Source organism: Nicotiana tabacum, chromosome 15 (genome assembly GCF_000715075.1).
Source record: "Nicotiana tabacum cultivar K326 chromosome 15, ASM71507v2, whole genome shotgun sequence".
Lineage (NCBI taxonomy): Eukaryota > Viridiplantae > Streptophyta > Magnoliopsida > Solanales > Solanaceae > Nicotiana > Nicotiana tabacum.
Window position 1 is genome coordinate 35,943,429 of NC_134094.1, and position 60,948 is coordinate 36,004,376.

Sequence of the window (60,948 nt, forward strand, 5' to 3'; positions counted from 1 at the left end):
GATGCAGGTTCAGAGCCAGTGGAGGCTGCAAGGCCACCGCCATCTTTCCCCCAGAGATTGCAGAAAAAGAATGATGATCGCATGTTCAACAAATTTCTCTCTATGTTGAGCCAGGTTCAATTGAATATTCCATTGGTGGATGTACTTCATGAAATTCCAAAATATGCTAAGTACATAAAAGATATAGTGGCTCACAAGAGGAAATTGACTGAGTTCGAGACAGTTGCACTTACTGAGGAGTGCACTTCAAGGGTCCAAAATAAGCTTCCTCAAAAGCTTAAGGATCCTGGCAGCTTCACCATCCATGTGCGAATTGGTAATATTGATGTGGGTCGTGCTCTTTGTGATTTGGGGGTGAGCATAAATCTAATGCCCTTGTCCTTATTTAAGCAATTGGGTCTGGGAGCTCCAAGACCAACCACTGTGATGTTGCAATTAGCTGATAGGTCCATAGCCTACCCTGAAGGAGTGATTGAAGATGTATTGCTGCAAATTGGGAAATTCATCTTCCCAGCTGACTTCATTATTCTAGATTTTGAGGCTGATGAACAAGTTCCAATCATATTGGGACGACCTCTCTTGGCTACTGGTGATGTAATAATTAAAGTGAGAGAGGGAAAAATGATTATGAGGGTGGACAATGAGGAAGCAGTTTTTAATGTCTACAAAGCGATCCAACTTCCCCGCCACTATGAGGAGCTCTCTATGATATCTGTTATGGAGGTGGATGAGGAACTTCTTGACACGAGTGTATATCTAGATGATTCTCTAGAAAAAGCACTCATGTTGTTCGATAACTTGGAGATTGATGATAAGGTTAAGGAGATTATGCATATCCTAGATGCATCGTGTGCTCACATGCAGGGAATACACCCGTTTGAGCCCCTGAATAGGCTAAGTGGATCTCCTCCAAAGCCGTCAATTGAAGAAGCTCCAAAATTGGAGCTTAAACCCCTACCCCTCACCTTCAATATGCTTATTTGGGTAGTTCTGACACTTTACATGTTATTGTTTCTTCTGACTTGTCTAAATTGCAGGAAGAAAAGTTATTGAGAATGCTACGTGAGCATAAACGAGCAATTGGGTGGACGATGTCTGACATCAAAGGCATTAGTCCAGCTTTCTGCATGCATAAAATCCTCATGGAGGACAGACATAAGCAAAGTGTAGAGAAACAACGCTGCCTAAATCCAATCATGAAAGAGGTGGTAAGAAAAGAAGTGATTAAGTGGCTTGATGCAGGTATTGTATTCCCAATATCTGATAGCAAATGGGTAAGCCCCGTTCAATGTGTGCCTAAGAAAGGGGGGATGACTGTAGTGGTTAATGAAAATAATGACTTAATTCCTATAAGAACTGTCACTGGGTGGAGAATTTGCATAGATTATAGAAAATTGAACAATGCCAGCCGAAAGGACCACTTTCCCCTCCCTTTCATTGACCAAATGCTGGATAGGTTAGCTGGCCAGGAATATTACTGTTTCCTAGATGGTTATTCGGGGTATAATCAGATTGCTATAGCCCCAGAGGACTAAGAGAAAACCATATTTACGTATCCCTATGGCACGTATGCGTTCAAGAGAATGCCCTTTGGTCTCTGTAATGCACCTGCGACTTTTCAAAGGTGTATGATGGCTATTTTTACTGACATGGTTGAAAGATTTGTGGAAGTGTTCATGGATGATTTTTCTGTGTTTGGGTGTTCTTTTGATAATTGTTTAATGAACCTTGATAAAGTGCTTGCTAGGTGTGAAGAGACAAACTTGGTACTCAACTGGGAAAAGTGCCATTTCATAGTACGTGAAGGTATAGTCTTGGGGCACAAGGTGTCAAAAGATTGTCTACAGGTGGATAAAGAAAAGGTGAAGGCGATTGAAAAATTGCCCCCATCGACATTCGTCAAAGGCATTCGTAGTTTCTTGGGCCATGCAGGTTTTTATCGTCGATTCATTAAAGTTTTTTCGAAAATTTCTTCTCCGTTATGCAGGCTTCTAGAGAAAGATGTCACCTTAAAGTTTGATGATGCATGTCTGAAAGCATTTGAGGAGCTGAAGGGAAGGTTGGTGACTGCACCAATTATCATCGCCCCAGATTGGGGACTACCATATGAGTTGATGTGCGATGCAAGTGACATAGCAATCAGAGCTGTTTTGGGGCAAAGAAGGGATAAAATATTTCACTCCATTTATTATGCGAGCAAAACTATGAATCCAGCTCAGATGAATTATACATTTACTAAAAAAGAGTTGCTTGCAGTGGTGTGGGCGTTTGACAAGTTCAGATCTTATCTAGTGGGAACCAAAGTTATCGTCTACACAGATCATTCAGCTATCAGATACTTGTTTGAAAAGAAAGATGCCAAGCCGAGGCTGATTCATTGGGTCCTCCTCTTGCAAGAATTTGAATTAGAGATCCGAGATCGAAAAGGGACAGAAAATCAAGTGGCTGATCACTTGTCCAGATTAGAAAGTCGGAACCATGTAGCTGAAGGAGGGTCAATCAAAGAAACATTTCCTAATGAGCAGTTATTAGCAGTTACCTCAGGTGAAGCCCCATGGTATGCGGATTATGTGGATTTTATTGCAAGTGGGGTGACACCACTAGAATTAACACCTGATAATAGAAGAAGATTCTTACATGATGTGAGGCTCTACATGTGGGATGAGCCATTCTTATATAGGCAATGCGCAGATCAGTTGGTGCGAAGGTGTGTTCCTGAGGAAGAGATGAATGCAATATTGCATGGCTGTCATGCTTCGCCATATGGAGGTCATCACGGTGGGGATAGAACCGCCCAAAAAGTGCTACAATTAGGTTTCTATTGGCCAAAATTATTTAAGGATGCACATGCCTTTGTTAAAAAGTGTGACAGATGCCAAAGAACCGGAACTATCACGAGGAAGCACGAAATGCCTTTGAAAAATATTCTGGCAGTAGAGCTTTTTGATGTTTGGGGGATTGATTTCATGGGACCGTTCCCATATTCTAATGGTCACAGGTACATCTTGGTGGCGGTCGACTATGTTTCTAAGTGGGTGGAGGCCATTGCTCTTCCTACTAATGATGCAAAGGTAGTGGTAAGCTTTGTAAAGAAGCACATCTTCACGCGCTTTGGGACTCCAAGAGTGTTAATAAGCGACGGAGGAACTCACTTTTGTAACAAATTGCTGAATAATATTCTTACAAAGTATGGAGTTAAGTACAAAGTTTCCACTGCCTATCATCCCCAAACGAGTGGTCAAGTAGAAGTTTCAAACAGAGAGGTAAAGCAGATTCTGGAGAAAACAGTAAGTGGAAATAGAAAAAACTGGGCAGGGAAGCTAGATGATGCATTATGGGCATATCGAACTGCATACAAGACTCCCATAGGTACTTCTCCGTACAGGTTGGTTTATGGGAAAGCATGCCACTTGCCCGTCGAGCTTGAACGTAAAGCTTATTGGGCGATCAAAAAGCTAAATATGGATATGGACTCAACTGGTGAGAATAGGTTGCTGCAACTCAACGAGCTTGATGAATTTCGATTGCACGCATATGAAAATGCCAAATTATATAAAGAAAAGACAAAGAGGTGGCATGACAAGCACATTCAACATCGACAGTTTGAGCCGGGTCAAGAAGTTCTCTTGTTCAATTCAAGGCTGAAGCTATTCCTTGGAAAGCTTAAGTCTCGTTGGGCAGATCCTTTTGTTGTGGTAAGTGTGAGGCCTCACGAAGCGGTGGAACTGCGTGATACGAGCTCAAGTGGTACCTTCTTGGTAAATGGCCAGAGAATAAAACATTATTGGGGTAGTGACATTGCACGTCACAAGACCTCAGTGGACTTAGTAGATGCTTAAACATGTGTCGAGTCGTGCCGCGACGTTAAATTAGGTGCTCGTTGGGAGGCAACCCAATTTTTACCGCTTTTGAAGCATAGTTTTTTCTTTTATAGGCCATAATTTTTTCTTTGTAGGTTGAAATGGTGTGGAATGTGTGTAATGTATATATTGAGTGCTCGGATAGTCAGGATTGTTTAAAAAAAAAAAATCAGCGAATTGAGCGCCCAAGCCAGCGCCCCACGCTGCTTGGGGCGCACTTTGCAGTAGCTCTGAAGCTTCAGCGCCAGCCCCAGCGTGGGGCACTAGGCTGGCGGTCCAGGTGAGTAATTTTTTTTATTTTTGTTTTCTTTATTTAATTAAAAATACCCTACCCAATTACCCATATACACTCACAACCTAACCCATACCCAATTACCCAAACCCATTCCCCCACCTAAATTAAGATAGCTAATACCCCAAACCCCTCATTTTCTCCAATAAAAAAAACACACGGTCTCTTCTTCTTCTTCCCCTTTTCTCTCAAGTTCTCATATTCTTCAATATTCCTTGCTCAATTCCATCTCAAGACTCTAAGGTATGTTCTTCTTGTTATCTCTTTTCTTTTATTTTGGAAGTTCTTAGAGTATTTGTAGTCTTCTTTCTCCCCCAATCCTCAAACCCCCTAGGTCTCTTAAACATATTTAGATGTTATTGTGGGTGGAATAATTATACACGAAATTGGTGCAAAAATTTGGTTGAGCAGTTGTGTTTGAAGTAGTAAACTATAATTTCCTCTACTTTATGTAAATTTGGGAGGCCCACCTTCTCCTACCATTGTTGACATAGAAGAGCACAATTGATGCCCACAAGGTGTTTGTTAAAATGCTTAAGAAAGTAAATTTGAACACCGGTGAAGTCTAAGTAGCCGAGTGTAGTTGTATATGAGTTTGGGTGAAGTGTGGGATGTTGTGGGGGTATTGTATCTTATTGTAAACTTTTGTAAGTTGTAGTTAGTGTACTAAAATAGTGTAGTAATGTAGACTTTAGCTTTGTTATGCTTGCACTATAGTTAAGTTACGGCCATGTTAGACTAATTGAATTTTATGGCATAGGGAAGTCTAAGTACTTGTAGCCTTGTGATGACACATTGGTGCACATTGAATCAATATTATGATTCGATTATACATAGCCTTAGGTTTTAAGTGTAGGGTCATCTTGCCTCTCACGATGACCTTAGGCAACATCTCTTGATTCATTCTCATCTTTGTGTTTATCATGTGTAGGTTGCTATGGCTCGTGATGATACCGCTAAAGGAAAAGGGGTGGGGAAGTCCTCCACTACTGCTCCCCCTCCAAAGAAACGCAAGCAAGGCGAGAGCTCTTCCCGACAAGCCAAGGGAAAGCAACAGGCTAGCGGGTATAACTGGCCACCACGGCCTCGAGTGGAACTTGTTCGGGATGATGCCATTGTCTGAAATGGGGATAAATATGAAGGCTTTAGAACGGAACTTCCCAGATGTACTTGCTATATTGATTGAAAAGAAGATGGATAAGCTCCTCGAATGTTCGGGCCCGGCAAATCTCAACATGGTAAGAGCGTTATATGCCAACTGGAACGAGAAAAATGACGTGTCGTGGGTCATAGAAAAGGAAATTCCAATGGATAGGGAAGCCTTGTGTCATTTTTTAGGAGTTGATAGTCCTAACCCACGAAGGCTTTGAAAGTTCGTCAAAAGTCCAAGCTACCAAGTAATATGTCACACACTTTGTGGCGATGATTCTAATGCAAAATGGACGCGAACTAAGGGAAATATTCACCTTGAAATGCTCCGGTTCGACTTCAACAAAATAGCCAAGGTTTGGCAAAACTTTGTGCAAGCTAGATTAATGCCCGTTGAACATAATAGTGAGTGCACTCGAGCTCGAGTGTGTGTGATCTACTTTTTGATGACCGGGCGCCCCATAAATATGGGTGAGCTCATGCTTGGGGAGATGACCCGCACCCGTTTTGGAGGAAGGATCAAAAGGTTTTTTTTTGGCAACATCCTGACACAATACATGCTCTCTCGTGGGGTACCAGAGTACCCTGGCTATGATGAGGTAGTGGAGGCACCCACAGCATTGTTAGACATCACATCCATGCTAGAATCCACATCCAAGCTCACCCAAGCTGCTAGGAATGAGAGGGACGAAAATTTTAACAGGTATCTTTACAAATCCCTCAATGTTATTATGAGCAAGCTTGGGGTGTCAGATGAGGGGCGCACGCAATTGCGAAGTGATCTATCTAGTTCTTCCAAGGAGATGTTGGGCATAGCACCAGGCAGTCCCGTTCATCCATCTGAGGATGAAAACACTGATAAGAAATATGATAATGAGGATGCGGATGATGATGAAGTTATGGGACCAATGGCTTTGGTACCCTTTGGAGATGATGATGAGCCCATTGTCGCAGCTGGTTGGCATCCTGATGAGGCAGACTCCGACTAATAGAGAGTTCTTTCTTTCTACCTTACTTTATTTTTGAATTTATTAAGCATCAAGGACTATGCATTGTTTAAGTGTGGGGTGGAGGGAATACTCCTTGAATTGTATAAAATTTTTAGTGTTATTATTTCTTTTTTCTTTTATCACCTTTTAGCTTAGTTTAAGACTAAGATAGTCTAATTAGCTAGAGTACATAAAAAAAATTAACAAAAACTTGGACTTTTCCCGACGATGGATCTGTTGGACAATTTTCTTGAGGGTTAAAGTCCGATTAAAAATACCAAAAAGATTTTCTTTTATTTTATTTTTGATAGTTAAGTAGTATCCCTTGGTTTTTGTTTGGACGCTGGTTCTTTTCCAAGGGTGTAGCTCGAACCGGGTGTTTTGTTTTATTTTTTAGGAATTGGATAAGGGAGAAAACTGAGATTGCTCTGAGGTACCTGTTGACATGTTTGGTGTTGGCAAGTTAAGTTAGAGCATGCGCTCTGTCGTCCTGCATATATGATTTGAATTGTAATGCCCAAGTAGATTAAGTAGCCTACTCTTTGACGCCTTTTTCTCAGTTGATTGACTTGTATGCCACTAGTGCATTGTTGCTTAAAAATCCTCAACTTGATATGCTTGCTTGACTTGAGAGTCACACAGAATCGTCTTGAGTGAGTCAAGTGCCATGTGTGTGTAAGGATTGTTGATATTCTGTGCTACCCTATGTAGTCTAGAACTTGCCCCGTGTGTTAATCAACGCAAAATCATTAAGTTGTGCTAGTCTAGAAGATGACATAGGCGTTTCTTGCTTGACCATAAAGGTTCTTGTTACTGACAAATAAAATTTTCCCATTGCTAGCCCCTTTGAGCCTATAGACCGTTTCCTTGGCAACCACTTTACAAGCCGTACTCCTAGTTGTTCTTAATTCGAGATTGTTGAACCTTTACCTCCTAAGGAACTTAGTCGCTAAAAGAAGTAAGGTGAGATATTAGGAAGTGGCTTTCGAGTGGAACCATGGAAGGGCCCTTAAGGTGCACTAAAATTGTGAATAAAGGTCACTAGCTTATGAACTTCAATGTATGGAGTGTGTGAAAAAAAAAAGAGGAAAATTTTTGCAAGAAAAAGCAAACAAAAGTTCAAATAATGTAGAAAGATACACACCTCCTAATCTTTCTCACTTGTGCTAGTGAATCCATAGATGTGCTTGATGGAAAAGAGGGCTATGTTAGTTATGGTGTATGACAAGTGAATGGGTTGAGAAGATATTGCGCTTGAATTGTGAGTGTAGTGTATTAAAGTGCTTAGGAGGGTTAGTCACTATTCCTAAATGTATCCTACCCGTCCCTTAGCCTACATTACAACCTTAAAGTCCTAATTGATCCTAGATTTAGCTAGCTTAGATTAGTAGAGATGTACACTACGGGCAAGCTTATGGTACGACCACGGGATGCACATGAATTCTTTGTGAGAGTGAGTGAATGTTGTTCAATTGTGTGATGTCCGTAAATTATGTTCAATGACATATTTAAATTTGTGGATTACTTTGATATTCACTCTTTTGCTTGTGGTGAGGGCACTTGATTTCCTGACGGATTGGTGAAATTGTACACTTTCTTGTGTTGGGTGAGTGCGTGTGTTGAGGATGCTTAGTGGTAATGAGTCTTCTCTTGAGGTAAGGTGGTTGTGGAGAGGTTGCTTGAGTTGATTGAGTTGGTTGAAAAACATTGAGTATACTTGGGCTATTTAAAAATGGTAAGAATGTGAAATTTGTGTGTTCATGCTTAATTGCCGACATCGATCATAGTCAAAAGGTAGGTTGTTTGATTGAATTAATTGTGATGTCCTCTTTCATAGTGCTAAGTACGTTTTGGGGGTGCTAATATAGTTCCGTTGACTCGAGGACGAGCAACGTTTAAGTGTGGGGTGTTAATAATTGTCTTAATGTATGCATATTTTGATATATATCGCCTCACATTTTACTCATGTCTCGACGATTTGAGATGTTTAATATGATTATTTGTGCTAAATTTTGGTATTTCTATGTGTAGGGATCATTCGGATGTAATTTGGGACGAAAGGGCGCGAATTGGAGCAAAATCGGGACAAAATCGCAAAAAGGGAGATTTGAGGGCCACAGCCAGCATGGGGCGCTGGCTGTGGCACAATTTACAGCAGCCAAAATGTTTGAGCGCTAGGGCCAGCGCCCCACGCTGCCCTGGACGCTCAAGACGGGAAAGTGTCCTTTTTCGACTAGGACTCGGTTATTTCGACCCCTAGACGACCCCAACTCATATAAAAGCCAACCTAAACCTATTTTTGAGGGGAGGATGTGATTTAGAGAAAGGAGGGAGGCGCCAAACACTCGAAAGCAAGGATTTGATCAATTCTTCCATCCCTTTCCTAGCATTCATTGATTTTATGTTTGAAAATTTCAATTTTTTTTTTAATCTTTTTAAATTAAGCTACTAAAACTACTACCATACTACGCCATTAATTCTACTAACTATGCTATTAAAAATAAGAATCTAGCTAACAATAAAAAGATAAGAAACTAACAATATACTAATATAATACTATAGAAAGAATAGAGAATCCTCCACCCCACACTTAAAAGAGTGCAGTGTCCTCAATGCACAAATAAAGTAAAAATAACAAGGGTGGACAAAAAACTCCGTGAAAGACCAAAGGCCGAAGCAATAGCAGCTCACGGGATACTCATACTTCTCCCATGGATGGTCCTTTGTACGGGTACCTCACACTAGGTCCAACCATCTAGCTCGCTTTTGCACACTTCCAGTGACTTTTCTTCCTTTGCTCATAATCCTACAAAATAAAAGAACACTACAAAAATAATAAAAATAATAAAATAAACAAAAATAAAAGAAAGCAGTAAAGTTGGGTTGCCTCCCAACAAGCGCCTAATTTAACGTCGCGGCATGACGTGAACCACTTTTTCCTCCACCTCGAACTTATGAATTTTACCCCTAACATGGTTTCAAGTTTTCTGCTATGCTCTTTTGGTGGGGCTACAAAGATAACCAAACCAAGTAATAAATTTTTTCCTCTGTACTTTTCGGCCTTTCGACATGAAGTGTAATTTTTGCTTTTTGGCACAACAAATTCAAGAATATAGGAATTCTCATCCTCACCCTTTGACTCCCCCATTGGCTCAGATGGCTCGATTACTATCTTACTATCTAAACACAATATGAAAAAATAATTGGAAAGAGGTCTAATGCGCCTTAACTCATGAAACTTACTACTATTTGCATCCCCATATTCACATACACTCAAGTCTCCCAAAGTAATGTTATCTACTCTCTCATAGGACTCTAGAGTACTCTTCTCAATATTGGCATCTTCAAGAAAAATATGGTCTAATGATTGGTATTCTCGTTTTAGCTCCTCAATTTGGTCTACAAGATTTTTTTCATCTTCACACAACTCATCATTAAATTGTTGGGCATTTCACGCATCAACTTTTGCACTCAAATCTACATCCAAGTTCTGAAAAGCCAAGACAAACTTGTCAATTTCATGTGCAAGATCAACTCTCTCCTTAGACCAATCATTCACCAATGTTGTTAAAAGACAACGCCGTTCCGTATATTTGCTTAATCGAGAATATCCGTCCCAATACCAACCCTTACTCCCATATTCAAATTCAGACCTCCTAGAGTTCAGGGCATGACAAGACCAAAAAGATGGGCCATAACAGTCTTCCGTCAATCAAGCGTCTTCATCAATAACCTTACCTCCGGATACTTCATCCCTAGATGTCATGTTGAGAGAACTAGAAACACACTAAGAGAAAAGTTAAATAGTTATAAAATTAAAAATATTTACAAAAAGAAAAATATATATAAAGTTATAAGTAAAAGCCTAATCTAGAAAAATAGCTAATTCTAAGTCCCGGCAACGGCGCCAAAAACTTGTTGCGGCCAAACGCACACGCAAGTATACGCGATCGTCAAGTAATAAAGTGACTAAAAGTCGGATGTCGAACCCACGAGGACTTGTGATTAACTATTAACTAAATTAGACTATCCTAATTATCTAAACAAGAATTAAACCTAAAAATATTTGATTCTAAACTAATTAAATAAAAAAATATAAATAATGAACTTTGAACAGAGAAAGAGCAGATTTTTATGATATCAATGTAATGAAAACGATCTAGGGTTATGGGTTATCTAACAATCCTATTGTATTCTTCAATTGAATTGACCGACTAATTTATCTAGCTTATTGGTTGACGGGGTTAATATTGCTCATAAGAATCTGTCGAGTTCTTACTTGCCTATTCAAGATAACCTAACGCCTTTATGTCTATGGAGTTAGAATCAACAAGAACGCATTTATAATTCCTGTAAATCAACCAAGCAAGGCAATTAAGTATATGTCTATCCTAACCACGAATCCGTTCCCCGATGCCCGAGTTCTAGAACTTGCTCTACTCAATCCTATATGCAATCTAGAATTCCCACTTTCGAGTTCAATTCTAGATTCGTAGATAGTATTTAATTGGTGATCAAGCAATTAAATAATTAAGCGCAAGATTGAATAAATAAACCAATATGATAAATCAAGAAGGCAAAATCAATATCCGAATAACAATAGTCATGAAAGAACCACAACCCTAGAACGTGAAGTTTAGCTCCACATAGACATGGTAGCCAAACAACAAATCATACAAAGAAACATAAAAAATACTAAGTTTGGTGAGAGAAAGATGGAACTTGATGAATTTCGGCCTCCAAGGTGGCTTTGTGCTTGTGTTTTTTTCTCTCAAAACATCCTCTTCCTTTTAAAATAGGTTTAGGTTGGCTTTTATATGAGTTGGGGGCATCTAGGGGTTGAAATAACCGAGTCCTAGTCAAAAAAGGACACTTTCCCATCTTGAGCGTCCAGGTGAGCGTGGGGCACTGGCCCTGGCGCTCAAATATTTTGGCTGCTGTAAATTGTGCCACAGCCAGCGCCCTACGCTGGCTGTGGCCCTCGAATTTCACTTTTTGCCTTTTCCTCACAATTTTTGCTCCAATTCGCGCCATTTCGTCCCAAATTGCATCCGAATGATTCTTACACATAGAAATACCACAATTTAGCACAAATTATTATATTATACATCTCAAATCTTCGAGACATGAGCAAAATGTGAGGCAAGATACAATTATCAGTTAGCATAACCAACAAGATTAAAGTTGTCACCTGAAGGGTAATACAAAACCATGTCCTTTGTTCCCTTAAGATATCTCAGAATCCTTTTAGCAGCTTTTAGATGAGATTCCTTGGGATTTGATTGACACCTTGCACATAAACCCACACTGAATGCAATATCTGGCCTGCTGGCAGTGAGGTAGAGGAGTGATCCAATTATGCCTCGATACATTGTTTGATTTACAGGATAGCCAGATTCATCCATGTTTAGCTTGGCGGTAGTGGCAATGGGGGTGTCAATCACCTTTGACGCTTTCATATCAAACCTCTTCAAAAGTTCCTTGATATATTTCTGCTGACTCATACAAGTTCCCTTCGTGGACTGCTTCACTTGAAGACCCAAGAAAAAGTTTAGCTCCCCCATCATGCTCATCTCAAACTCACTTCCCATGAGTTTTGCAAATTCCTCACAAAATGAGTCAGATGTCGCCCCAAAGATAATATCATCAACATATCTGAACAATGAGCAGGTTCCTTCCTCGTTTCTTCAGAAACACAGTATTGTCAATTTTTCCTCTTGTAAAGCCATTTTCTAAGAGAAACCTTGACAACCTTTCATACCAAGCTCGATGAGCCTGTTTCAAACCATATAGTGCCTTGTCCAATTTGAACACATATTCAGGATGTTTATGACATTCAAAACCTGGAGGTTGCTTAACATAGACTTCTTCCTTTAGAAAATCATTCAAAAATGCACTTTTGACATCCATTTGGAACAAGGTGAATTCCATATGAGATGCAAAGGCAATGAGAATTCTGATGGTTTCCATACGAGCAACTGGAGCGAAAGTCTCATCATAATCAATCCCTTCCTCCTGATTGTAACCTTGGACAACTAGCCTTGCCTTGTTCCTTATAGTGTTTCCATGCTCATCAAGCTTGTTCCTGAATACCCACCTGGTTCCTATGATGGTTCTATCTGAGGGTCTAGGTACCAGGTGCCATACTTTGTTCCTTTCAAATTGATGCAGCTCCTCCTGCATAGCTGTGATCCAGTCTGCATCCTTCAAGGCTTCCTTAATATTTTTGGGTTCTCTTTGGGAGAGGAAGGCTGAGAAGGAAAGTGAATTTCTTGCTTTTGATCTAGTTTGGACTCCAGAATCAAGGGGGTTATTATATTATCGAAAGGATGAGAGCTTTTATGTTCCCAATTTGGAACTTGAATCTCATTAGTAGAGGAACTAGGTAATCTTGAATGATTCCCTTGAATTCCTCTTTCTGCTGCCTGTGGGGTACTTTGAACTGCATCAACTACTCTTTCTTCAGCTTCAGTGGTTGTGATGTGTATACCTGGTTCCTCTTGAATTGGAGAGGAATAGGTTGCATTGTCTTCATTTGTCTCCTTCATTTGACTCATCATATTTTCCTTTCCATTTGCCATGTCAATGATCTCTCCTGGAACCAGCAGTGGCTCACTGTCTTCATCTTCCTTGTTGCTCTTCTCACCAGATGGAAGTGTCTCGTTGAAGATTACATGAACACTTTCTTCCACACACTGAGTCCTTTTATTGTAAACCTTGTAAGCTTTGCTTTGAGAGGAATACCCCAAAAGAATTCCTTCATCACTTTTGGCGTCAAATTTTCCAAGCTGATCCTTTCCATTGTTGAGAACATAGCATGTACACCCAAATGTTCTTAGGTGAGTCAGCTTGGGATTCCTTCCATTAAGCAGTTCATAGGGAGTTTTGTTCAGGAAGGATCTGATCATGCACCTGTTCACCAAGTAGCAGACTATATTTATGGCTTCTGCCTAGAAGTTTTTGGCTATCCCACTATCAATAAGCATTGTTCTAGCCATATTTTCAAGGGTTCTGTTCTTCCTTTCTACAACTCCATTTTGCTGTGGAGTTATTGGAGTGGAGAAGTTGTGGGTGATGCCATTTTCACTACATAATTCATCAAACTTAGCATTGTCAAATTCTGTTCCATGTTTGGATCTGATGCAAGCCACTTTTGAATCCATCTTCACTTGGATTTTCTTGACAAAAGCTACAAACACTTCGAAGGTCTCATCCTTGATTATGAGAAACAGTGTCCAAGTGAATCTTGAGTAGTCATCTACTATCACAAAAATATATCTTTTTCCTCCTCTGCTTGGCACTCTCACAGGGCCACATAGATCCATATGAAGGAGTTCAAGTGGCTTTTATGTGCTGGCATCCTTCTTTGGCTTGAATGAGGATTTCACATGCTTTCCTCTAGCACATGCATCACACACTCTGTGCTCCTTGAATTTTGAATTTGGCAATCCACGAACAAAGTCCTTCTGTATCAGCTTGTTAAGAGGAGAGAAGCTTGCATGTCCCAGCCTTCTGTGCCATAACTCTGCATCATCATCAACTGCTTTCAAGCAGCTCATATCACCACTGTGTAGGGACTCGAAATCAGCAACATAGATGTTCTTGTATCTTTTGGCCACTAGTACCACTTCACCAGTTACCAGATTAGTAACTGTGCATACCTCTGACAAGAACTCCACCTTGTTTCCTTTATCACAGATTTGAGAAACACTCAAGAGACTATACTTCAGACCATTTATATAGTACACGTTCTCAATTGAGTGTGAGAGAGACTTTCCAACTTTTCCAACACCAAGAATGTACTCCTTTTCCCATTTCCAAAGGATACATACCCTCCTTGCAGGGCTTTTAGTGAAAGGAAGTCCATGGTATTCCCAGTCATATGCTTAGAGCATCCACTATCCATAATCTATTGTTGAATGCTTCCTTTCACTGTTTCCTGCACAGATAAATCAAGGGTTAGATTTAGGAACCCAAATAAGTTTAGGTCCCTTGTAATGAGAAAAGGGATGAATGAGAGCTTTTCTAGTCCATGCAGGCAACATGCATTTTTTGTGAGTGGCACCTGGTCCTCTTCCAGTAGTTACTTTTTTAGCAAAAACTTTATTTTTCTGAACAGACTGGACTCTAGCTTGGCAATTTTCCTTGAAATGCCCATTGTTCCCACAGTGGGTACAAAGCTAGTTATCAGGTACATTGACGTACTTGCTATGAGGGTTATAGGGAACTTTCTCCCTTTGGAACCCTATTCCCTGCCTGTTTCCACCATTATTAAAGTACATGTCAGTAATAACATCTAAGGACCAGGTCCGCTTAAGAGATTTCTCAAGATCATTTTTTTTACTTTTTCCAATTCTGCTTGAAGCTGCCTATTTTTCTCAAGCTTAACACACAGACTAGTTTTCACATTATTCAGCTCATTTTCAAGTTAATGTGTGCCTCACTAGCTACTTCCTTCCCCTTTTCAGAATTTCCAGGCCTACATTCTGCTTTAAGTCCCTCAATTGTTTCCTCTAGGTCTATGATTACCACTAAGAGATCATCTCTTTCTTGCTCAGTAATGGAAACTTTCTCCACTAAGGCACTCTTTTCTCTACTAAAGTTCTCTGTGGTTTCTTTCAAGTCAACTACAACTACCATTAAATCATCCCTTTCATGTTCTACACTAGCAATATTTTCTGTTAGATACTCCTTCTCATTTTTCAGATTTTCTATAGTTTCCTTCAGGTCAACAACACAAACCACCAATTCATTTCTAGTGTGCTTAGCATCTCCCAACTCTATGGTCAAGGCATCCTTATCACTCATAAGGCTATGATATGCATCAATCAAGACATTAGCTAATGACATGAGTTTCTTGGGAGAGTAGGATTTCAGATTCCTCTGAACATCCATAAAGTTTACCTCATCATTGTCATCATCTTCATCATCGTCTGACTGAGCCATCAAAGCAAATATTGAGTCATATTCATTTGCTTTATTTTTCAACTGCCATCATGGAACTATCACCTGCATCATTTTCTTCTTCTGATTCATTGGAGGAGTCTCCCCATGCTGCAAGAGCTTTCTTCACAACATTGTCGGCTGCGTTTTTTTCTTTTGAAGCGTTTGTCAGGAACCGGGTTCCTCTTGGCTACTTTATCAGAGTTGTGCTTGAAATATTCTTGCTTCAGAAGAGGACAGTCCTTGATGAAATACCCTGTCTTTCCACACTTATGACAGGGGTCATAATTCTTTGGTTTGCTGGAACTGCCTCTCTTTAGTATGCCTCCATTCCTTCGAACCATTTTCTGAAACCTTCTGGTAAGGTATGCCATATCGCTATCCTTCTCACTCGAATCGTTGTTTTTAGCTTTGAGTACCAGGTTCTTCTCCTTCTTTGGTTCTCTTTTTCACTGTCCTTCTTTCTCTTCATCTCATAGGTCTTTAGATTTCCAACTAGATCGTCCATAGTCAGTGTTTGCAGATCCTTGGCTTCAGTAATGGCATTCACTTTTCTCTCCCAGGAGATGGGCAGAACGCTAAGAATTTTCCTCACAAGCTTGTTCCTTGGGAAGATTTCACCAAGCGAGTGTATCTCATTTATGATAGACGTGAATCATGTGTGCATATCTTGAATAGATTCATCATCCTTCATTCTAAAAAGCTCATACTCTGTGGTGAGCATGTCAATCTTTGACTGTTTTACTTGAGTGGTTCCTTCATGTGCTGTTTGTAAAGCTTCCCATATCTCATTGGCGGATTGACAGGCTGATATCCTGTTGTATTCATCAGGTCCTATGCCACATACCAAAATCTTCTTGGCGCGAAAGTTTTTCTCTACTACTTTCTTGTTTGCGTCGTTGTATTCTTTCCTATTTTTTGGCATTGTTACATCAGGGTCTCCGGCCTTCTTTGTTGGGACATATGGACCATCACAAATAACATCCCATAACTCGGAATCTTCTGCCATTATAAAGTCGTGCATTTTAGTTTTCCACCAGCCATAGTATTGGTCGTTCAATCTCGGGGGTCTATAGGTTTATTGTCCTTCCTCGAAGTTTGGTGGAGCAACCATGATGATGATCCTTTTTAGGTGTTAACCTTTAAGAAAGAACCCACTCTAATACCACTTGATAGAATGTATGAGTCCACCAAACTGTATAGAGACCTGGTCCTATACCAGTTTCCACAGAAATAGCTAATGAACCAGTAAGTAAATGACACGAGAGATTTTTACGTGAAAAAATCCCTGCTCAAGGGGATAAAAAATCACGACCTACAATGGTAGGATTTTAACTTCACTACTGAGCAATCTTTAGATTACAACCTATTGCAACCTAGGAATTAAACTCTTAATCCCTCACTAACTTGCAATACACCTATTACAAGTCACTTTGCAATACACCTATTACAAAGACTTCAACTCATGACTAACTATAGTCATGACACAAACACTAAGGGTTTATGGTTTTTCAAGGTTCCTAATTAAAGCTTCTAAATAAGCAAAGTAGGAATTACAATGAAGAACAAATACAAAGTTACAACTCAACTAAGGACATACAAAAGACTTGTTGTAGGAACTGGTCCGTAGTAGTGTTGTACTTTGTTCTTGATGCACTTGTGACTTCAATACTTGATTATCAGATCTGGAGTACTTGAATCAATTCACAAAGTGTTCAAGTGATGTTTTGTTGTAATGCTTCTTGTTAATATCCTTTGAATGACAGTACTTGGATGATGTAAACACTTAGTTGGTAAAAAGCCCTTCCCAATAGGAAGTGACTGCTGCACTGTTTCTGCACTATAGCATGTACAATGCAGGCAGTCATTTTTCAACTGTAGAGTTGACTTCGTACTGCTGTCAGGGAAGCTCCAAGGGATCAGATCCCTGAGTTGGTTCTTTTCTATCTGAAGTCATACAACTCACATTAGCTTAAGTCCATTGATGGATAAATATACCAAGTGTGCATCACGTCCTTTATCTGGTTCTTGACAATAAGTTTGTTAGATCATAAAAATATAAATCTAAGATACTTTAAACCTATCAAAAGTTATCCTAAATTTGTATATTACCTGCTATAACTATCGTTTTCTTACAATTCATATACAATCCATTATTAGTACCTTAAATTAGGGGATTCAGTTATACTATTTTTTTTTTCTCCTCTTCTCGTTCCATATTCTCTACCGCTTCTCTCTCTACCCAAAACTCTTTTAATTGAGTGCCAAACTCGGTACTATACTAAATTTTAAATCACCATTCTCCCTACAATAAGATAATAACCATTATGTCCAATATTCCTACTGCTTGAATATCACATATGATAAAATTTTGTAATCTTTTCAGTGTTGCCTATTGGAATTTAAGTAAAATGTTCAACGCTTCCACCTCCAACAACAAAAATGGAAAATCAACGATGACACTTTTAATGTGAAACTCGAAATTTCTTCACCTAAATTATTCAGTTCCCATCAATATTCAAGTTTTTCAGTTCAAACAAACATGAATCAGTGCACATGAGTGGATTTAGAATTTATTCTCTACTTTTCTTTCTTTAACAAATCGAGTGAGAAAATAATATTGCATGGTACAACAACATACGAAATAAAAATAAATTTCGTACAAATTTGATACATCTACAACAACATACAAACTAAAAACAAATTTTATACACCTAATATATAGTATATATACAACTTATTTATAACTTATCTATAACTTTCATACATTATTTTTACCCAATTAAATGCAACTACAATATCATACAACTTAAGTATAATTTTCATATAAATTTTATACAATATGCCTTTCGTATGTATTTTGTATATATTTTGTATGTCGTGTGTTCTTCTTCTTCTCTGAAATTCCAATCAAAACTTTCTCTCTTAATACAATTTTGATACATATCAACGAGTTCATTTAAAACGATAATATTTATAATTTAAATACAAATTTTATACAATCATTCCTACAGTATACAACTAATTTTTAACTTTCATACAACATTCAAATAAACAAATATAATTACAATAGAATACAACTTAAATACAATTTACATACAACTATAATATAATTTTGTATCTGTATTGCATGTACATGTATTCTCTTTTTTTTCCGACTTTCAATATGAAATTCAGCCAAATTCAACTCTAATCTTCACCAAACATCCTCAAAATTAATATATAATCTCCAAAGAATATTCCCAAATGATATCGTTTGCAACAAGAACCAATCCAAACAAATAATATTTTTTTAAAATCCGAATTCGAATTCAAATCTTCAAAACTTTTTTCAATGACACACACACACACACACACACACACACACACACACATATATATATATATATATATATATATATATATATATATATATATATATATATATATATATATATATATATATAGAAAATAGTTTATTTAACTCATTGCTATAGTTGCTGAGTATTTTTTTTGTTGTTGTTTGTGCTTCTTTCTTGACAAGAGCTGCATGCTGTAGAAGCCGTTTCTGTGAAAACTCTGCAATGCAAAGCTGATGATCTGAGGTTGAATTTGTCTTTTAGCAAAATCTTGGATGCAGTTGAATAGTTTATTGGCATTATATTAAAAGACAAACTAAATCATACACAAGTTTAATGAGGGTTTCAAAGGCATCAAGCCCGTTTTCTCCTTTCCTCACAACCATTTCAGCATCTTCTCTTCATCTTCATCTATACAATCTTTTAGTACAACTGAGGAGAGGGAAGGTATATATGTAGGTCATATATAGGTGACACATATTTGGCTACACAATGAACATCTAGATTGAATCAGCACGACAATCTTTCATGTGTAGTGGTAGATATATATAGCTTATTATAACATGTTCATATATGTATAAACACTAAAAATTTTAACGTACAGATATTATATTTTGAAAAGTATAATATAGAACTTTAAAAGTTGAAGTTAAAATTAGGACACTCTTACTAAATCAGATTTATCGTTTGGATACGCTCCCTGTGAAATGAGATAGAGACTCAATTATCGTGATGGAAGGATCAAGTTCTAAATGTCGTGATTTCCTACTTTTGTTTTCTTCAGTTCTAGGGAATGAATATTAGTATAACTACCATTTGAACTATAATAAAATTGTAGTAGCAACTCATTGGTATCTTGTTATTTGTAGGTGTGAAGTTGGATTAACACAAGATTCTCTTCTGATTTTCTCTAGTCGGGCCTTCTCAAACCCCAAAATATGCAAAAAAAAATAATAAGTTGTAACAATCATTTATCGCACAATTAGTGAGACTTGCTCTAGTGGCAAGGTACATTTACTGGCACTCCTGGATTGGAGATTTGAGTCAAATAAAAACACATAAAAAGGAAGAGTAAGGAAAAAAAAAAGGAATAGAAAAATTAATTGATGGACGAAAAAGAAGAAAGAGGAATTTACATGTAATACAATTTATTTAGAAGTTAATTAAATAAGTTACAACTACTTTGAGAAAATTATATAAAATATAATTTATTTTAAAATCTACAACTTTTCATATCGCTAAAATCTCTCTCTCTTGAGATTCTCTCACCTAAAACGTATCCTAATATCTCTCTCATGAGATTCTCTCTCACCTAAAATATATTTATCGGTATTAATTTTTTCCCAATTTCTCCATTAAAAAGATTCAAGTATATCCTATTGTCCCTAACTTCTTTCCTCCCTTTTACGTATATATAAGTAGTCCCTGAACATATAGAACACAATATCTCAACCCCTGTCCTTCACCCCCTACAAAATTCTTATACCCTTCTTCATACTCAAATATAGTATATTTCTTAACACCTAACTTAGACTTCTCCGTACAATTAGTATATATTATGCAGTACTAATATACAGTAAGATACAATATATTATATATTTTATTTTATGTACAAGATATTATATATTTATATATTTATATATGTATATATAGTATAATATAAATTAAAGGTAGACAGTAATAAAATTATTCTATGTTGGATTTTAAAGTGTTATTAATGTTTTTATATTTTATAATTACATATAATATATGATATATATGTATTACATATTGTATATTATATATTATATAATGTATAATTATTAAACCTAATAACTCATTATATTTAATTTTTTGAAGATTGATTTTCTCTGATTAAAATGATATCGAAGGTGATGAATTGACTGAAAGAAAATATTCCTGGTAAGTATACCAAAGTGGAGAATGAAATTGAAATAACGAAAGAATCTCAAGATGGAGAATCTATTTAATGGAGGATGCAACTTATTTTCATGGAGGATGGCATCATAGTTATAAGATATAGTACTAGTATTAGAACCCGCGCGATGTACGGATAATATTAAAAAATATATTATGATCTTAGAGCACATTCGATCGTATTGTTTAACCAAATTTTAATTGCTATGTTAATTTTTAATGCACTGTGCGAAATAATCTCTATGAAACAAAGGATATGAGTCATAGTCATCGAATAACTTTTTTGTTTAATCTCATTTCTTTCGACGGAGAGGGGGTCCGATCCGGAAGTTCTCGCGAAGAGAATAAGATGTTGCTCCCCTTCCCTCTTTCTTTTTCCGCTTTGCTAATCTTCCCCTCTAACGCGGGTTGCTCTAGTGGTGAACACCCTCCACTTCCAACCAAGAGGTTGTGAGTTCGAGCCACTCCAAGAGCAAGGTGAGGAGTTCTTGGAGGGAGGGAGCCGAGGGTCTATCGGAAACAGCCTCTTTACCCTAGGGTAGGGGTAAGGTCTGCGTACAAACTACCCTCCCCAAATCCCATTAGTGAGATTATACTGAGTTGTTGTTGTTGTTGTTGTATAATTAAAATAATGTAATAATCATAAAGTTAAAAACTTTTCATTACCATGTTAAATAAAAATCTTGATATTTTTAGTAATGTATATATTTTGTATTATAAAGGCAATAAATTTCCTTTATTTTCTAAATTCAATATTATTTTTGAGTGTTATATAACTTATAAATATGCTAGCATTATCTTTGTCTCCTCTCTTCTCGACTTCTCGTACATTATTTACGGTGATTTTTTTTCTTCAAAATTTATTATTTTATTTATAATTAAATCGTAAAGTGTGAAGCTTTCTATTACCATATTAAAACATTTACCGATAGATTTAATATTGTATCTATTTTTGGATTATCTTCAATAAATTCCTTTATTTTATTTTATATATAAAATTATGACTTCTATTTAATACTTAAATTTTTATATGATCAATTGTTTCATTTTAATCTCTGTAGCATGGAATTCTTTTTTTTTAATAAATATGTTTCTTGACTCTTATTTTGCTAAGATTTCAGTTATGTGATATATTATACCAATTTTCTTGTCTTGATTCAAATTATAATGCTTACATATATAAATTAATTTCTAAAAGTTTGTTCATTTTTTTTTGTTTCCTTGCTTATTGTTATTGTATTATTCATTACTTAGTATTGTTATGTTGCCATATGACTTTTTATTAGCTTACCACTTTCTTATAGCATGTTTGGTCAAACTTCTAAAATCTGCTTATTTTGAGAAATATTTTTTTAAAAGTGCTTTTCAAAAAAGTACTTATGGTGAGAAACAATTTGTGTTTGGCTAATTAATTTGAAAAATATTTTTGAGGAACAATTAGTGTTTGGCCAAACTTTTAAAAGTGCTTCTAAGTGAATTTTTCTCAAAAGTGCTTTTCAAAAAAGTACTTCTCGGAAGAAATTTTTTTTTTTTGCTTCTTAAAAACTGAAATTTTAATTTAACTTTGGCATTTTGTTCCATAGCTCCAATTTTAAGCATTATTATTCATCACTTCGTATTGCTATATTGCCATGTGACTTTTTATTAGTTTATCATTTTACTTAATGTTCTTACTCATTGCTCCACTTTTAGTATAATACGATATAGTTTTGTATTACTCCTGAAATTTAATTTAACTTTGTCCTTTTGTTATTTAAATCTAATTTGTTTTTGTTTAAATATATCAATAATAATCTTGTCCTATTTAATTATTTTATTAAACAAATTTAAAGTGTAAGACCCCTTCACATTATTTCTATTCTCCTCTATATATATTATTTTCAATCATATAATATTTTAATTATTTGTTCACATTTCGTGTTTTATCTACAATATAAACATATCGTATTATTGTTCTAATTCTTTTGAGAATAGGCCAAAGTTTAAACGAAGAAGTTCTTTTATTATTTTTCATAAATCTACTAATACTTTTAGTAATTATTATTTAGTATTACGTGCAATAAGCAATTAATGTTTTTTTCCTTTTGTTTTTCGTATAGGGCTTTGACTTTAATTTTTTTAAACTTAACTACATGACAATTTTCATTACATCTTTATATTGTTAATTTGTTGCTTGGCATTATTTCATTGTAAATGTTTTACATTTTAGGTTTATAAATTATGTTTTCAATTGCGTGATATTATCCATATTGTTATAAGAAAAATCAAATTATGGTGGATGTCTACTCTTCCTCCATGATCTTCTCAAATGCTCAATGACATATTTCTATGCTTAATGACATATTCAATGACATATTTTTCTTCATTTTTTATGCCTATATAAAGGCCTTGTAATAGATAAGAAAATACACATAATTGAAGAAGAAAATCTCTTCCTCCTCTCTATCTCCATTTGTTGTTCATGTTTTACTAAATTGCTTTTATTTTATATAACAACATGTCTTGTTCATGTTTTACTAAGTTGCTTTTATTTTATAACACGTTATCAGCACGATGCCCTAATCAATTGAGTTACTTATATCTACAAAATTATCCTACATCATAAAAGGCATGTTCCTGCCGTGCCTAATATTGAGGAGACCAGTACACTGTGATAAGGCATATAATGCTAATGCTAAGATACGTTTTCTAATTCTTTTTAATTAATTTATTTTTTTATTCGTTTTTCTCATAGGTTCTTTATTTGTTATGAAAGTTTCCAATGCTAAGTATTTTCTTCTTACAAATTCATTCATATTCTTAAGTGTTATACTTTATAAAGGAAAATACTTAAATGTAAACTAATTACTGCTCCATGTTTTACTTATTTTATTTTGTTTCATTATCAATATCTATTTCAATGAACGAGTTTCTAATATTTGTTGTAAGTTTGGTCTGATCTCTTTCATCTCGTATCCTGTTTATATAGATCTTATTATAAGAACCAGAAGTATATAATGATGCAGCCAAGAGTTACGTACTAAACTAAAGACCAAATGAAGTACAAGAAATTGGGGAGCTACTACAGCTTTTGCAAAGTCATTTGAGGAACTTTGGTTCCTTAGTTAAAAAAAAGCAAGAACCTTATGTAAAATTTTTCTTAACTGAACGTTTTCCTATAAAATATATGCTTGACCATCATGCGCCATTCTGACTTTTGAAAAGGTAATGTGAGGTAAGTTTCTCTCGGGTAATCTTAATAGCACAACTAGCATACATTATTGATAAATAAATATACGATCCAAATGGAAAAATATTTTGAATTAGCATTGGCTAATCAAAACTTTTAATTCTCGTATATTGAAAAATTGAGTGAGTTTGTATCTGTGCAACCCAATTTTTCATTATTTGTACATGATATTCTTAGTACACTCCATTAAATAAATAAAAAGGTTTTAGTTTCTTGTGACTTAAAATACATAACTGCTCCTATTTTATAACTGATGTGGGAGGCAACAAGATGGTAGAGTCATTCCAGTATTGACTTTTTCATTAATGTTAAAAATATTGTCAATGATTTTTTCAATTAAAGGTTCTGCTATATCTCTTTGTTTTTCTAAAGAGCATAATACTTAGTTTCCACAAAAGTGCATGGTAACTAGTAGTACTATATTATTCTATTTGATACATTATTTTTCTTTAATGTCCTAGTCATATCACTTTGATCTTGAAGTATGCTTATTGCAGCAAAGACCACATGTGAATTTTCAATATTATTTTGCATTTCATATATCTGTTTGACACTAATTACTTAGCTGATTTGAGTAAACGAAAGTCTATTGTTGAGAATTATATCCAAATGACATTATGAATAGTTTAACTCAAGAGGTAAACATTGCCTTCACAATAATAATAATAATAATAGTTCTTCAAAATGTGAAGGCAATGTTTACCATCAAATTGATATGCAAAATAATTTAAAATGTGAATGCAATGTTTACCATCAAATTGGTATGCAAAATAATAAAGCACGCCGCCGATTATGATACATTCATTGAAGAGAATGTGACTTGTGATAAGCATTGAGAATGCAGACCCATTCCTAAAGGTGAATGTTGTAATATGTTATAAAAGTAATGAATAAAGACATGCAATGCATGATTGGATGAATACCACACAACTCACCTCCGAGGGAGGTTTGAGTGAAATAAAGAGAATAAATGTTATTGTGTGGTTACATGAATATGTCATTGGTCGCGTACATGTGATACAGCAAAAAATATATTTTGTTGTGCCTTATAGAAGGTTATTAAAGGCAAAATTAAAGCAAAAAAAAAAAAATCACTTTGCTTATGATGATTTTGACAATGACAATTTATTATGATATAATTTTCTCCATGAAGGAGACATTTACTATATGAATGGTGTGACAAAAGATCTTGTAGTACAAAAGTTGTTAAGAGCTCCGGAAAAATTAATTTGTTACTACTCGGATGAATAAAAGTATTCACGACATTGATATTGTAAAGTCTCAAAAGAAACTTTTTGAGTTTCAAATGTATAAGTCAAAGTGGTTGGCATATTGAGACTATAAATGAAAGGAATATTGAATATTTTCATATTTCTATAATCATAACGGATAAATATAAAAGATTACCCTATTTTATTTCTATTTATACTACACAAATATAAGCATGATGATGGAATCATATGTCACAAGTAAACTAGAGGTTTACTAAAATAAATATTAGTTGGCATGACCGGTTGACCAGCTCGGTTCAATTATAATGCGAAAAATTAATTGAGAATTACATTGACATATATTGAAGAAATATAAGATTCTTCAAGAATTCTCTTGTGCTGCTTATTCTCATGATATATCAGTTAAATTTGGGATTGAATCCTTTGATTTCTGGAACTAATAAAAGGTGATAAATATATGGGCCCAGTCACCTATCATGTCGACCGTTTACTATTATATGATTTTAATAGATGCATCTATTCTTTGGTCACATGTGCATTTGTTATCAACTTGCAGTTTGACTTTTGCAAGATTGATTGCTCAAATTATTAGAGCACAGTTTCAAAATATACATTATGATTATTTATCTTGATAATACTGGTTTAAATCCAAGTTGATTTAGCAGAAATTATATGCCTCCAATTATAGCTAAACCATTAGTTATGAGAATAAAATTGCCAAAATAAAATTTGGTATGTGATGTATTATTTAATATACAACAACACTTGTACGCATCTAGCCAAATTAAGATAAGTTCTCCCTATCACAATCGGTTCAGGGTCAGGAATCAAATAATTTCCATCTAAAAATATGAATGTGCTATATGATTTAATTATCCCACCACAATGTATAAAGATGGATCCCCAAATAAGGCTAGGGATATGTGTCGGTGATCCCAACAATAGGGGGAGAAAATGGGCAGCTGAAAAAGTAATGCATATAATGAATTATTATGAGTACATCTAGATCCTCGTATGAGAAAATGTGAACTTGAAGTTCAAGGGATAATTCATTTGCAAAATATTGCCAGACGTATTTGCTGACCCAAAGTTAAATATCATATTCAGGTGCTAATGCTTCAAATAAAATAAAGTTCATAATGAATAGAGTCTATGGCATGCATGAAGCATAATAGACTAATCGGTTCCAAAGATAAAACTCCTTGAAAAAGGAGAGGAGCAAATGTTCAAGATGGTCATAATAAGGAGGCAAGTGCTCTAGAAGAGCACCACGACATAACACTTCATAAAACCTCATGGGAAAGGTTCAGGTACTTGAAAATAATAAGATAACGAGATCTCAATAAGTTATGTCTTTATTGGGTAATAGTAGAACCGATATAAAATGATCGTCGACGATATTGTTAATATAATGTAGCGCTCAATATTATTAATATTGACGAGGATCTTGAGCTCAAATCTATCATGAAATATGGACAGATAAATGATTGGCCAAATAAAAAATAAGCAATAAAAATTGATTTCACCTGAAAAATATGAAGTTGGACGGATAGTCCCAACACCTGAAAGTAAAAAGCCAGTGGAGGTATAAATGCATTCTTGTGCGAAAAAAAAGGTCAAGTCGATAAACATAAAGATGACTTGTGTCACTAGAAAATTTGTAAATATCCTTACATTGATTATATAGAGACATGTTCTCCTGTGGTGGATGTTGCCATTTCAGATTTTAATCTGGCAATACAAGAAAAATGTGATATGCGTATAATGGAAATCATTGAAGGATTTAAATTGTTCTGAAGCATATTAAGGTTTTCAAGAAATTTATTAAATAAAGTTTCAAAAATCCTTATACGGATTGAAACAATCAGGGCGCATGTGGTATAGTCGCCTGAGTGAGTACCTGTTGAAAGAAGGGTACAAGAAGGATTCAATTTGTCCTTGTATCTTTATAAAAAGATCTGGATCTAAATTTGTTATAATCACCGTGTATGTTGATGATTTAAATATCATTGGAACTCCTAGGGAGCTTCCTAAAGCAGTAGACTATTTAAAGAAAGAATTTGAAATGAAAGATCTTGGAAAGATAGAATTTTGTCTTGGTCTACAAATTGAGTATATGAAAGATGAAATTTTTGTCCATCAATCAGCATACACCAAAATAATTTTAAAGCGATTATATATGGATAAAGCACATCCATTCCGACCTCATGAAAATAATGAAGAACTTATTGGTCCTGAAGTACCATATCTTAGTGCAATTGGTGCACTAATATATCTTTATAACATTACAAGGTTTGACATAACTTTTTCAGTTAATGTCTTAACAAGATATAGCTCTGTTCCTACAAGGAGACATTGGAATGGAATCAAACACATATTGTGGTATCTAAAAGGGACTACTGATATGAGATTATTTTATGGCAATGATTGTAGTCTCGATCTTATTGGTTATGCCGATGCTGGGTATTTATATGACCCACACAAGGCTCGATCTCAAACAGGCTATGTGTTTACATATGGAGGCACTGCCATATCTTGGCGATCGACTAAGCAATCAATCGTGGCTACTTCATCTAATCATGCTGAGATAATTGCTATTCATGAAACAAGTCGAGAATGTGTATGGTTGAGGTCTATAATACACCTTATTCGAGACAAATGTGGTTTGAAGTGTGACAAACTACCCATAATTTTATATGAAGACAATGCAGCATGCATAGCCTAATTGAAGAGAGGATTTATAAAAGGGATAGAACAAAGCAAATTTCACCAAAGTTATTTTTCACACATGATCTTCAAAAGAATGGTGATATCAATGTGCAACAAATCCGTTCAAGTGATAATATGGCTAATTTGTTCACCAAATCTCTACCGACGTCAACCTTCAAGAAACTAGTGTACAAGATTGGGATGCGAAGGCTCAAGGACGTGAATTGATGCTCTCATCAGGGAGAGTTAATACGCGTTGTACTCTTTTTTCCTTATAAGGTTTTGTCCCACTGGGTTTTCCTTGCAAGTTTTTTAATGAAGCAACCAAAAGGCGGATTTCTAAACATGTGTATTCTTTTTCCTTCATTGGAATTTTTTTTTTCTATAGGGTTTTTTCCTAATAAGGTTTTAATGAGGCACATTATCTATGGACATTCAAGGGGGAGTGTTATAAGAAAAATCAAATTATGGTGGATGTCTACTCTTCCCCCATGATCTTCTCAAATGCTTAATGACATATTCAATGACATATTTCTATGCTTAATGATATATTCAATGACATATTTTTCTTCATTTTTTATGCCAATATAAAGGCCTTGTAATAGATAAGAAAATACACACAATTGAAGAAGAAAATCTCTTCCTTCTCTCTATCTCCATTTCTTGTTCATGTTTTACTAAATTGCTTTTATTTCATATAACAACATGTCTTGTTCATGTTTTACCAAGTTGCTTTTATTTTATAACACATATAATATATTTTTTCTCGTCATAATTCAAAAAAGCTTTCTCATAGCAAATTTAAGTGTCTAATCCTTCTATATATCTACAATTATATTATTTGTTTACAAAAAAAAATTCTCTATTTTTTGTTCTTTGTCTATTGTTATCATGTTACCTCTTACTTAATTTGGTTACATTATTACGTAACTTTTTATTAGCTTGTCACCTACTTTATATCCTTATCTGGTACTTCTATTATAATATACTATAATGAATATGGTTTTTCTTTCTCTTAAAATAAATTTTTTATTTATTTTTAATCTTTCACTCTATAATATTTGAATTTATCAATAATCTTTTTGAGAATTAATTATTTATTTGCTTTATTTTATCATTTAAATTTTTTCATAAGTATAAATTCTCTCACACTATCTTTATCCTCCTCTTTCTAAATTATTTCCCCTAGTAAGTATGATATTTTATTTAATTTTTTCATTTAGTATTTTATTCAATAATAGACAAAAATAAAAGTGCATATGACAAAGTATATAGTACTTCACCAAAATATCACAGTATTTTTATTATTAAACTTCTAGTAATTATTATTTTTGTTGAAACTCTTAGCCTTTGAAAAAATATTTTTAATTGTATACTTGTTAAAAGTTCAGAAAACTTAGTCTAAAACAGACACTTTGGATTATCCATTATGAAATAAAGAATTTATTAAATATAGCTACATTATGAACTTTAGGTTAAAACCTTAAAATATATTTATCTTCAACTCATTAAACAATATTGAATTTTTAAAATAAATTAAAATTGCACATTAGATTACGGTAGGATATATTCTTCTCGCTCGATGTTAGAAAAGGAATCCAAATACTATTGATATCAAAATTCTTTACTTTCCAAATAAAAAATTTCAGTTAGAAAATATTAGTATAGTGGCTGAACTTTATTTTTAAATAAAGAATTCTTATTTCAATTTAATTTTAATAAATGGGATTCCATTTATAGTTCTTAAATGATATTTTCTTATTTGACAGTCTCCTACAACCTCTCCTTAAGATTGCCAAGTGGCTTTATAGTAGCTTGCCACTTGGCTTAACCATAATGTAAACTTTATTCCTTTAATATATATAGATTATATATATAGATTCCACAATATATATAGTCGGGCCCGATACTTCGACAAGAGGAGATATCTTTTTATACCTTTAATGTTATTATTTTAATAGTTGTAGATTATGGATTTTTTTATGAATCCGTAAGTAAACCTGAAAATTTTCCAAACTGATTGAACAATTCGAAATGTGCCAAACAGATCCATATTCTAGTTGGGCTACTAGTTGCACTAGGCTAAAACTTCCAAATCAAAACTGTAGGCCCATTTTGAACAATTTAGCCTCTTCAAAAAACTAGGGTTAGGGTTACTCTTCTAACTCTTCGTGCCTATAAAAATGCAACGACTTTACCATCCACTTCAGTCATCAACTTTCAGAAATCGCAACTCATTATTTCTTCTTATGGTTTACGAATTTGTTTTTTTTCCCCTTATTTATATTGAATTGATTAGAATAAAGGAAAGCCAATTTGCAGAGCAAGTGCGTCAATAAACGATGACGAACACTTGCATTGAAGGTTGGCGATATCAATAAGCGATTCTCCGTGCCTTTCAAATACTCTTGTTTTGCTTACGGCCTCGAACAAGTCGCTACATTTTTTATTACATTTACAAACAACGCATTTTTTTTTTTAATTTTTGTTTATTTTTAGTTTTTTTTAAACACAGGAGTATGATTTCTTTTAAAGTTTTAAGCTTTTCGCTCGCGAAGCAAATCATGTTTCCGAAATGAATACTGTTTTGTTTCCTCATTCTCTATGACTGTAGAAGAATAAATTGGATAAAAAGGTATGTGTCAAAGTGATCGATTGGTAATCATATATTTATATCACCTAATTTTTGACGTAAGAGGCAATATAAAAGGAAAACGGAAAAGACAATTGAAATCTCCTCGTTCTGTGCCTTTAGATGTCATTAATGAATATTATTCAGTTTTAATGTATGAATTTGGTTGTAAGTCTTATCATGTTTGATCAAAATTTAAAGATTCATGTACATATTCTTTGAACTGAAATAAACTTGTGTATCTAAAATTTTATTTATTTTTCAAAAGCACTTTTTTGAAAATTGAAAATAAATTTGAAATAGATATACTTATGAGCACTTTTAAAAGTTTAGTTAAACACGGAAAAAACTTATCATACTTTTTTGTAAAGTACTTATGAATATTTTAGCATAATAGTCTATTAGTTAAACAGAAGTTTGTGAAAAAAATATTTTTATGCTATTAGGGGCAGTGGAGAAAAACATGCAGCAGAGGAGAGAAAATGAATAAAGTTTGAGGTCATTTGGTATGAAGTAATTTTCCAGTGACAAACGGAATAATTAAATGGGGGAAATTACTGTTCATAAAATAGTGAGAATTTGATTTGAAAAAGAAGCCCAATCTGACATCAAACCAAACATGAAAAAAACAACTATTGTGATGCCAAAAATTTTAACCGAAATTACTATAATTCGGTTAAGGTTAATGAAGTGAAGATGTTCAAAAACAATTCCATTGACAGTGAAGTGTAAAAAGTGAAAAAGATTGTACACACTGAATCATAGTAAAATCTTCTTATTGTACATCAACTATTCTGTGAACTTAACACTCCAAGCACTCATTAATAAGAAAAAAAATGAAAGAAGAATGAAATAAAAGACAACATACAAAGAATCACACAAATCTGTTAAAAGCTCTCCTCCCAACTACAGCGGGCATTGAGACAGTTGAATCCACACTTATATGATCTGCCACAGACTCTTGTTTGTCGACTTCATTTCGAGAAGCAGAATCCTTTCCAGAGCCTTTGCTCCACTTGGAAGACCAAATATTTGGAGTTAAAGGGAAGGAAAATCTTTTCTTTGTGTCACTGGATTGTTTTTGTGAGATTCTCTCCTTAGGATTGCTACTTGCTCTGAGTTTAGCTTTAGCTGAGGCAGTAGGTGCCATATAATGCGGAGCCGAAAATGGAGGACAGCTTGTGAGGCTATCGTCGTCCTTCAATGGAAGATCAAAAGGGTAGTTAGCACCACTAGCTCTGGTTCTTGAATACTTTCTTAGACTTGCTCTGTTTACTGGCGGTGTTCTATTTGGAGTATGCATTTGTTTTCCCCTTGTTGACATTGGTGTGACCGATTCATGGTTATCGTAATCAGAAAGTAGGCGTCTGAAATTGTTGTTTAGAGGTGTTGGACTTGGTTTGTGCTCTGAAATTGCCCTTGTTGGTGTGATCGATTCATGATTGTTGTACTCCGAGAGTATGTGTCTCAAATTGTTGTTTAGAGGCGTTGGACTTGGTTTGTGCTCCGAAATTGCTCTTGGTGGTGTTAGGTTGATATCTTTCACAGTAGGTTGGCCCTTGTATGCATTTTCAGAAGGTAGCTGGCGTTCCAACCAATTCCACCACAATCCACTAGATCCCATGTCCAGAGCTGATTTTGGATCACCTTTCCATAGCTGATAAAAGACGTAATTTAACAAGATTAGCCTTAAACCTAGGTAAGAGAGATATTTAATTGTCAATCTGCACTCAGCCTAGATTAGAACACTAGTGATCACTGGTGTATGCAAGATTTTAAGCAAGCAATATATATTTTACATAGACATATTTAAGATTATTTTTCCTGAGGCAGTGTCAGACATCCCTTTCTAAGGGTGTATCAGCCACTCCGGTAATATGATGTGTTTTACCTTGATCGTATTTCTGGAGGTCAACTTATTATCAGGATTTGCATAATATAAAAGAAAAAGCTGGTAAGAAAGCGAACCAGGAAGAGAAGAAATATTCTAAATGAATTAGCATTTGCACGAAAAGGATACCGAGTTTCTGGTAGTATTGAAACATATGTACACAGTGATTACCCCTTTATCACCCGGATTTCTTTACATGCTAAAGGATAGAAGTAATTGATCGGGCACTCGCCATCTATTTTAATTGTTAAAATCTTTGACAACATAAAAGGACCATTAGTCAACTTTTTGACAACATGAAAAAGCTGTTGTACCTGGTGAGAATAGGCATATGCCATTGCTCTCTCCCTTTTGATGACTGCCTCCACTTTCTTCCGCATCCTTGCTTCTACTTCTTCTTTGGTTAGCAAACTATCATCCCAATTATCCTGGTTACCTGCCTCGAACTATACCAACATTTTTTCCTCAATCATCAATGGCAAACTCAAATCTCTTCGAATAACAAGAAAAGCGCAACAACAACAAAAAACCCAGTGTAATCTTAAGTGGGGTTTGGGAGGAGTAGAGTGTACGCAGAACAAACCCTTACCCTGTGAATCCGCCTCAAGGTAAAAGTAAAAGAAGCAGACACAACACGTAGTAACATTAACATGATAATAGGATCGAAGCTAAAGGATCAACATATAGTAAAAGAAACCTACCAAACACCAAGCGCATGTGTTTTAATTTTGACTGTTACCAATATCTCTGCACCGAAACTCGTGAAGATATAAGAAAAAACTCATGAAGATGGTCCAAACATACCAGTTGAGTCCATTTGCTCGCGATGCTTTCAACGTCCTTATCGTTCCTGTACGCTTGGTGTTGAAGTGCCTGGTTTTCCAACATTTGGATCCTCCTTGATTGAATTTGAGTTTGGACCCTAACCAGAAGTTGCATCTGCTTCATGGCATTTGCTGTTTGCTTTTTTACATTACTACTTCTCACCACTCCTTGAAGCCTTACTAAACCCCTCAATGCTCTGAAACTCCTCCTCGCCTGTGAAACAATGAACATTCAGATTGGAATTTAACATTTTTAAACAATTGATAAACTCTTTCAGAACCAAAGTCAATCTTGTCCCACCAATCAGCTTCTTTTGAAAGGAGAACAAATGGAACTCCAAAGGTTTCTTAATCCTTCATCCCTCCTTGAAGAGGAAAGAATAAGTTAGCTAACAAGATTCAATTTAGATGATGTAGTTTAAATTGGTACAAAGTTTAAGAAAAAAAGACTTTTGAAACATGTAGTCCTAAAAGATTAAGGGGCAAAAACTTCGTGGGGCTATGACATTTGTGAGACTATAAAAGCTTCTCATTAAGAGTAAATTGGGTAAAATGAAAAGTTTAAAATTAAATTGTTTCTAAATTTAGAAATGTCTCGTTCTTTTTTTAACGGACTAATAAAGAAAGTATGTCATTTAAATTGAAACGGAGGGAATACATGTTTCCACTTGACATCTATGTTGCTCGTACTCTCCAAAATGCTGCTGCACCCGTGTTTGGATCCTCCAAAAATACACTACTTTTTTGAGGATCCGACACGCATCCGGTGAGACTTTCGGAGAGTCCGAGCAACATAGCTTGACATAAGATGCCATTCCTAGTACGCAATTAGAATAAACTTGGCAATATGATAAGAATTTTGCTATGGAAAAAAAAAAATTCACTGCTTGTTCCACACTGGATCATATCATCTGTTGGTGATTTTGCTTTGTGTCAAAATTTAACAGAACTATAATGAAATTTTCTGCAACGGAGGTACATGTCTCCAAAAGCTTAATCAGTTACAACAAAGAGCTGGTAAAACGCCAACATAAGTATACGCATAGGAAGAAGTTCTCTGTCAGCAAATAATCATTGAGACCGTTGAAGGAACCCCTAACTGCTTTACACAAAAGACTGCGAATTGGTTGTAAAGCCCCCATATATCTTATATAGTCATAACCATTTCATGAAGAATATATTTTATCACAAACATTGATTTGCTCTTTCGCAGTTAATGTTTTATCATTGTCATTAACAAAGAGAGCTTCAAGCACGTAGATGGTTATTAGACACACGAACTAAATTTTATATCAGGAATAACATACTCATATCCAATATCTCACATATTTGCAATTATATGACCTACAACTTTTAACTCGACATATAACAGCTGAATAAAAACATGTCTGACTAAATTCATGCTGTATTGCTAAAACTGCAGGTTATTACCTTCAAATCTGCACAGTTACAAGAATATATGAAAGATAGATACAAGTGTGTTACTGCTACTTGGATTGGCAATGGGTCTGAAAAAGTATAATTTTGATATTTGTACCCTTGCTGATACTATATTTGAAGTAGTTGTTTGAATTTCATATTATATGCAACTGAAACAGGTTCTTGGTGATGGTAGAAAAGGGGGGATGATGAGTAGGGGCTGTTCTTAGATGGAGGAAGACGCCATCTGAATCGGATCTTTTGAGTATTTTGTGAGACAATGTGTATTGCAGCCCCACTCTACTGAATTAGCTGCTTTGTTATTGGAACTAACGATCAAGAATTGTTTTCCCCTACTTGCTGCATTAAAACTAAATCACAAGCTTCTGATAAAAAAAACTAGCTAACATTGCAAGGGGGATTATATTGAAACCTACCATGTAACCTCTGTAGGCTGCCTGTATCTTGGTTGCTGAAAGGTGGAGATTCCTCAAAGTTGGTTCTGGTCTATAAGCATAGCTGATTTCTTTACGATTTCGATTAACCTTAGGAGAAGAGATCTTTGGAGAAGTAACCCTTTGAGGAGAAATAAGCCTGTGAGGAGAGGCAACTCTTGGAGAAGTAGCAGTAGGAGAGGCAAATCTATAAGAAGAAGCCCGAGGAGAGACAACACTAGGTAAAGTAAATCTTGGAGTAAGTAGTTTTTGTTCATCTGCTTCTCCCAGTATTTTCTCAATACTACTTGGCCCTCTGAAGAGAGGGATAAATGATTTGTTCTCTGCATGCTTCAGTTTTCCGCGACCTTTCTTTTCCTTACCACTTTTCTTCTCTGATTCCTGCAACAATCGAGCAATTTAGGTAAGTACGGACATACATACAGCAAATTCTTCCAATGATTCCAGGTGTGTGAACATCTCATCTAAAAACTTAAGCTGTCATAGAGAGTACACTTTTACTTAGTTAATTATGTGTTCAATAGATACGACTTGATTTGCAGTATTCGAATTTGAGTTCACTCAATTGCTACATACATACATTTTTCAGATAGATGAAATAAGACACTAATTGTTGAAGTTGGTTCATAAACTAGTTTTCTAGGGGACTGTAATCTAAATTATTATGGATGTGAACAATAAAATATAAAATCCCAGAGAGCTAATTTGAAAATGTTAAGGTAACCACACTTTTCCTCCAATGAAATAATTATATGATTTTTGAAAAAGTAAAGGCAGAGACTAGCAACTTGTGCTTCTGAAATTATGAAACAAACTTACATTGGCTAGCTTCTCCTTGGAACTGGGTGTAAACACCCTTTTGATAGCAGAAAACCAACTGCCTTTCTTCCCCATGGTTCTAGCATTACTCTTTCACCTTCAACAAGTAAGCAAATCAACTTTAATTTAACACATGTAGTTCAAAAGGTAACATTTGGTGATACTAAAAGAATTCTACAGAATTTACACAGAGTTGGAATTAGTATTTTAAATATTGTAGAATCAAATTATTCACTATGAAATGATTCTTTGAACATTTTTCAGAGAGAGAGAGATCAGGCAAGGATGGATAAAAATAACGAATATAGGGAAGAAAAAGATGTGGATTAATCTCTTTATGATCCCTTAAAATTAAATTTAAAGTTTGAAAGAGGATTCCATTTCGTAATTTGAACATTTAATGCAACCCAAGAACAAAAATAAATAAAAATTATAATGGCCAGTACATATCTTCCCACCAGCCATAATTAAGATCACATATATGATATAACGTGAAATTAAGATCTTACGTTAAAAAGTATATGGTATCCTCATTGAGATCATATATTAAGTAGACGGGTTGCTCAGTTTTTTCTGTCTTTTTCTTTTTCAACATTTTACATCTAAGCTTCTCCTCAAGCACTCCAAAAGACAAAATAAGTTATTTACATCTTGGTCTTAAATGCTGCTAAAATGATTTAACTTATGTACACAAGCAAATAGTGAAGAGTTAAAAAACATTGCGCCGCACAACTTTAACATGCACACACAGCAAAAGATGGCAACATAAACACACACTCAAAAATAGGGTCTCAAGAAGAGTAAAATCAATTCTTAGTTCAGGAAATAGCAAACAGAAGAGGAAGAAAAAGAGAAGAAAAGATTAGTTAAATTTCCCACCAAAAATCATTAACAAGGGAAGAAAAGAAGCTTACTTTCCCCCCCTGTAATTAAGACAATTAATGTAGATATTCCAAAAAAGTAAATATAGTTCCTAAAGAAAGATCCAATTTACCTCAACTGGTGTTCTGAATCTTCCATAGACCATTATCAGAAAAGGTGCAACAAAAACCAAAAGCAAATTGCAATACAAGAACTGAACTTTAGCTTCAGCTACCCATTCTCTTTTTCTTTTCTAGCTCACTTTCAGTTTGCTATACACATAATATGGTGTGTCCTTTTTAGATTTTGATTTCAAAACTTGCCAACTACTTTGAATCTTCTTCTTGGTAGCTGGCAAGATTTTTTTTTCCTTTTTATTGTTATGGAATGTATGTATATTTTCACCTTTTCTTTTCTCCTCTTTACCTTTCACCTTTTGAGTTTTTTATAATTTTTCTTTTGGTTTTAATGATGAAAGGATCTAAAAGGAACGACCAAATTGGATTCATATTTGACAATTTGTTTTTGAATAAGGGATAATCTTTTTTTGGTGGGGAAGGAGGTTGGCCACTTTAACACTCAATGGGAAGCCTTTTTGGCGGGCCTCAACTAACTTTACTTAAATGGGAAGCCTATTTTACCTATCAAATGCAATCTCATTACCTATTACTAATAATATTTTAAACAACTGAAATTGAGTTTGGTATATATTTTTTTGGTAAAGCATTTCGAAATTCGATTACTACTACTAATCTTTTTCATTGTCACGTTTGCGGGACAATGACACTTATTTGGACCACCAAGTAACAGTGTTAGAATGGATGAGATTATCGGGCTTAGGCAAAAATTTCAGGTTAGAATTTTGAAAATGAAAAAATTCATGATAAAGAAAGCTTTCTTTTAATATGTCCTTGTCAACCCAAATTAATTAGACTAATACTATATACTGAATACAGGATAATTAAATTAAATAATAAAAATACCGATCCGAAAGAGAAGAGAAAATGGCAATTAAGGACCCTTAACCATCTAAAAGAGTCGCATTAAAGTTATGATTTCTTCTTATGTCTTTCCTCTTCTACTTATTCCATAATAATGATTTTCACAACTAATTTTGGCCAATTTTCTCACTTTAACAATTACTTCCTTCGTCTCACTTTATTTTGAATCTATTTAACTGGTAACAAAGTTTAACAAAAAAAAAAATACTTTTGAAACTAGTGTTCTTAAACAAGCCATAGGCATTTTTATGACTATATAATCACGACATATATTTTAAAATTAAAGTATTTTTCAAATTTAGAAAATATCATTTTTTTTAAAAACGGAGTAAAAAATAAAAGGTATAACATAAAATAAAACAGAGAGTAATATATCTCACTTATTTTATTTAAATGCATAATTCACCTCAGCTTTCAAGAAATTAGTTGTAAATTCTCTCGTTTGGGCAATCCTTGTGAGGAAGAGGTATAAATGAGAAGTCTTCAAAATTATTAGAAGGCATATAAGGGACTAAAGTGAAAATATTCGAGAGCCATATATGGTGTTTAAAATAATTTCTTTAGACATTTTTAGGACGGTAAGTGACAAATTTAAATTATGGGTCTGAACAGTCATATGTTTGGTAAATGTGTGGTCCAATTTGCTAAAATAGTAAAGTTAAAAGGACTGCTAAAAAAGATTGCCATCTATTGCCTTGAAGATTCATATATCAACATCGGTTGACAGAAAGAGAGTGGGAGTTTATTTCGTAGTAGTTACTTATAAATAATTGATTCTTCAAGTGTAATAATTGATTCTTAGATATATGCATTTGAGTGCATAACCTAATTCAGCTAAAGAGATCTTTAATTACAAGACATATGTAACAAATATTGTCAATTTCATCATTTTTTCTTTGAACTGTTTTATAAGTTTCAATATTCAGCATTTTGCTCTGGTTTTAAGGTTCAATTTCACCCATGGTCACTGAATTTACGCACTATAATATTAAAATCATAAAATTATTATTTGTCATATTAAAATAACTGAAATTTACTATAACAGTAAAGAGGCAAATCAGTTTTATCATACCAAAATAACCGAACTTCACCTACTAAAACATTGAAAGTCGCAAAACTTTGCCCACAAAACATTAGAGTCACCTTGATTTATAGATTTATTGTTATAGTGGATAAATATTTAATGACTTTATTATTATAGTAAGTAAAGTTTAGTGATTTTGGGAAAAAAAAGGAGAAAATAAAGACATGGTCTTTATCCTTTGGCTTGAATTGTAAGTTAGGCTACCTGAGCGGTACATCCTAATCGACCACCCATCCTACTACATAGTGGAATATAATAATTTATAATTGTACTGTATGGTCCAGTTTTTCTTTTAAATTTGTGAAATCCATCAAATTATCTTGATCACCAAGAAAAAAGTTTCAATATGGTCAAATAATCACTAGGACTGTACTTGTTTGCTTGGTAATTCTCGTGAGAAGAGGTTCAATAATAATAATAATAATAATAATAATAATAATAATAATAATAATTATATACGGTCGAAATCGAGCTCGCATACGACATGATAGGTTAGGCTCGAAACATGACAACCAAAGACTGAAGATCGACCTCGAGTCCCACCGATCTAGAACCCGGGGTCAAAATGCCTGCCTTCGAGAACATTAAGTCCGTAATCCCGGAGTCGACCTTAGCCCCGATCGAGCTCGAAGAAACATTGTTAGCATAACCAAACAGAAGATCGAAATATCCGTGACCGGTCGGATATTACGGCGGAAATCTCAGCGCGTATCAGTAAGAATCCGACAATCAACTAATCAAGGGATTTTTATCTTTTATAGAATTGTACCTAAAGTAGGACTCCTCTACTATATAAAAGGGGGTTTGATAATTCATTTAACATATTGTAACATGCATTCCAAAGCAATACATTATTATTCACTTTAAGTTCTTATTATTTTGTCTTGATATCGATCGAAATACGTTCGGCTTGAGGGTGGCTAACCTTCCAAGGCTGAAACTGTTCAATTCGTGTGGTTTGCATTTACTTTATCATTATTTATTTCAATTGCAATCTGATTTATCATTTTGTGTCAAGTTAATCCACGTACCCTTAGAACCACTTACAAATTCAATTGTTATCCGATTTTGAGGGTAAACAATTTGGCGCCCACCGTGGGGCTAAGGATAATAGTGGTTATTTGATACACATCTCCATAACACACATTACTTTACACTTGTTCTTTGCAGTGTCTCTAATTTCAGGTTAAAACTCAAAATGTCGAACTCTCAATCAGCACCCCTACATGTTGACAACGAGTCCGGCCATCACGGTGAAAATAACAACATAGCGCCCGGTGACGAAGTACCGCCCGTCGATCCCATCGGAATTCCGGTCGCAGACCCAATTGACGCTAATTCACATGTGGCTATCGACACAAACCTGCCTACCGACCCCGAGAATAGCATCCGTGGTGGAGCCCGATCGGCGGCTCAAAATACACAAAACGTTGGCGGAGACGGGATCAGTTTAAGGGTGATCTTCGAAATGTTGCAGGCTCAACAAGCGGCAATAGCTCAGTTATACAACTAAAGTCGCGCACCGAGTAGAGTTGAACCCGATCCACCCCGGAAAGACATCTGCAGGGATGAACCGGTTGCAAAGAGGTTGAATAAAAATGAATCGGGGACTAACCCCGAGATCATAAAGATACTCGAGGAACTGACAAAACGAGTAGAATCAGGGGAAAAGAAAATCGAAGCTAATGACAAAAAGGTGGTAACCTACAATTCCAGGGTAGACCAAATCCCAGGAGCACCGCTGATATTGAAAGGCCTGGATTCCAAGAAGTTCGTGCAAAAACCCTTTCCTCCTAGCGCGGATCCAAAGCCAATCCCTAAGAAATTCCGCATGCCTGAGATTCCTAAGTATAACGGAACGACCGACCCAAATGAGCACGTCACCTCTTACACATGTGCTATCAAAGGGAACGACTTGGAGGATGAGGAGATCGAGTATGTCCTGTTGAAAAAGTTTGGGGAGACCCTGTCAAAGGGAGATATGATATAATATCACAATTTACCTCCTAATTCTATTGACTCATTTGCTATGCTTGCAGATTTTTTCGTGAAAGCACACGCTGGGGCCATCAAGGTCGAGACCAGGAAGTCAGACCTTTTCAAAGTAAAACAGAAGGATAACGGGATACTCAGAGAGTTCGTGTCCCGGTTTCAAATGGAACGGATGGACCTGCCACCGCTCGCTGATGATTGGGCTGTTTAGGCTTTCACCCAAGGACTCAATGTTCGGAGCTCATTGGCTTCATAGCAGTTGAAACAGAACATGGTGGAATATCCGACCGTCACTTGGGCCGATGTACATAACCGATATCAAGCGAAAATCAGGGTCGAAGATGATCAGCTTGGGGCCACTTCTGGGTCCGTATATCTCGTTAGAACCATCAACAGAATCAAGAGAGACATCGATCGTGAACCGAGATCGAACAAGGATTGGTATCAGCCGTATAATGGAGACCAAAGAAATAGCAGATCCTGGCGGAACTCTATGAGAAATGAAAGGAGAAGTGACTGAGGTAAGAGCAACCGAGGACTCATAAGTAAAAAGAGCTTCGACAGGCCCATCAGGCCTAAAGAAGCACCGAGGCTATCGGAATACAACTTTAACGTTGATGCTGCCGCCATTGTATCAGCTATAGGACGCATCAAAGATACCAAATGGCCTCGACCCCTACAATCCGATCCAACCCAAAGGGATCCCAACCAGATGTGTAAATACCACGATACTCACGGCCATAGAACGTAGGATTGCCGACAATTGAGAGAGGAAGTAGCCCGACTATTCAACAACGAACATCTTTGAGAATTCCTGAGCGACCGAGCCAAGAATCATTTCAGGAATAGGGATTCTAGCAAACAGACCGAACAAGAAGAACCTCAACACGTCATTAACATGATCATCGGTGGGGTCGATGTCCCTCAGGGGCCGATTTTGAAGCGCACCAAAGTGTCCATCACGAGGGAGAAACAAACTCGAGATTACATACCGGAAGGAAGCTTTTCTTTCAACGACGAGGACGCGGAAGGGATCGTGCATCCCCACAATGATGGACTAGTAATATCTGTACTCATAAATAAAATTTGAGTTAAGTATGTGTTAATTAATCCAGGTAGCTCGACCAACATCATCCGATCGAGGGTCGTGGAGCAGCTCGGTCTACAAGATCAAATCGTGCCTGCAGTCCCAATTCTAAATGAATTCAACATAGCATGTGAAACCACTAAGGGGGAGATAACATTACCGGTGAACACCGGCAGGACCATCCAGGAAGCTAAGTTTTATGTGTTCGAAGGAGACATGAGGTACAACGCTTTGTTCAGGAGGCTATGGATCCTCAACATGAGATGAGTGCCCTCGACACTGCACCAGGTGTTGAAATTCCCAACACCCAGTGGAGTCAAAACAGTTTATGGGGAACAACCGGACTCCAAGGAAATGTTTGCGGTCGATGAAGTGTTCCCAGCATCCACAATCTCAACATTGGAGGATCCGAACCAGATGGTCAAAGACGGGGCCAAATAGCAATCATTGATATCAGCCTCGACAAAATCGGAGGATCGAGGGGTAGACAAAGACGATGACTACGGGGTCCCCAGATCTTTCATAGCCCATGATGACTCCGATGCTACAAAATCAATGGTCGAGGAACTGGAACAAGTCGTATTAAGTGAACACTTGCCCGATCGAAAGATATACCTGTGTACGGGATTAAGCCCCGAGCTCAAGAAAAAACTCATTCAATTTCTTATAGCTAATGAAGATTGTTTCGCTTGGTCACACCTTGATATGACAGGGATCCCACCGGAGATAACCACTCACAAGCTGAGCCTAGACCCGAAGTTCCATCCATTCAAGCAGAAGAGGAGACCCCAGTCCAAGGTCAAACATGCTTTCATCAAGGACGAGGTATCTAAACTCCTTAAAATAGGGTCCATTCGGGAGATTAAATACCCGATGTGGTTAGCAAATGTAGTAGTAGTCCCTAAAAAAGGGAACAAACTAAGAATGTGTGTAGACTTTAAGAATTTGAATAAGGCATGTCCCAAGGACTCTTTCCCTTTGCCCAACATCGATCGCATGATCGACGCCACGGCCGGCCACGAGATCCTCAGTTTTCTCGATGCTTACTCCGGGTACAACCAAATACGGATGAACCTAGGTGATCAGGAAAAAACCTCCTTCATCACTAAATATGGTACGTACTGCTATAACGTGATTCCATTCGGGTTAAAAAATACCGGTGCCACTTACCAACGCCTAGCAAACTGGATGTTCGAGGAACAAATAGGAAAATCAATGGAGGTTTACATTGACGATATGTTGGTTAAGTCCTTGCGAGCAGAGGACCATTTAAAACATTTGCAGAAAACCTTCAGCATATTGAAGAAATACAATATGAATCTGAACCCGGAGAAATATGCGTGTGGAGTTAGGTCAGGTAAATTCCTCGGATTCATGGTATCCAACCGGGCAATCGAGATCAACCCTGATAAGATCAAAGCCATCGAAAATATCATGATTGTGGACAACGTGAAGGCTGTGCAAAGATTAACCGGGCGCATAGCCGCCCTGGGGCGATTCATCTCGAGGTCCTTTGACAAGAGCCACCGGTTCTTCACACTATTGAAGAAGAAGAATAACTTCTCATGGACCCTGGAGTGCCAACGGGCCTTGCAGAAACTCAAGCGGTATCTATCGAGCCCATCGCTGCTTCACACGCCGAAGACAGACGAACAACTATACTTATACTTGGCAGTATCGGAGATAGCGGTAAGTGGAGTCTTGGTCCGGGAAGAGCAAGGTACGCAATTTCCAATTTACTATGTTAGCAAGACCCTAGGTGAGGCCGAAACCAGGTATCCTCACCTAGAAAAACTAGCGCACGCTTTGCTAAGCGCCTCTAGCAAGCTAAAACCATACTTCCAGTGTCACCTCATATGTTTCGTGACTACTTACCCGTTGAGGAATGTTATGCATAAGCCCGATCTCTCGGGCTGGCTGGCCAAATGGGTCGTGGAAATCAGCGGGCCTATCGACACCCTACTACCCTAGTGGGAACAGACAAGCAAAATCGACCAACAAAACCATACTCCTAACCTCAAAAAGAGGTTGAACGACACCAAAGGAAAATGGAAGGAAATCCTGTCCGAAGTCTTATGGGCATACCGTACGACATCGAAGTCCAGTACCGGGGCCACCTTATTCTCACTGGTATACGGCGCAGAAGCTCTAATACGGGTAGAAGTCATAGAACCAAGTCTCAGGTTCCGATATTCAACCAAGGAATCAAATGACGAGGCTATGAATACGAACCTAGATCTATTAGATGAAAGGTGCAAAGCAACCCTTGTCCGGTTGGCCGCCCAAAAATAGCGGATCGAGAGATATTATAATCGAAGGGCCAACCTTCGACATTTCAATATCGTGGACTTGGTGTTAAGGAAGGTCACACTAAATACTCGGAACTAGAACGAAGGGAAGTTGGGACCAAACTGGGAAGGCCCTTATCAAATTATCTAGATCACCGGTAAAGGATCGTACAAATTCGAAACAATGAACGGTGAGCAACTACCGAACAACTGGAACATAATGCACCTGAAGCGATACTATTATTAAGGTATGACCTCGTTTATTTCCTTTTATTTATTTGCATTCTGAACTAACACTTGCAGGCAATCATCAAAGTACGATACAATCTTTAGGCCTGAAAGTACGTGTTGCACTCTTTTTTCCCTGAACCGGTTTTGTCCCAAATGGGTTTTCCGACAAGGTTTTTAACGAGGTAGTAGTAAATCATGCTAACTTAGAATTGAAGGCCGGTTAAGAACCAGTATCGAAGATCACAACAACAGTATTCGAGGCCTCTCTATGATCGGCCTCAAACACTGGGGGGCATTACCCTCGGACGACTTTAGCAAGGAAAGAAACTCTATTATTGAATGGTCTCGGCTCGATCGATAGGATTTAATGTAAGGGCCAAACAGTCAAATAAACTGGGCCCGCATAGACTGCTTGAGCCCTGGCATAAAATTTGTATGCATGTGTGACTATTACGCACACGAATAAAAAAATATTTCTTCCTTGCAGATAAATATCTTGTCCCTTAAGAATTTCTCTTTTTTCTTTCCTCTTAAGGAATTTCCTACATTCGATCCCCTAAAGGTTTCGAGCCCAAGGGACGCCTTTATATGGGTTCAAACAATCACTCCCAATCGGGGACTGTTGTCCAAAAACAAACTCGGACGGCTCGGGCTGAGAGGGCCCGAGGCACCAGACATATTAGGCAACGCCCGAACTTTAAAGGCTACGGCCATCCCCATTCGGGTGCTATTATCTTAGGCAAAGCCCGGATAACTCGAGGTGACAAGCCCACTGGCCAATACCCAAACTAAAAAGACTACGACCATATTAAAACGGTTTGGAGACTTCTGTAACCCGTAATAAAAAACAAGGCCTTGAAAAATTTCTAAACTAGTTTTAAAGGCTACACTCGAAAAATTATAAAATAAGAAAAAAATTTATTATAAGTACTTTGGGGAAAAGTTCTGGTCATACCGAACCCCCACGATGCCTTAGACAAAGTAATGTCAAAGGCAAGGCCTGTTCGAACCTCCGAACACGACCTAACTAGTTCATGCTAAGGCATTTCGATCTTTACAAATATTAAGAATAAAGAAAAGGGAAACAAAACTCGTAAATTGTCGAAGGGAAAAACAAGCCTTATATTATATATACAGTCTTTACAAAGGCCAAATGGCCTTAACAAAAAGTACAAAATTGCACAAATACAAAAAAAGCAAAAACATCTACAAAGGCGTCTAAATAGCCCGGTCTTCTTCGCCCCCGGATCCATCAGAATTCTCAGAGTCTTCTTCTTCTTCTTCCTTGGGGTAAGCCAACTTATTGGTCTAGGCCTCGATCCCCTTAGCGATTTCGATCTCTGCGGATAGATCAAAACCCCGAGCGTGAATCTCCTCAAGGGCCTCTCTTCGTGTCTGTCGCTTTTCATATTCAACAATGTCTTTCAAGCGGTCCTGGGCTGCCTCGGCATAGGCCTTATATTGGCCACCATATCGTCGGTGTCGGCTTTAACCACCACGGCCGCTGACTTGGCCGTTTCAAGTTCCTTGGCCATAATTTCTCGATCACAGGCACCCGAACTTAGTTGAGACTGAAGCTCTTCAACCTTTTTGGCATGCACCTCGGCCTTTTCCTTTACTGCTCGAAGCTGGACCTCAGCCGAAGTCAGTTGCGCCTGAGCAGCCTCTTTTTTCGAGGCCAGACGATCCATCCTTCCCCTCCATTCTTCAATCTCGGTCTTGACAACATCTATCTCAGCTCACAGTTGATCGATCTGATCTATTTTTTGTTAGACCTGCGGATTCCGACCGTTAGTCACCGAGCCTATTCTTCGTCACTAACCTTAAATATTTTTACCTGGTTGACCAAGTCGGCATGCTCCTTTTAAGCCACCTCTAGATCAGCTCGGAGGCTCTTAGCCTCCCCCTCACGCTGCTCGCTGAGAAGTTTGTAAGAATATTTCTTCTCAGTGAGCCCTCAAACCTCGGCCTTAAGCTGTTTCAGCTCATCCCGGTATCAGAGAAAAGTCTCGTAGTGAAGCACCGAGGCCTACAAGAACAAAGAGAAAATGTTAGAGTTATCTGTAAACTAGCCTAAGTACAAATTGAAAACCATTGAGGAATATCTAAAGTTACCTGGTTTAACGCCTGTTATGCTTCGTTGAACAAGCAAGGTGCATCCACCTCGTTCATCTTGGACTGATTATCCTCGGTCACTAGACACCGAAGATAACTGGCCACCCCTACGGGGCGGAGAGGACCCCGGGCGTCCTCCAGAAGGGAGATAGTGATAGATCGCTTCCGGCCAGGATCCACACTCGGGGCAGGGAATCGATTGATCAGTTTAGGGCTCGAGGAAGGTCCATTTGCTCTCGAAGATGGGCTCTTCTTTGGTATCTCTAAATCACCCAATCCGATGACGCCCTCCATGGCCGTAGAGTCCACTCCATCAAAACATCCGCGAAATGAGTCGTCTGCTCTGAGGAAACCCTCGTTGGGACGTTCCTTCACCGTCTGAGCCTCGTTATACATGGACTCAGTGAACGAAGGTGACTCGGTGATCTCTATCACACCGAGTGCTTCCTTCGGTGCATTGCCCATATCCTGGGAAGCTTCGGTCTCGGCCTCCTCCTCGAACTCCCTAACTTGATGAAGATCGGCATCATCTCCCTCTGGTTCGGAGGCCCCTTGCCCTTCGAGTCGTGACGACATTAGGGCCACCAGATTGAAGGCTTCTTCTTCTTGTTCTTCCTCGGATTCATCCCTCAGCCGATAGAGAGAACCCGAAAGTGGTGCTCGAGCGCTGGTGCTTTCTTTGAATTTATGCACCAACCTTCTATTTGGCTATTTTTTCTCCGAGCTCGGAGAACTCGGGGCCCTTTTTCTTTTCTTCTCTTCACCCTGTCTCAGAGCAGGGGACTCAGTGGGGAAATCATCGCTACCGGATGTGTGCCTCATTTGGTCATCCTTGGATAAACCTGCAAAAGGAAATAAAACAAGTGAGAATTTAATGATGCAAAAGGAAAATCAAATATTACTCATGAAAGAGATCTCACCATGCGAACGGGCCTCCCATCGGCCCTTTGAAATCTCGCGCCACGAACGCTCGGAATAAAGCCTTTGTGATACGATGCCCCCGACCCAGTCCTTGAGTCAAGGAACTGCATTCGGGACCCGAGCAATAGCTGCACCACCAGAGAACACCGATAAGAAGGAAGGAAAAAATTGATAAATTAAATTTTGGAAGCAAAATTATACTTACGTGATATGTTTCACTTCTCGGGGAATGACATGTGCTCAGCCGGGATCAAGTCCGAGGTCCTCAGTCGGATGAAACGGCCTAGCCAACCTCGATCCCTATCCTCATTGATATTCGAGAATGGGGCTTTACTGGGCCGACGGGCGAGCTTGATCAATCCCCTCGGTAGAGTCAGGGAATGTATAAATGCATGAGGTGGTCGATAGTGAAAGAGCACCCTTCGATCTTACTTACAAAGAAATGGAGGAGGATTACGATCTTCCAGAAAGAAGGGTGAATTTGACCGAGGGTTATCTCGTATATTTTGCAAAAGTCGATGATAACCGGGTCCAAGGGGCCCAACATGAAGGGATACGTGTAAGCATTTCGGAAAGAACGTCCTCAGTGATCGAGCAGATGTACCTCGAGACCTCCTCGCACCGGCCTGGTACAGAGAAGCGCTTTTTGACCTTAAAATCAGCATTGACCGGGCACCCCCGCGGGATGAACATTTTCTGAGGAGGTTTCGGTACTGGTTCCTCGATAACAGTACACGAAACAGTCTCTTCGGTAGCCGACCGCGAGGTAGAAGGAGTTTCTTTTTAGGGAACGATTTTTGAAGTCTTCGCCATTTCTTTGAAAATGAAGGAAAAGGGAGGAAAAAGAGGAAGTTAAAAGAGTACACTTGATGGCTTGGATGAAGACGGAACAAAAGTTCTTATAAAAAGATATCAAATAACCGGAATATAAGTACCTAAAAATATTAAGATTGCTAAGGTATGAGGGCAGAAGGTTTGAATGTAAAGTTTGAATGAGTAGATGAGGGGGCATTTATAGTTTTTCAATGACGGTTCGCATCCAGGAGTAGCCGACCAGCAGCTGACAAACATTTAATGCCATAAAGACTTGACTGACGAGATGTTTCAACTATTTTGTCGTTTATGTCGTGTGGTGTCGAAGAAAGAATCGGAAGCTCATGTCGTTTCTCGTCGTCTACTCTCCGAAAAATGAGGGGACTATCTGTATACGGTCAAAATCGAGCTCGCCTACGACATGGCAGGTTAGGCTCGGAGCATGACAACCAAAGACTAAAGATCGACCTCGAGTCCCACCGAGCTAGAACCCGGGGTCAGAACGCCTGCCTTCGAGAATATTGAGTCCGTAATTTCGGAGTCGACCTTAGCTCCGATCGAGCTCGAAGAAATATTGTTAGCATAACCAGCAGAAAACCAAAATATCCGGGGCCGATCGGATATTATGGCGGGAATCTCGGCGCGTATCCGTAAGAAACCGACAATGAGCTAATCAAGAGATTTTTACCTTTTATAGAATTGTACCTAAAATATGATTCATCTACTATATAAAGGGGGGTCTGTTAATTCATTTAACATATTGTAACACGTATTCCAAAGCAATACATTATTATTCTCTTTAAGTTCTTATTCTTCTATCTTAATATCGATCGAAATACGTTCGGCTCGAGGGTGGCTAACCTTCCAAGGCTGAAACTGTTCAATTCGTGTGGTTTGTATTTACTTCATCATTATTTATTTCAATTGCAATTTGATTTATCATTTTGTGTCAAATTAATCCACATATCCTTAAAACCACTCACAAATTCAATTGTTATCCGATTTTGAGGGTAAGCAATAATAATAATAATAATCAAAAAGATTGAAGTAATTGCCTATGATATTGATGTATCTTTCAATAGTAAAATATAGGGAAGCACCGGTGATAGTGTGAACGCATTTTTATTGGTGTATTTTTTTTTTATCCGATGACCGATATGTGCACTAAGGCTCCGACTAATATGGGTTCTTGCCGCATAAAGCCTATTCAAGGGGTATGCGCTCTCTTATCAATTTATTTTTTAATTTACAGTGCTCGAATCTGAAATATCTGGTTAAGGGTAAAGGATCTTATCCATCTCACTACAACCCTTAGGGGCCATTTGATTGGATGGATTAAATAGGTTATCCTAGTATAAAATTTGGAACTAAAGTTATTCTGCGTTTGGTTGAGGTATTAGGTAGATCTAGAATAACTTTTATACCACAATCATAAGATTATATATCTCATATAGATGGCGGGATAACTAATCCTGATTTTAATCCTAGGATAACTTGGTTTTGAAACAAACAATCCCTTAGTTGTCTACTTTATGGCCGGTCTCAGTCAATATGGAAGTTTTTTCTCAATGTATTTTACTAAAATTATAAAGCTTAACGAGGTAAGTGAATGTCGGAAGATTAAAACTATGGTATTATAAAGAAAATCAAACCGAAATTCTGTTATTGGCACCTAAACCTTACTAGTCAAAGCTGAATCTTGACAATATTTAAACCATACATTTTTCAGTAGATGACTTTACAAAAAACTTATAATACCCACAAAAAAAAACAGACAAAAAAACCCAGAGAAACAGAGAAAGGGGAAAGTCAGAATGGGACATTCAATATAAAAATAGAAACTTGAAATTCCAGCCATTTGGTCAGAAGAGTGATGGTCTGAAAAGTTAGCACTAGATGTAAATGAAGCATGAATGTTTTTTTCCCCACTTTTAATACTAGTATAGTATAGTATATATATATATATATATATATATATATATATATATATATATATATATATAGACACACACATCAAGAATTTGAAGTTTATATATTTTTACAGCACCCTCAAATTAATATACAGTAATAACTGATTTCACAATATCTATAAATATTTAGTGAAAATTTTAATACATATATAAAATTTAAACAAAAATTATTTAATTCTCGTGAACCCATATATAACATATATGTTCATTGCTAGGTTGTACCATCATTTGTGCACTGTTTTTCAGCACATGAGGCATGTTTAGTATTTGGTGCCTTTACCTTTTTCTTTTTGTTCTTAATATATTTTTGGTGAAAATGAGATGGAAAGAAGTCCTTATCATGGCTTTTAAATTCCTTATTAGTATGAAAATCTTATTGTACAAATTAAAATAATTAGCAAATTCAGGACTACTTTTATGATGGATCTTGTGGCATCTTAAGATTCCCCTAATCTCTAAGATATTGTTATAAAACCAACAAGTCGTAAAGAATTTGGAGCAAATAGACCAAACATGATCACTAAGACTTTACAGTTTAGTGAGATTTATAGGAATGTTTCACGCAATAAGTATGACTTTTAAGGACGTCAAATTTTGATCAAATACTAACCGCCATTACTTCCAAATTAAAGTAGAAAAAATGATACTGTATAACTGCTCTTAAAATAATAGTCGAAAAATGTATATTCTGTTGGAAAAAGTTACAAGTTGGAAAAAAAATATTTAAGTGAAGAGTACTTAAATATATTCCAATATATATTTTTAGCAAATTCAGGACTAATTTTATGATATATTTCAAACATTAGACTGCGAATTCAAGTCACAAAATAAAAGAACTTTAAGTGAAGAGTAAATAACAAAAGAATCATTATCAAATTATATTCTGGTTAAATCAATTAGGAGTACAATCAAAGTCAAAACTATAAATCAGCGTTTCATTTTCAGCAAGATAATTAAAAATATACCGGGCCAATTACACAAGCTTTCCCTTAGGTTTCAACTTTTCATCTTAAATTATTTTTCGCGTTTCCTTCTTTTCGTTCATCCTACTTTTCGGCGGTTCAAGTTAAAATCCCTTTTCGTTAACAAAAGAAATATATCATCCTATTTGGTTCCTCAATAACACGTGGAATTAATGTGAATTAAATAAGCATAATATGTAGCATTTAATTAACTTATTTATAAGATGGTTGGTATGGATGGAGATAATTAACTTATTTTTAAAGAATGTCGAATTTTGGTAAGAAAACAACCATTACTTATTTAGGAAGTGTGAAACAAAAAGGTCAATTGCACGGATAATTACTCAATTTTTTATTTTATTAAACTAAAATCACTAAACTATTTTCTTGTAACAAAAAAGGCAGTAAACTTTACCTTAGTATCACAAAAATCAAATCAAATTATTTTTTATAAGAAAAAGTCACTCAATTTTACCCTAATTAATTAGTCATGTTTCCTTCTTTTCATTCATCCTGCTTTAGGCAATGTTAAAGTTTAATCTTTTTCACTTCCTCAATAACACATGGTCTTCGTAGTGAATTGAAAGAGAAAATGACAGGATAAGAATAATATGTACTCCATTTAAGAAACTTATTTATAGGATGGATTGTGATTGGCAAGATGGACATATATTATGAGATTTTAGCACCATAACAAACAAATGTCTTTTAAGAATGCTTGATTTTGATAAGATAACTACCATTACTTATTTAGCAAGTTGAAACTAATAGGTTTCAGGAGTGGCTTCTAAGGTAAACGATTACACTCTGAAAACAGAAATCAGTCTAGGATTCCTTGGTTGTTAGCCTAATTACCTAAAGAGATGTTGTTAACCTAATCTTTTATTGTTTTGTTGTTGAACCAATAGGCCTATCCTTTGATGTCAAAGCACAAAAATGAATTTCAATCTTTTCTTTGGGAAGTGTTTCCTTATTTGAGTAGATCTGTCAACTTAGCTCGTGTTGGGTTAGAACGGTCCAAAGATACTCTTAATATGATGTGATATTATCCGTTTTGGGCCAAACCCGTACGATTTTCCTCAAAAGGCCTCGCAACATTAAGAGTATCAAACTTTTTATAAGTAGCTTATTTTTCTTTTCTACTTTTCATGTGGGACTTTGTTCACACACACCTAACAATCTCTCCTTGAACTAAGTTTCACATGACCCATCACCATTTATGGACTAATTTGGAGATTAATTATGTGCAACCCACATGATCTTGAATATTTATGGTCACCGAAGCCCAAAGGCTAAGTATGCATCTTCAAAGCTACGGATAAAGGTCGTAAGTGTCACGACCCGAAATTTTCATCTTCGAGACCGTGATGACGCCTAACATTTCACTTGCTAGGCAAGCCAACGTTAGAATTATTTTAATTATTTTTAATAATTTATTTTAATTAAGTAGTAAAGAAACCAAACAATTCGATTAATGTATGAATTAAAGTAAACAAACCAAAATGATAACGATGTCTAACACCAACCCAGAACTGTAATCACAAGTGCACGACTTTCTAGAATAATACAAATAAGGGTCTGAATAAAATAAAACTGTCTGAAAGAAAGCACACAGCTAAGATAAAGTAGAAGGGGACTTCAGAGCTGCGAACGATGTGCAACTATACCTCAAGTCTCCTTTGATAACTGAATCCGAGCAAATTTACAGTACGCCGCTGTGACCAACTCCGGTATCTGCACAAGAAGTGCAGATTGTAGTATGAGTACAACCGACCCCATGTACTCTGTAAGTGTCGAGCCTAACCTCGACGAAGTAGTGACCAGGCTAAGGCAGTTCGCTTATATTAACCTGTACGCAATAATAATAATAATAATAATAATAATAATAATAATAATAATAATAATAATAATAATAATAAAATCGGTAAATCATATCAATTACTAAAGTCAATTCACCAGTCATAAACTTTTAATTAATTTTTCGTTGTTGCGTACAACCCGCTCCAATAATATAAATTTAGAATAAAGTCCGTTGCGGCGTGCAACCCGATCCAACAATATAATCTTTCACTTAAATTTCGTTGCGACATGTAACCCACTCCAACAATATAAACTTTCAATAAATCCGTTGCGGCGTGTAACTCGCTCCAACAATATAAACTTAAAATAAATCCGTTGCGGCGTGCAACCCGCTCCGACAATATAATTTAACAACTCTTAAATGTAAAAATACCCCAATAAATACCACATTTAATAAGAAATTATTAGGCAACAAGGTATACAATGATTATGATTTATTTAGGAAAAAAGTAATGACAAGTAGTAATTAATTATGAAAATCATAGAGAAAATAGGCAATTTAATATTTAATATGCTAAATGTCAAGTAGAAATTAAGATACATAAGTCAAATAAGCAGGTAACAATTATAGCATGAATTAAAGTATATTGGACAAGGAATATGAGAGAAATAATTAATATACTAATTAATTCATGATTTAAAATAATTTATGATTTTTAGACAAATATGCAAACAATCAATTTGATGACGTATAGGCACTCGTCACCTCGCCTATATGTCGTTACACATGATATTCACCTAACAAATAATTCAAGGGTTCTATTCCCTCAAATCAAGGTTAACCACGACAGTTACCTAGTTTCGCAATTCAAGTGATCACTCGACCATGACTGTTCCTTTCGAATTATCCTCCAAACCAATCAAACCTAGCAATTTATTTACCAACAATTCAATTTAAGCTTTAGAAATTATTCACAATTCAAAAGAGACTTAATTAAAGTTATTTTCGAAAAAGTCAATGTGGGCCCCACTTTTCGGAACCCGACGAAAAATCACGAAATCCGGACACCCGTTCCGATACGAGTTCAACCATACTAAAATTATTGAATTCCGACATTGGATTGTCTTTCCAATCCTAAATTTACGTTTTTGGAAAGTTTTACAAAAATTTCAATTTCTTCCATCTAAATCCGAAATAAATGATGAATATAAACATGGATTTATGAAATATCATCAATATATGATAAGGCACACTTACCCAGTCCGAAGTCGTGAAAAACTCCTTCAAATCGCCCAAAAATCGAGGTTTTAAAACTCAAACAAAAATGGCGAAATGACTGATTTTCGATCCCTTATGTTTCTGTCAATTTTCGCTTCTGCGACGAAATGGCCTCATCTGCGGCGTCGCTTTTGCGATGCCAAATGTGCATCTGCGCTGCCTTCTGCTTCCGCGGTCTGGCAGAAGCGTCCAGTTTTCCGCTTCTGCGGCTTCTTGCCCAGCTCCTCTGCTTCCGCTTATGCGATGGACTTAACGCTTATGCGGAGCCGCTTCTGCGGCCAAGGCTTCCCAGAAGCGAACACACCAGAAGCAGCAAAATTCCAGAATTTGCTTAAGTCCAAAATTTAATCCGATTTCAATTCGAATCACACTCGGGGTACTCGGGACCCCGTCTAAATATACCAACATGTCCTGTAACATAATACGGACTTACTCAGGGTCTCAAATCACGTCAAACAATGTCAAAATTACAATTTACACCTCGATTCGGACTTATGAGTACATGAAATTGTTACTTTACAAAACCCGTGCCAAAATATATTAAACGAATCCGGAATGATTTCAAATTTGGTGCACAAGTCATAAATGATATAACGGAATTATTACAATTTTTAGAATCGAAATCCGAGCCCGATATAAATAAAAGTCAATTTGTGGTCAAACTTTGAAAGTCTTTAGCCTTTAGATTTCTAGTTTCCGTTAAATGGCGATAATTCGAGTTAAGGACCTCCGAATTTGATTCCGGGCATATGCCCAAGTCCTAAATCATGATACGGACCTACCGAAACTGTCAAAATATTGATCCGGATCCATTTGCCAAAAATATTGACCGAAGTCAACTTAAGTGAGTTTTAAAGTACTATTTCATATTTTAATTATTTTTTCACATAAAAACTTTCTGAAAAAATTTACAAACTACGCACGTAAGTCGAGAAAAGCTGAATGGTGCTATTTGAGGTCTCAGAACATAGAAATAAATATTAAATTTAAAAATAACATATTGGGTCATCACATTATCCACCTCTAAAACAAACGTTCATCCTCGAACGGAATTAGAAAATACCTGAGCTGGTGAAAAGGTGTGGATATCTACTCCGCATGTCCGACTCAGACTCCCAGGTAGATGCCTCAATCGACTGACCTCTCCACTGTAACCGAACTGAAGGATAACTCTTAGACATCAACTGTCGGACCTGCCGGGCTAGAATAGCTACCGGCTCCTCTTCATAAGTCAAATCTTTGTCCAATTGGACTGAGCTGATATCTAATACATGGGACGTATCACCATGGTATTTTCGGAGCATGGATACATGAAAGACCGGGTGAACTGCTGATAAACTAGGTGGTAGTGCGAGCCTGTAGGCTACTTCACCCACCCTTTCAAGAATTTCAAAGGGTCCGATATACCTAGGGATCAACTTGCCCTTCTTTCCGAACCTCATTATACCTTTCATAGGTGAAACTAGAGCAATACTCTTTCTCCTGCCATGAATGCAACATTAAAAACCTTACTGTCGGCATAACTCTTTTGCCTAGACTGAGCTGTGCAAAGTCAATCCTAAATAACCATGATCTTATCCAAGGCATCCTGTACCAAATCGGTACCCAACAACCGAGCCTCTCCCGGTTCAAACCAGCCAACTGGCGAACGATATCGCCTCCCGTATAATGCTTCATATGGAGCCATGTGAATGCTCGACTGGTAGCTGTTATTATAGGCAAACTCCGCAAGTGGCAAGAACTGATCCCAAGAACCTCCAAATTCTATAACAGAAGCGCGAAGCATATCTTCAATATCTGAATAGTGCGCTCTGACTGTCCGTATGTATATGGATAAAATTATGTACTTAACTCAACCCGCGTGCCTAACTCACGCTGTACAACCCTCCAGAAGTGCGAGGTGAACTGCGTACCTCGATCTGAAATAATAGACACGGGCACACCGTGAAGGCGGACAATCTTGCGGATGTAAATCTCCGCTAACCGCTCTGAAGAATAGGTAACTGCTACTGGAATGAAATGTGCTGACTTGGTCAACCTGTCCACAATGACCCATACTGCGTCAAACATTCTCTGAGTTCATGGAAGTCCAACAACAAAATCCATAGTGATACGCTCCCACTTCTACTCAGGAATTTCTAACTTCTGAAGCAGACCACCAGGTCTCTGATACTCGTACTTGACTTGCTGACAATTTAAACACCGAGCTACATATGCAACTATATCCTTCTTCATTCTTCTCCACCAATAATGTTGCTGCAAATCTTGATACATTTTGGCGGCACCCGGATGAAAAGAATACCGGGAACTGTGGGCTTCCTCAAGAATTAATTCACGAATCCCATCCACATTAGGCACAAAAATACGACCCTGCATCCGTAGAACTCCATCTTCCCCTGCAGTAACCTGTTTGGCACCACCGTGCCGCACCGTGTCCTTAAGGATAAGCAAATGTGGATCATCATACTATCGCTCTCTGATACGCTCGTACAAGGAAGACCGAGCGACTGTGCAAGCTAGAATCCGACTGGATTCTGAAACATCTAACCTTACGAACTGATTGGCCAACGTCTGAAGCTAACGGTCTCTCACTAACCGAAATATATGCAAGGCTGCCTATACTCACAGCCTTTCTACTCAAAGCATCGGCCACCACATTGGACTTTTCGGGGTGATACAAAATGGTGATATCATAGTCTTTCAACAGCTCCAACCATCTTCCATGCCTCAAATTAAGGTCTTTTTGATTGAATAGATACTGTAGACTACGATGATTAGTGAATACCTCACACGTGACACTGTAAAGGTAATGTCTCCAAATCTTCAGCACATGAACAATGGCTGCCAATTCTAAGTCATGAACAATGTAATTTTTCTCATGAACTTTCAACTGCCGTGACGCATATGCAATCACTCTGCCATCTTGCATTAATACTGCATCAAGCCCAATGCGAGATGCATCACAATACACCGTATAAGATCCTGAACCCATGGGTAATAAAAATACTGGCGTCGTAGTCAAAGCAGTCTTGAGCTTCTGAAAGCTCAACTCACACTCGTCTAACTATCTGAATAGGGCACCCTTCTGGGTCTATTTGGTCATTGGGGATGCTATAGATGAAAACCCTTCCACAAACCGGCGATAATAAACTGCCAAATCTAGGAAACTCCGGATCTCTGTAGCTGAAGTAGGTCTAGGCCAATTTTGAACTGCCTCAATCTTCTTAGGATCCACTTTTATGCCTTCTGCCGATACAACATGCCCTAAAAAGGCAACTGAGTCTAACCAAAATTCATATTTTGAAAATTTGGCATATAACTGATTATTCTTCAAAGTCTGAAGTACAATCCGAAGATGCTGCTCATGCTCCTCTCGACTGCTAGAGTAAATCAAGTTATCGTCAATGAATACAACCACAAAAGAATCCAAATAGGGTTTGAACACCCGATTTATCAAATCCATAAATATTTCTGGGGTATTTGTTAGCCCAAATGACATCACTAGGAATTCATAATGTCCATATCGAGTCCGAAAAGCTGTCTTAGGGACATCAGATGTCCTAATCTTCAACTGATGGTAACCAGACCTCAAATTGATCTTTGAAAACACCTTGGCACCCTGAAGTTGATCAAATAAGTCATCAAATCTTGGCAACAGATACTTGTTCTTGATAGTAGCCTTGTTCAACTGTCGATAGTCTATACACATCTGCATTGAACCATCTTTCTTCTTTACAAATTACACTGGTGCACCCCTGGGCGAGATGCTAGGTCTAATGAATCCCTGATCAAGCAAGTCTTCTAACTGCTCCTTTAATTCCTTTAGCTCCGGCAGGGCCATACGGTATGGTGGAATAGAAATGGGCTGCGTGCCCAGAGCCAAATCAATACAGAAATCAATATCTCTGTCGGGTGGCATCCCCGATAAATCTGCAGGAAATACATATGGAAACTCACGGACAACTAGGACCGAATCCATAGAAGTAACATCCTATTGAGATCATGAATATAAGCCAAATAAGCTAGACACCCCTTCTCTACCATACGTTGAGCTTTCACGTAGGAGATAGCCCTGCTGGTAGAATGGCCAAGAGTCCCTTTTCACTATATTCTAGGTAACCCCGGCACGGCTAAGGTCACCGTTTTGGCGTGACAGTCCAATAAAGCATGATAAGGTGACAGCCAATCCATTCCCAAGATAACATCAAAATCCACCATATCAAGAAATAGAAGGTCCACACTAGTCTCAAGACTCCCGATAGTTACAACACACAAACGATAGACATGATCTACAATAATAGAATCCCTCAGCGGCATGGACACGTGCAAAGAAGCACTCAACGAATCACGGGGCACAACCAAATATGAAACAAATTAGGAGGACACATAGGAATAAGTAGATCCTGGATCAAATAGAACTGAAGCATCTCTATGGAAAACTGGAACAATACCTATGATCACGACATCGGATGACTCAGCCTCAGGCCTAGCTGGAAAAACATAAAATCGGGGCTGGGCCCCACAACTCGGAGCTGTATTTCTCGGACAGTCCCTAACTGGCTGGCCTCTACCTCTAAAAACTTGACCTCCACCTCTAGCTGTCTGACCCCTGCCCCTAGCTGGCCCGGTGGGAGGTTGAGCAACCGATGCCGGTATGATGGCATGAGAATCCTGCTGAGATCTGTTGCTCGCCAATCTAGGGCAATACCTCCTGATGTGACCAATTTTCCCACACTCATAACACCCATCCTGATGTCGTGGCTGCTGAAGCCAAAGCTAACCAAGATGGACCGGATAAACCGCTGTAGTGACTCTGGAGTGGTGGTGCACTGATAGGAGCTGAATGAGCATTAAATGTTGGCCGCCCAGAGTAAGGCATAATAGGACCATGGCTCCCTGAAGCACCGTGAAATGCCTGAAGTACTGAATAAAATGGAATGGGAGGATGACCCCTACCATAAGTACTCCTGCCTCCAGATGAGGCACCTCTGAAATTACCGGAATGACAGGGCCTCTTATCTGACACTGGACCTCTCTCCTGAGCACAGACTAACTCGATTTGCCTAGCAATATTCACAGCTGTCTAGAAAGAAATATCACTCCCTGTCTCCTTGGCCATCTGAAGCCTGATAGTATAAGTGAGTCCATCAATGAATCTCCTCACTCTCTTTTTTAGTAGGAAGCAAGACGATGTCATGACGTGCTAAGTCCACAAATCGGGCCTCATACTGGGTAACAATCATACTACGCTGCTGGAGACGCTCAAACTGCCTGCGATATTCCTCTCTCAGTGTAATAGGAACAAACTTCTCTATAAATAGCTGTGAGAACTGCTCCCAGGTAAGTGCAGGCGAATCAACTGATATAGTAAATACATAATCTCTCCACGACCTCTTGGCGGAACCAGTCATCTAAAACACAATAAAATCGACCCCGCTACTTTCAATTATTCCCATGTTCTGTAGTACCTCATGGCAGCGGGCAAGATAATCATGTGGTTCCTCAGTAGGTGTACCACTGAAGTGAACTAGAAAGAGCTTAGTAAATTTGTCCAATCTCAATAAGGCCTCAGAATACATGGCGGGCCTATCACCGGCCAGTGGCGCAATAACTGACTGAACTACTCCAACTGGCGGGACTGCTAGAGCCTGATACTGGGGAGCCATCTGCCCCGGAGCGGGAGTAGTGGGAGTTTGTGCTCCTCCCCCAGCCTGTAAGACGGCTGGTGCCACTGAAAATGTACCATTCTGGGCCATACCCTCCATTAGGCTCACCAAACAGATTAGAGCGTCCTGACGTACTGGAGTAGCTATGAATCCTTTCGGGACCTGAACTGGTCTAACATGTACAGTCTGAGCTGGAACCTCCGCTCCCAAATCCACCTGAGGTTCTACAACATATGTTGCTGCTCGAGCACTAGACTGAGCTCTACCTCTGCCTCTACCCCTAGTCATAGTTGCCACTAGGGGCTCTGGCACTTGTCCATTAGTAGATGTATTATGTGTTCTTGCCATCTGCAAGAGAATAAGAATAGAATAGTTCAATCATCGATGATAAAATAAAATCGCACGACAGAATAAGTTATTCTAAGAAAGTATGTATGATCCTTAAGTCCTAGTGAATTTCATATTGATGGTGTGAGATCCTTCAGACTCTACTAAGCTTGCTCGTGACTCGTGAGACCTAAGTAACCTAGTGCTCTGATACCAACTTGTCATGACCCGGAATTCCCACCTTCGGGACCGTGATGGCGCCTAACATTTCACTTGCTAGGCAATCCAACGATAGAATTATTTTAATTATTTTTAACAATTCATTTGAATTAAGTAGTAAAGAAACCAAACAACTGGAATAATGCCTGAATTAAAGTAAGCAAACTAAAATGATAACAATTCTAAACACCAACCCAGAACTGGAGTCACAAGTGCACGAGATTCTAGAATAATACAAATAAGGGTCTGAATAAAATAAAGCTATCTCAAAGAAAGCACACAACTAAGATAAAGTAGAAGGGGACTTCAGAGCTGGGAACGCTGTGCAGCTATACCTCAAGTCTTCTTTGATAGCTGAATCCGAGCAAATCTACAGTACGCCGCTGGGACCAACTCCAGTATCTGCACAAGAAGTGCAGAGTGTAGTATGAGTGCAACCGATCCCATGTACTATGTAAGTGCCGAGCCTAACCTCGACGAAGTAGTGACGAGGCTAAGGCAGGTCGCTTACATTAACCTGTACGCAATAATAATAATAATAACAGAAAAAGAAGTAAAACCGATAAATCATATCAATTATTGAAGTTAATTCACCAGTCATAAACCTTCAATTAATTTTCCGTTGCGGCGTGCA

The 60,948-nt window shown here is 37.2% G+C and overlaps 1 protein-coding gene and 1 non-coding gene across 2 annotated transcripts; one reads left to right on the forward strand and one right to left on the reverse strand.

Annotated features, from left to right (window-relative positions):
* Positions 1 to 29,979: 29,979 nt before the first annotated feature.
* LOC142170056 (small nucleolar RNA snoR86) lies at positions 29,980 to 30,102 on the forward strand. The gene has a single exon (XR_012699671.1). It is a non-coding gene; the product is annotated as a small nucleolar RNA snoR86 (small nucleolar RNA).
* Positions 30,103 to 31,038: 936 nt separating this feature from the next.
* LOC107804959 (protein IQ-DOMAIN 13) lies at positions 31,039 to 36,954 on the reverse strand. Its single transcript, XM_016628919.2, has 6 exons — positions 36,693 to 36,954; positions 35,699 to 35,795; positions 34,862 to 35,260; positions 32,986 to 33,219; positions 32,496 to 32,627; positions 31,039 to 31,947 (listed from the first exon to the last, which is right to left on the reverse strand). Exons 2-6 carry the CDS (start codon positions 35,771 to 35,773, stop codon positions 31,165 to 31,167), a joined length of 1,623 nt encoding a protein of 540 aa, XP_016484405.2. The 5' UTR covers positions 35,774 to 35,795; positions 36,693 to 36,954; the 3' UTR covers positions 31,039 to 31,164.
* Positions 36,955 to 60,948: the final 23,994 nt, after the last annotated feature.

Coding starts and splice junctions, on each gene's coding strand:
- LOC107804959 (XM_016628919.2), bottom strand. CDS start 35,773: ATGGGGAAGAAAGGCAGTTGGTTTTCTGCTATCAAAAGGGTGTTTACA. Junction 33,220..34,861: donor CAGCCTACAGAGGTTACATG/GTAGGTTTCAAT, acceptor ATTGTTTCACAG/GCGAGGAGGAGTTTCAGAGC. Junction 32,628..32,985: donor CGAGCAAATGGACTCAACTG/GTATGTTTGGAC, acceptor ATGTTGGTATAG/TTCGAGGCAGGTAACCAGGA.